The 72,089-nt window shown below is 39.9% G+C and overlaps 3 protein-coding genes across 4 annotated transcripts; all 3 read left to right on the forward strand.

Moving 5' to 3' along the window:
• The first annotated feature begins 15,077 nt into the window (after nt 1–15,077).
• Nucleotides 15,078–18,051, forward strand: LOC137288164 (uncharacterized). The gene is made up of 3 exons (XM_067820583.1): nt 15,078–15,188; nt 16,261–16,399; nt 17,923–18,051. The coding sequence occupies exons 1-3, from the start codon at nt 15,152–15,154 to the stop codon at nt 17,969–17,971; spliced, it is 225 nt and encodes a 74-aa protein (XP_067676684.1). The 5' UTR covers nt 15,078–15,151; the 3' UTR covers nt 17,972–18,051.
• Nucleotides 18,052–29,566: 11,515 nt separating this feature from the next.
• On the forward strand, nt 29,567–42,059 carry LOC137286891 (serine-rich adhesin for platelets-like). Of its 2 annotated transcripts, none has more exons than XM_067818908.1 (7): nt 29,567–29,673; nt 31,501–31,872; nt 34,070–34,429; nt 36,001–36,183; nt 36,817–37,014; nt 37,814–37,919; nt 39,422–42,059. In XM_067818908.1, exons 1-7 carry the CDS (start codon nt 29,601–29,603, stop codon nt 39,822–39,824), a joined length of 1,695 nt encoding a protein of 564 aa, XP_067675009.1. In that variant the 5' UTR covers nt 29,567–29,600; the 3' UTR covers nt 39,825–42,059. The 2 variants fall into 2 exon arrangements, with proteins under 2 accessions (XP_067675009.1, XP_067675010.1); XM_067818909.1 differs by having other exon boundaries at nt 39,428–42,059.
• A 1,683-nt stretch (nt 42,060–43,742) lies between these two features.
• Nucleotides 43,743–55,654, forward strand: LOC137287164 (uncharacterized). Its single transcript, XM_067819330.1, has 7 exons — nt 43,743–43,887; nt 49,211–49,573; nt 50,971–51,354; nt 51,848–51,886; nt 52,133–52,186; nt 53,738–53,828; nt 53,987–55,654. Exons 1-7 carry the CDS (start codon nt 43,836–43,838, stop codon nt 54,534–54,536), a joined length of 1,533 nt encoding a protein of 510 aa, XP_067675431.1. The 5' UTR covers nt 43,743–43,835; the 3' UTR covers nt 54,537–55,654.
• Nucleotides 55,655–72,089: the final 16,435 nt, after the last annotated feature.

The following is a 72,089-nucleotide window of genomic DNA, read 5'->3' on the forward strand; positions in this document are numbered from 1 at the left end:
AAGTGACTTTACGAGTATCATGACACAAAATCCAACTGATCTGATTTAATTTTGCGAATTCAGAGGGATTTTAAAAATATACGAGAATAATTACTTTTACTCAAAATACATCTTTTCCTGTGGTTTGGAGGTTGTAAATGAATGAGACCTGCACAATCGGGAACCGATGACATGTGGCAATCAAGTTAGCGAGTCTGACCACCCGATCCCGTTAGTCGCCTCTTACGACAAGCATAGTCACCTTTTATGGCAAGCATTGCTTGCTGAAGCCCTGTTCTACTCCAGATCTTCATAGGTCCGGAACGCAGAGCTATGAAATTGAAGTTATTTGTGAAAGTCCTTACTGCAGTGACACAAAGACTATGCTGGGACACATAAATAAACAGCGTTGTGAGATCGTTAAACTGTTTTGAAATATGTCTTGTCAATCCCACTGACATTCGCCAATAACCACTTAAATATAGAATATATAGTCCGTGCTCCTTCAGAACAAATAAGTAATTAAGGATCCCCAACTGGGTAATTAAGTAAACAACTCAAAATACTGTCACTTTCTGCCCAGGACATCACGCGTCACCAGTCGTGAGGTAATGACCTTGTAAAACCCCTCACAAAGGAAACACAAAGCATCAAAAATGTATTTCTTTCTAGGTGACACACGGTATGCTGTCAAAATTTTCGTTGTGGAATACATTCTATAGTGGGCAAAACCTTACGCTTGGAAAGTGTACCTACCCAGTAGTTTTAAGTGTACCTACCCAGTTTAGCATGTTTCGTTTTAATATTGTGGGATCCACTTTTAGTAATTTCCGTCTGCCCGTCCCAGGTTTTCTTCGACCGAGGTTTTATGGGGTATTCTCCTATTTGTCAGACCAGGAATAATCTACAACAGTGATAGGTCACTCGCTTGCTTTCTTTACCATTTGTACCAATTAACATGTTCCTCGTCATGCTCCAGCGCACACAGTCACGTGGTTCGTTTCCAGCGCAACTTCGGCTGCGTTTAACAGTACTTCAGCCAGTTTACTGTATCAGTCGAAATCTTACAATGAATGAATGAATGAATGAATGAATTAAGAGCAAGATGTATATGTGAATGAATGAAAGAAATAATAAAAGAAAGAAGTACATATGTGAATGAATGAAAGATTAAATGATACACCACGACCATCCCTTCCTAAACATGCTAAATAATGCAAAACTATCGTTAGATCACATGTGTTAACATCAGTTAATTATAGTCTCCCTTGTCAGACATAACAATTTTCAGACAGGTTTAAACAACAAACTATCTGCTTGACTGCACAGCTGCCTGTTGACGTAGTATACCCACCTCACCTAATTTTCCTGCGTAATCTTCATCTACATCACCGTAAGCAGAGAGCACAGAGGGCCGAATATCTGTAACCACTGAACCGTGGCGTCTCACTGGAACAAGCTAAGTTCCCAAGTGCGGGTGTCCTTCTCTACCTTTTCCATTAATCTTTAAAACATCTAACAAGCTCAACGCATGCAACGTTTAACTAAAATGTGATGTTATACATATAATAATTTTTAGGTATTATTCAGTGGATAAATTATCGTTTTATGATGCATATATGTATGACATGCTGGACGGGTATTGGGCATTTTGTGATAATTTACCATTACCATTTTCATGATGCATAAAAAAGACACTCATTAATCAATCACTGAGTTTTGTCATTCTTTCACTCCAATACGGTCGCTAAATCCCCTCTGATCATAGTATATGGACTCTCCCATACCAAATTCACCTGATCCTGAGAAATCAACCAGGCATGACATACCCACATCACCTAATTAATTTTCTGTACCTATCGATCAAAAAATACATAAAACGGAAGGACACCCTGTTCACTAATGGGAGTGAGCCTTGTAGGGAGTACCCTCACTCTCACAAACCAACCGACTGGGGAGAAGCTGCCGTGTTTGTCGGGGATTCTTCTGGCTTTGCTAAATAAATCGTACATAAACATGTAAAATATATTGCTTTGATTGTGTAACTACCCACATTAGGACATTGAGACCATTCTGATTTATCGAGTAAAATACGATTGTATGGTTTAGAGTTTAAATCTTGGCATATCTTACCGGTTTTGCTACTTTTGCACTCTACCCTTTTTACCTGGGGCGAGCATGTTTTGGTAGTTTTTAGTATTTCATCTATTTGTTTAGATTTATTGATTTTATTTTTTTTATAACTGTAAATTTATTCTGACGTTTGACGAGGTTTGTGTAGTTATCATGTATGTTATGTAATTATATTATTGGTATGGAGTGGCTTTGATATGCATGATTGTTCCTGGCAATCCATTCACGATTACTTGAAGAGATTAGTTTAAACTATAGATTAACGTATCCATACTGTTAATGTGTAATCTTTATATTGGGCTATGGGGAATACGTAAAATATTCAAGATTGATTTTGCGTTTACGTTTCTATCTTTTTATAAATTTTCGCTATTTTTGCTACAGTCGAAAAGATTTACCGTGGCTTCGTTGTGTATAGGTCCATGGTTGTGGTCTCTAAGTATGTTAGAAATTATGTTGTTGAGACTGTTGGAACTGTTGATCTGCAGTCTTTCAAAATTCATTTTTGACGAGATACATTCTCCCTTTTTACTACAAAAATATTCTCACAATGAACATATAACCGTTTACAAAAAGGTGTTTTCCCGTAAAATAAGAAGGAGGAAACGCAAAGTATAGCAGCGCATTTGCCGTAACTGAAGTTGTTAAAATGATAAAGAAAACAAAATTCACATTGCAAGCAATTTTATTAAGAAACTGAATAACTCATTACTAACGGAAGGGGTGAACTGAAAGTTCATTTTATTAACTAAAGTCACTGGGTGAACTCGCTAATATCGGTTCAATTACATTGGCACACGTGTCTTATTTCGTTTCCTAAAGAAACACATTTTCTTTTGTGTTTTTTTAGAAAACCAGTGTCTAATCCCTTAAAACAGCACCGTTGTCACTACACCAAACGATTTTGACCTTGACCCAAAACAAAGGTTTAACTTACATAACTACCCCGTAGACATCATTTGCTTGAAAACGAGTTTAACACCCACGCCGAAATGCTGCTTACATTAGAAGAACTTCTATATCCATATAACTTTCTCTCTTTTTCAAATTATCATAACCTGAACAGATATTACTTTGTCAACGACTTCATCTTTCTGACTTTTATCTTAATTTGTTGAGTATTTCAGCCTAACTCCCTAACTTGCAAAGGCAAGACCACTGAGCGGAACGATGACGTTTTCTGTTTCCGCGTTCAGTTACGTAATTTCCGCAAAGCGCCTGCTACAATTTGCGCGTCGTGTCTCGTCCGCTGGTCTTGTGTATTGGAATAAACCAGCTGCCGCTTTCAAGTGTATTTTACTTGTCATATAGACATCTTATTCATGGACTACTCTAGGTCATTAGGTGACACCAGCTTTGAAATGAACAGGTGTTCGTGAGTGTATATGGATGACGTATATGGATGAGTGTATATGGATGACGCGCAGCCAAATATCTCACATTCAAGGGAAATCTCGAATTAATTGTTTTATAAGGCGTCGAGCTGACCAATTGGTTTCGGTTTTGTGTATAAACCTCCATGTGAACTTAGAGTCTAAATACATTGTTGTTTATACTGGGAATGCATGCAGACCTTATATATACACATGAATAATCTCGAATTTCGACCTTTTGTAAAATTCTATGTGCATTAAATTTTACTGTAAATATATATTGAAATCAGTATATATACATGCATGTGTGATTGAACAATCCTATTTACTAAAACAGGGATGGGGACTTTGTCCTTCTTCAAGACCTGCACATATTAGTCTGTGAAAGACGATGGCATTTATGTGCATGTACTCTGGAAAACCTTCTCCTGCACGATATTCTTTTCAATGTAGTTATTGTGTGTATGCTGTATTTCAATTTTGAAAATGTAGTTAAAACATCTTTTGATTCTCAAAGAATCTCGTTCGTTTAACAAGCAAAATATTGCTTTGATTCATACTTCACCAGTACTATACAATATTACAGAATGCACAAAACCGGATACGCAAAGCCGACAAATTATAGCATTGTGATGAAGGGTATTCGGGGTTATAGGAGTCCCTGTTTATCCACCGAGCCAAATTGTCGCTGACACGGCCCCACAATCCTATACGCCCTTGTGGGGTGTGGATTCGGGGGAGGGGGTAACGGTGGAGATGACCAAGCCAAGGAAGACACAAGTACTCCATGCTCTATCGTGGTCTTCCTTACTGCTTGAAGATGGACCTTTTCTCACGGTGGTCTGTGATGACTTCGGTGAACGGAAACAAAGAACTTATACACTGTGAAAACCAGGAAATAGTTGAATCCGTCAATGATTTTATCATGAAAACACAAAGCTTGTTTTTTTTTACAGAAAATTAATTAACTTATCAATAACCTTCTCACAATTGTTCAGTGTTTCTACAAAGAGCTAGTCAGACACAACAAACCGTAACTCTTTTTTATGTTTACTTATATGATAGATGTGTATTTGATGTAATAATATGTATGCATATGTTATTATGTGATAGTTCATATGGATGACGACACATACTGCATTTATATTTTGTATTATATGTTGTATGGCTGAAGTACTGATATAAACTGTAAAGCTTGTTCACCAGTCCCAATCAGTGTTTACGAAACACACAAAAAACACAACATCTTGGAGATGTGTTGAGAAAATAGAAACATATGGAGAACAGCAATGTCATAACTGAACAGAAATCATTCCCTCTATTGGTGAAGGCCGTGTGGGATTAGTTAAACAAAGAAACCTAGTCGACCATGCCTCAAAATCCTCTTACTCCGTAAATAAACAACGCACCTGGGCTGTCGAAAATTGAAATTTTGTAAATTCGATGTTTCGGCCAATATGTAAGGAGGTAACCCAACGTTAACACTATGGCGTTAACACACCGGACAAGAAGGTAAACAAAATACGTTAACAGTACATGTTTTCATGTGGCCACTATGAACGAGGTAGACTGTCTGATCAGCACAGCTTATTATGGAAATCTCTTGTCTCTGAAGCTGGTCCTTGACACGCTGAAACTTTCTGTCTTCTTTACTGTGGCCACTTTGTTACAATATGCAGTTTATAATGCTCGCAGATTCTTGATTCACGATGATGCCAGCTTTTTTGATTACTGTTCGTGCGACGACTATCAATCAGGAATTGGTTCCACAGCTAATTCTTTCACCGATGTCTTTGTGTATGTGTTCTCCCTCGTTAATTACAGCCGAGTAGAGCCGAGTCTTCTCCTATTCTTAGGTGCAAGTTCTCCAAGGCAGTCGACACTCACACTCCGCTGCTTCTCGACAGCCCAGTTGTGTATTCGATCAAACAGTTGGCACTCCGGATGTGAACCAAAAGAGGATACTAACATTCGGATCGGTGGATCACAATGCTACACCGCATTTACCATAACGAATGTTTAAATCTCACTTTATGTAAATATAGCATCAAAACAAACTGAAATAATGTATTTTATTAACATGGTACTGACTATAGTCGATTCGAATCACTGCTTCACGGTTCACTGACTGCCATGGATGCTTGCTTTTCCCACGTGGCGGGGTAAAACTGATACATTCTCCCTCGAAAGGTCACGTGAAGCAATCAGAAATGGACATTATTAAATGGAGTAGGATAAATGTGCCCTCTACGTGCTTATGAACCTTGAACGCGCAGTTTCATTTCACCAGTTATGTACAAATATTGGTCTAGAGAGCAAGGGCTCCATATATGTTCTTGTTCATGTCCCTCTCGTCAAGCGTCAGAATAAACTTACAGTTATCAAAGCAGACTCACTCGCTTGGTCACTAGCAGTAAAAAAACACAACAAAAACAAATAAATCAATAAATCTAAACAAATAGATGAAACACTAAAACCACCAAAATATGCTCGCCCCAGGTAAAAAGGTAGAGTGCAAAAGTAGCAAAACCGGTAAGATATGCCAAGATTCAAACTCTAAACCATACAATCGTATTTTACTCGATAAATCAGAATGGTCTCAATGTCCTAATGTGGGTAGTTACACAATCAAAGCAATATATTTTACATGTTTATGTATGATTTATTTAGCAAAGCCAGAAGAATCCCCGACAAACACGGCAGCTTCTCCCCAGTCGGTTGGTTTGTGAGAGTGAGGGTACTCCCTACAAGGCTCACTCCCATTAGTGAACAGGGTGTCCTTCCGTTTTATGTATTTTTTGATCGATAGGTACAGAAAATTAATTAGGTGATGTGGGTATGTCATGCCTGGTTGATTTCTCAGGATCAGGTGAATTTGGTATGGGAGAGTCCATATACTATGATCAGAGGGGATTTAGCGACCGTATTGGAGTGAAAGAATGACAAAACTCAGTGATAGCTTAATGAGTGTCTTTTTTTATGCATCATGAAAATGGTAATGGTAAATTATCACAAAATGCCCAATACCCGTCCAGCATGTCATACATATATGCATCATAAAACGATAATTTATCCACTGAATAATACCTAAAAATTACCTTTATTATATGTATAACATCACATTTTAGTTAAACGTTGCATGCGTTGAGCTTGTTAGATGTTTTAAAGATTAATGGAAAAGGTAGGGAAGGACACCCGCACTTGGGAACTTAGCTTGTTCCAGTGAGACGCCACGGTTCAGTGGTTACAGATATTCGGCCCTCTGTGCTCTCTGCTTACGGTGATGTAGATGAAGATTACGCAGGAAAATTAGGTGAGGTGGGTATACTACGTCAACAGGCAGCTGTGCAGTCAAGCAGATAGTTTGTTGTTTAAACCTGTCTGAAAATTGTTATGTCTGACAAGGGAGACTATAATTAACTGATGTTAACACATGTGATCTAACGATAGTTTTGCATTATTTAGCATGTTTAGGAAGGGATGGTCGTGGTGTATCATTTAATCTTTCATTCATTCACATATGTACTTCTTTTATTATTTCTTTCACTCATTCACATATACATCTTGCTCTTAATTCATTCATTCATTCATTCATTCATTGTAAGATTTCGACTGATACAGTAAACTGGCTGAAGTACTGTTAAACGCAGCCGAAGTTGCGCTGGAAACGAACCAAGTGACTGTGTGCGCTGGAGCATGACGAGGAACATGTTAATTGGTACAAATGGTAAAGAAAGCAAGAGAGTGACCTATCATTCCTGGTCTGACAAATAGGAGAATACCCCATAAAACCTCGGTCGAAGAACTGACAAACGAGAATTACTAAAAGTGGATCCCACAATATTAAAACGAAACATGCTAAACTGGGTAGGTACACTTAAAACTACTGGGTAGGTACACTTTCCAAGCGTAAGGTTTTGCCCACTATAGAATGTATTCCACAACGAAAATTTTGACAGCATACCGTGTGTCACCTAGAAAGAAATACAGTTTTGGTGCTTTGTGTTTCCTTCTGAGGGGTTTTACAAGGTCATTACCTCACGACTGGTGACGCGTGATGTCTTGGGCAGAAAGTGACAGTATTTTGAGTTGTTTACTTAATTACCCAGTTGGGGATCCTTAATTACTTATTTGTTCTGAAGGAGCACGGACTATATATTCTATATTTAAGTGGTTATTGGCGAATGTCAGTGGGATTGACAAGACATATTTCAAAACAGCTTAAAGATCTCACAACGCTGTTTATTGTGTCCCAGCATAGTCTTTGTGTCACTGGAGCAAGGACTTTCACAAATAACTTCTCTGCGTTCCGGACCTATGAAGATCTGGAGTAGAACAGGGCTTCAACAAGCAATGCTTGCCACAAAAGGTGACTATGCTTGTCGTAAGAGGCGACTAACGGGATCGGGTGGTCAGACTCGCTAACTTGATTGCCACATCGGTTCCCGATTGTGCAGGTCGATGGTCATGCTGTTGATCACTGGGCTGTCTGGTCGAAAATTGATTATCTACAAACCGCCGCCATGTTGCTGGAATATTGCTGAGTGTGACATAGAACTATACTCACTAAATTAAACTGAAATTATTTGTCATTATATTTTCATTTGAATTTTAACCATATGCTTGCAAAATAAAGAAAACAAGCAAATGAAAATATTTTCGTCCACGAGCGAGGTTAGTCGAATTAAGACAGGAGTGATACTTATAAACACACTTTCATTCATTTACAACCTCTAAAACAATAAAAAATCTATGTATTTGGAGTGGAAGTGCAGATTCTTGTAGTTAGCGGAATTACGTCAAAATGAGTTGAATTTTGTGCCATATCCTCACTCAGTTACAACCTCCAAAGCACAGGAAAAGATGTATTTTGAGTAAAAGTAATTATTCTCGTATATTTTTTAAAATCCCCCTGAATTCTCAAAATTAAATCAGATCAGTTGGATTTTGTGTCATGATACTCGTAAAGTCACTTTCATTCATTTACATCCTTCAAAACATTGGAAAAGAATGATGTATTTGGAGTAAAAGGAAATATTCTCGCCCATGGGCGAGATTGTTTTTAAATCGCTCTAAATTAGCAGAATGAAGTCAAAATGAGTTGGATGTCGTGTCATGATACTTATAAATATGCTTGCATTCATTTACAAACTGCAAAACATGTAAAAAGATCTATTTTGAGTGAAAAAATATTTTCTCGCCCATGGGCCAAAATGTTTTTCGCCCATGGGCGAGAGTTTTTAAAATCGCTCTCAATTAGCGGAATTAAGTCAAATGAGTTGAAATTTCTGTCATGATGCTCATAAATGTACTTTCATTCATTTACATCCTCCAAAACACGTGAAAACTTATATTTGGGGTAAAAGGCAATGTTCTCGCCCATGGGCCAAAATGTTTTTCACCCATGGGCGAGATTTTTAAACATCGCTCTAAATTAACGGAATTAAGTCAAAATAATTTGAAATTTGTATTATGATACTTATGAACATACTTTCACTCATTTACAACACCCAAAATATGCAAAAAAATGTAAATGGGCCAAATGATATTTTTAAATCGCTCTAAATTATCAGAATTAAGTCACAATAAGCTAATTTTCGTGTCACGACACTAAAAAATATACTTACATTTATTTACAAACTGCAAAACATGGGAAAAAATATGTATTTTCAGTGAAAGTAAATACTCTCGTCCATGGGCCAAGATGTTTTTCACCCATGGGCGAGATTTTTTAAAATCGCTGTCAGTTAGCGGAGTCAAGTCAAATCGAGCTGAAATTTGAGTCATAATACTTATTAACATTTTTTCATTCATTTACAACCTCCAAAACATTTATTCTGGACGAAATTAAACACTCTCGCCCATGGGCCTGCCCATGGGGCTGTCTTTGGGTCGCTGTTCGCCCATGGGCGTGCCCATGGGCGAGCGACTTTAAATTTTCAGCTTTCGAAAAAACTTTTTTTCAATTTTTCATCCTTAGCACATATTCATAATAGCTGCATGTTTATTTTTGCCAAATCTCTTGTGAGAGAGCGGTCACAGTGCGCAGAGTTTCTGGACTATTGTGAGTCCAGAATTAAATTGTGACGTGTTGGACTCTTTCATAAGCAATAGCCGAACAATGTGGCTTATGTGTTTGGAACTTTAAAAAAGCAAAAAAAAAGAAACAAAAAAAACCCCCCAAAAAACCCAAAAAAAACAAAACAAATAAACACAAAAAACAAAACAAAAAAAAAAGAAAAAAAAAGAAGAAAAGTTCAGTTTGGAATCAAACTACTCTATTCGACATTTAACTACCTTAAATCCGTATTTTTGTCAGGACCGCATGGTCTTATAACGGTTCTACATTGTCATGTTACAAGCTGTGCCTTTAAACCTCATTTGACCATGATTCAAGTACATATTTAAGTATGCGTAAGAAGCAGTTTTAATTTTCGAACTAGATGAAAAACCATAATGTAAAAGAATCACAGCGCCCTGTCGGGAATATCAGCCAATCTGAGTATAAATTAATATTATTTAGCTTTGTTTTCACCGAGTTACAAAATCAAAACTTCTTTCTGTTGGTTGCAAAATATGTATTTGATTGATAGACAATAGGATGTTGCATGACATAGAATATCACATAACAAGTTCGCTTTCGGAAGCGAGGTGGGTGTAAATATAATACTCCTTAGGTTGTGTCACGCAAAATTCTTTTGGTTACCAATCAATTACTACAACTAGACAGTACTTTTGATATTTTTACTCGATGAAAACAAATCTAGATAGCATTTGCTGTCTTCGAAGCGAGGTAGTAGTCAGGCAATCCGATTAGTTTATACTACAGACTTCCACAACCATTTAGCACGAAGTGCGGTGACTGGTGGAAATCAATGCATAGTGACACCATCACCCGGTCCTTGTGAGCAGCCGACGGCAACGCAACGATGCCGCATGCCTTTGCTGACATCGAGGAATCAGCAAAACGACAAGTTTTTCATACACTTAATATACAACCAACTGAAAATCCTTCCACACATTACGTCACTTCCGGTACGCCGAAGTGTTTGTGCGACACAGTTACGTTTCTCTGGCGGGCGAGAGTGAAGCAGACGACTTTGTGGCAAATTTTAATCGCTTTATATTAATGAATCATAAGTTGTTTTTTTAAGAATGAATTTGGTGTTCCGCTTAACACTAACCACAAGACTTTGCAAATACGAGCTGCAAATACTTTGATTTTGTATATTTTTTATTTACTATCCACAAAATAATGGAATAGAACGTCAATGGTCTTAGTGAAAGAAAAACTTTCACATATTATAGCGGCGATGCAACTGTCAAGTTCTGTGTTGGTTTTTAATTGCCTCTCACCTGCCTACAAGGTTACAGAGGTTCGCATGAAAGCTCTCGCCCGCACCACGAGCTCCGACTCCTACGAAGAAGGCCCCTTCTGCATCTCCAACGGCTCCGTCGTGTGTGACAACCGGATGTGACAACCGGATGCTTTGCGAGTAAGATATTTAAATTGACTCAACTGCTTCGTTAATGGGCTGTTTGAGAAATAATGCATTAGCAGCGATGGGGCGTCAAATGCTTTGCCTCAGTTTTTTGGTAGTGCTAGTTAAAAATAATACAGCAATAGTTATGCAAATGTAACTCGTGTAACTCGATCTGTTATGAAAATATAGGACGGACGCGATCTAATTCAATTTCGCAGAAAAACCGAGAGTTCCTCTTTGAAACTATTCCGATATCAATAGCAGTTCTGGAATCGAACAACTGCGGATTCACGTGGCGCTACAATCCTATCCAACCGAAAAAGGTCCACATGGAACTGTTGCATGATAGCTGTCTTACATTCCACGCTATTCTACCACATTAGAGTGAGAGAGTTAAGTTTTATGCTTAGCAATATTCCAGCTCTATGGCAGCGGTCTGTAAATAATCGCGGCTGGACCAGACCATCCAGTGATTAAGGGCATGGGCATCGATCTGCGCCAATGGGAACTGATGACATGTGTGAACCACGTCAGCGAGTCTGCCCATCTGATAAAGAAGGGCCTCAATGCAAATACAATGTGCAAGGTGATACAAATAGTTTTACGGGTTTGTATTAAGGTGATCAGGGCTATGTATGTATACCATGCCAGCACCTTCAGTTGCTTTATCTCCTGAAGGAGAAAGTAGCGTCTTAAAATAAAGTTCTCGGTATTTTTTAAGGTAAGTCTCTTGAAGACATTACGTGACAGTTGATGATCGTCTATTTGTAAGTGTATTTCACTGAAGTAATATTTAAGCCCTCTGCAATTCCACGCAAGTATGTTGGTCATTTGGGTCTTGGTGGCTCAACTGGAGAGGAAGGAGTGACCTCCATATCTACCCCCGAAAGAGTTTTCTATACAAAAAAACTCCGACGGCGAAGTGGTGGAAGGGGGTGTTTTCTATCCTATTGGTTTGTCCGATGTTTGCATCCAGACGAACAGTGACTCCGAACGTACATTGAGTAACTGGCGATGAAGGTTGACTTGCTGAGGCAACGGGTGTCACATCCACGGCATGTTAGACTGACACTGTAGGGGAAGCCGCTACAACAGAACAGTGGCATTCGGTCTAGCTGCTGTCTTTTTTCCTCAAAGTATGAAATGTTTTTTTCACACTCGAATTTCATGTTTTTATACTCTTCATGCCACACATGGTGAAACAGGTGGCACATTTCTGATTTTTCTGAAATCTGGATTCTTATGGTGGTCTGCACAACGGTGACACACTATAGAATTTCGACACGACTGTGATCCGTGATCGAGCTTCTGACATTTATAACACTGTAGTGGATTCGGAACATACACATCCTTTCCAATGTTGAAATATCATGCTTTACTGGACAGTGAAATACTAGTTAGAACAAACGTCAAAAGAAAGGTGATGACACCCTCTCTCCTGAAAGTGAAATTTTACTGCTGCAGGAACAACTCCGGCGTTATGAAACAAAGACCATTCCAACAGTATTATATTGTAGCAATAGTATGAGTCAAACGTCATTTTCAAGATCGTTGTAATTACATTGCGAAGTGCATGCAAGTGTAGGTCAGCTGCTTGAACTACGTCATATACGCATGCGTGATCAAGCCTAACAATTATTGGGCATCAAAACTTCGGTGGATGAGAGAGCCAGTGAGCTAGCTTTGTGAGCAGCGATTGAATGCCTACCCTGAGAGTAGGGTTCCGAATCCTGGTTTGGGATTCTACACAAAATCCATCAACGTGTTATTCCAAATGTGGTCACCATGGTCCCAAGTATTACCAGAATGTATAAAACTGTTTTACATCTAACTACTAGTTTTACATTCTTCTCTGTGGTATTCTAGTTAGTCTTACTTCATTAGTTGACAAATCGTTATAATGTGCCATTAATTAATATGCATTTTATAATTAATTGTTCACGTCACGATATGGCTGATTATTGCCAATGTGACGATAAATTTAACTCGCTCACTCCAAATGTGGTTGGACTTCCTGACGTGGTTTATATATATGCTATACTAACTGCATAGATCGTCACTGAATCGCTGATCACTGGGACTCTTGTCCAGACACAATTATCTACTGGAATATATGTGGGGATATTGCTGATTGAGACATTAAACAGCAAACCAAAATTATATAATAAACAATTTACCATGTACTCGTGAGACAGTGCATTCTTATCAAACAAAGCAGCCATGTTTCGGATAGTCAAACATGCTGACAATCCTCTCATCCTCTAAATGCCTCTCAAGAACCTCATGCTGACAGTCCGTTTTCCGTCACTATAGATTACAGATTGTTGGTACAATCTGGTTTACTTACAGTGCACATTCCGCGAAAAAGACAAGGCAAGAATAAGATATATGGTTAGAAAGTCCATGACTTAATTACGAATGATTAAAATAAAAATCTAGAACAGTGTTGATTGCGGTGTTGAAAAACAAAACAAAGCAAAACATAAGCCGTCACCAGCAATGACTTACTTGGCAAATCATAAATCCAGAATGTTCCCATTCCACAATCACGTTTACAATCAAAATGAACATTAACAATTTACCAACCCAAGGCATGGGTAGCAATGACTACTGTGAATGAGTGGGTTTAGTTTTACGCCGCACTCAGCAGTATTTCAGCTGTATGGAGGCGGTCTGTAAATAATCGAATCTGGACCAGACAATCCAGTGATCTACAACAGAAGCATCGATCTGCGCAATTAGGAACCGGTGACATGTGTCAACCAAGTCAGCGAACCTGACCACTGGATCCCTTTAGTCGCCTCTTATGACAAGCATGGGTTGCTGAAAAAAAAAGATTCTAAGAGCGATCTTCACTGGTCATCAAACAAAAAACTGACTTAATAAACAAACTGTGAATATCTTAATGATATGCAAACCTCACACACTTTTCAGATTATTGTGCTCTGGAGCCTGACCTCCTGATCCCGTTAGTCGCCGCTTACGACAAGGAATGACTGCTGTTCTGCTATCGGCTGGTCCCAATGGTCTGACTGTACAACACAATTTTGTCTTCATGGTCTTTTGTATCAAGATACTCTTTGTTTTGATTTATGTCGTATCTTTTGTTTGAAATATTCATCAAATGCAACTGAAATCTGGACCCGTGTTCGAACACAGATCTTACAAGAGGCTGTTAGACGTTTCGAGCCTAAAATAATTCTGATATCTGCATGATAAAAGTAACTGTATGGTATTGAAGAATGGTGAATATAATTTCCATACATGTAATTTTTGACTTGCATATGTTGCTAGTTTTCGGTTATGTGCCATCTAATCATATGTACCCCTATTGAAACGGCAGAAATGGATCTGTTAAATGTAGCAGCCATTGAGCTTGTGTTTTGTCCGCCCAAATTAAATCTTTGTTCCATCACAAAATGTTATGTACGATTATGTATGATCGACGCATTTAGCTATTCATCCCACAAACGATATTTCCTATTGTCCATGGTTATAGTGAGCAGTTTACAAGCCATGCAATTTTTGCAATAATAAATGGGTTTTTTTTCACAAGTTAAGACCCTTTACGCAATACATAACATATTAACAAATAAAGCTGAAAGTTACTTTACGTTACGAAAAATGGCAACGCCTGGTACAGACTGTAGTGTTACCAGACCAAAGCTGAACTGACTTCCGTTCACAAATGAAAAGACAAATTTGTATGGAGCTACGTTGCCAATACATTGCTAAAACATTGAATCATCGGTTGCTTGTAAAACGAGAATAAGCTGAAACAATTCATTCACGCAATATATGAAACCATATTGAGTGCAATTGTGTTTTTGACAGCGAATGATTAGCAGTAATTCTTACCACACATGCACATGTATCGTCATGAAGTCATATAGTCTAATATTAGTGTGTTGCACAATTAAGACCTTAATTGCCCCACTTGCTGTGAGTAATTATCTGATACGTTGTTTGCATGTATAAACCATTACAGTTTTCTAACTGGGTATAGAAAATACGTACGTGACTGAAATTGTCTGAAATTACTACATGCTGTGAAGAAGCAGAAAATTGACGTTCCCACCCACAAATTTTCTGTATAAAAGACAAGTTTTCTTCCACTTCAGCCATACCGATTGATTGCAGAGACAGACCAACGGCAGCTTCTTCAGCAACAACACAAACATCATGAAGGTTCTCGTCCTCATCGCTCTCGTTGTTTTCGGTAAGTAAAAACTTCTTTTTTCCTTTTCTTAACACTGTTTTGTGTACCTGAGAAAATTAATAAACTATAATTTCTTCAAATATATTTTGGTAGAAATTACTGTTAGTCGTACGTCAGAATGGTTCCAAAAGGTAAAATAGCCCGAATGGATTACTTCTACGTGTTTTGAGGATCTGGTCAAAGTGTTCTCTACAAGCTCATCAATACATGCGGGAATGACTAAGAATTAACTTCAGATGTGTGACTACTGTACGCTTGCCTCTGAAGTGTACCGTGGTGACCAATTCCACAAACTAGTAGTATGTTTGTTTCGTACATAGAAATTTAATTTTCGTTATAGTAATTTTCTAATGATAGGATACTGATCTGTTAGGCCGTTGTGGTGCTTTGGACAGGTTGTTGAAACTTGTGGTGAAATCCTTCTTCCTCTGCAATAAGCGAAGGAGGAATTGAGAATTACCCGCTAATTTACTGGCAAGGAGTTTTCTCTGTACTGCGATGAACTATACGAAGTGTGAAGTGTCTTCAAAGTCGTTTTTATTGAGAACACGATGCACCTGAGCACTCATTATCAAACAATGTCCAAAAAATGTGGCTTCTTAGTTTGGAAGTGTTTGACAAAAAAAGTGGGTTCAATGGCCTCATGTACTTACAAAGGCATTCGAATCACCAACATATCACCATTATTGATAGTATTAGGACTAAAGCGTATTTGCATAATGTCGTGTTATATTTCGTTGCGTGTCATAATGAATGTGTATATTTGAAGCAGATCAATACACTTTCCTGTAAGTCAAAAACGGCAAAATGTTGTTCAAACGGGACGCGTAATGCATAAACTGGGAAATATCTTTTCGCAACCACTTCTGGAAATATACGTCATGAAAATACGACCTACGCAGTACAAATACTTTCATTTGCTTTATTTTTAATTATTTTCCACAAAATAATCTTTCACTACTGGAATAAAAAGTGAGTGATTAGTGAATGAAAAGCTTTCAAATATTTTAGTGGCGATGCAATTTTCGTTGAGAGCGCTCCCAATAGCAAGCTTTGTCTTTTCATCTCTCAGCCGCCTACCAGGTGTCAGAGGCTCGTATGAACGCCTTCTCCTGCGACCCAGAATGCTTCAGCTACCTTGATGGCCCCTTCTGCATTTCCAACGGCTCCGTCGTGTGTGACAACTGCCTCAGGGACAGGATGCTTTGCGAGTAAGATATTCAACTTCACTTAACTGCTTGACTTTGTGAATGCGCTGCATGTGACTGTAGGTCAGTTTGTGTAGGCTTTCATGCATTAGCAGCAATGGGATCCCGTTCAAGCCTCGGCTCTGGAATCTGAAATGTGCGCATTACCGTGGTACAACGATGTGTTTATTAGCAATTTGGATTCGATCACAGTTTCATAACCGAAGTTTCATAAGCCTCACCTGTTGCGGAATACGAGAACAATAAGCATGTAAAGTAACCATTGATGGTATTCAGGCCAGTGGTTTAGTTTCAGCGTAGCACTAAAAATTACGTGCGAACACTTTAGAATTGAACCCCCTCCCCCCGAAAAAAAAACAATTGTGATCGGTGATGTCAACAGAACACATTCAATTGGTTGTCATATGTTACCTGGGCGATTTCTTGTATAGTGCCGTGGCAACCGAACGCAACGTGTTTCCCGGATCATTTATAGACAAAAACGAAAACAATCTGACTCTTCAGTCCCTACTCGCTTAGCCTACAGGCAACATGATCTATTCTTTGAAATTGTTTTACCACGTAAGTATTGCATATTGTGTTATGTGCATAAACGAATATGAAAGCAGCAGAACGTTCACCTTCTATTGATTGTTACTTCGTTAAATAACCAAAATGCCTGCGACACCCGCTGTACCTGACATGAGTACCCAGTCATGACATGAGTACCCAGTCGTCCCAAACACATAATGATATAAAGATAAAATAGCGTTATCTGAGTCATGTACTGATTCCTCGCCTATTGTTAAATCAGACACCCAGGAACCATGTACCGTCTCTGCTGAGCAGGTAGAATTGACAAATATTAAGACTGGTTCCACTGACAAACTGCGGAAGCAACGTGGTACAACGATCCTTTCATTAGTAGATTTTGAACCTGGTCCTATTTGAACCTGGTCCTATTTGAACACAGATTTCCAGCTTAACGGAATCACTGCAAGATATTTTTCTTTAACTGACATGGAGCTACAATCCTCTCCAAGCGAGTAATGTCCGCACAGAACTGCTGCAAGATAGTTCTCGTTAATTAACGTAGTGCTATAATCATTTCCAACCGAATAAGATCCGCACAGAACTGCTGCAAGACTGTCCTCTTACATTCCACGTTATTCAGCCAAGTTGGAAATGTTGCGCAATGACCCATATATGTATATAAAGTAAAACTGATATGGTTAATGTATGTATAAGGTTGCTTGTACTGGTCCGATCATTTATGCTGCTATCTACATTGCACGCTTATAACTTGTCATACTCCAAAGAGTTGAAGAGGACAGTGAGATATAGACAACAATAACTGGAGTCATAGTCACTGCTGGGATTCCATAACATGTAATGTGTCGAATATCGGTCCTAGATTTGCCGTGCATATGTATTTAAACAAGTTCCTATACGTATGCAAGACCGTCCAATGGAAACCACCAGAAAGTTAACTTAATAACATCTATTGACAATCATCAACATTTATATATTTTTCCGTTTCTTTTCAGGGATATGTCTTTGACCTCAAAAGATTGCAGTGCGCCATGCGATAAATAGTGAATGAAAGTGCCTTGCAGACCCGTGATGATAACGGTTAAAAGAATAGTTGTCTCAACCGAATAAATAATGTGCATTTATCACGTGTTCTGTTGTAAATTATCAACACTGGAATTGTACTGATTCTATTCTCTCGCGATATTACAGACGGTAGTATTGTTAGTGGTTTGATCTTCTCAGGAAAACCTGATCTGCGTTGTTGTTTTTTTATTTGTCTGTAATCATGAAAACATTTAAGAAAACGTTAGAACTCATCAGAGAACACTTCGAATTATTGAAATTATCATTTATGCATATTGCCCCTTTTTGATATGGGTGTTCAAAAACATTTCTCTCTCAGTGTTCAAGATAGCACGTTACAGAATGGAGTCAAATAAACTGAGTATAGTGTTTAGTGGTTGAACCATTCACATTACTAGCAAAGTCATTTTCGGTTTGGCATGTCGTCATCCAGTCGCAAGGCAGCTCCCGTGCCTAATGAGCTGTGTTTGATGTCAAATGATTTTTGTCTAGGGTCTAGTTGTAACAACGTAAGTTCAAATAGAATGTGTTTAAACATTTCGTTATTCCAGTGGAAAAATAAAATGAAAATGGTTTGCATTTATTTTCTGTATTCAGTTTTCCGCACAAATACTCAAAATGGGGCAATATGAACAAAAGGTTACTTTTTAAGCAATTGGTCGGATCGATATCTGCATGATCAAATTCCCAAACCATGCATCAACAAGATGAGTGCACACAACCTACTCCGTAAAAGTGAACATATTGACAATTAAGGTAAAATCCATTCAGCCGTTTTCGGATACATTGCTGACAAACCCATTCAACAGTCCTCTCCAGCTAAACCGAGGTCCAATAATAAATGTAAACAGACCAGAACGTATAGGAAGGAAGCCGAACAGTAGTTTCAACAACGTCCTACAGTACATGATTTGAATATATTGAAATATTAAATGCCAAGGCTAGACACCCAATTTAACAGAATGACCGTCATTCTTGGAGTATATCCCATGATAAATTCAAGCACACCGATTTCAAACGTGTAGAACATAGTACAAGGAATAAAGGGCAGGGTTTGAAGGACACTCTCGCCAAGCTTTCATCTCCATCCAGTCATGACCACTTTCAGAAACATTTTCTTCACAACTTCTAATAACGTTTGTGATGTACTCGGCATAGAAATTACTAAATCAATCATTATATTTCGCCATAAAATACTTACTATGACATACGAAGAAATATTTAACTAAGGCCCTTCACTTTCTCCACGAAAGCTGCATAAACGGGGGCTATTTTATCACGCTTGTGAATACACCTATTCTACACTGGAAAATAACCCTACACCAGTCTGTGCATAGTGTCCCTTTTAGAAGATGCCCTTTGGCGATGTAAAGAAAGTACGGAAAATTATATTTACCGGTAAATTGACGCCCCATTCCTTTCATTGGTTGCCAAATGAAACTAGCTCACACACAAATTTGATGACGGTCTAAAACCTTAATATACATATATGGATTGATATTTATGCTTATAAAAAGCTACAAAAATAGATATAGGGAAACGTAATTAAATACGTTTAGTAAAAACGTCATACTAGTGAAAAGGAAAGTACCCAAAGATTAATGAGCAGGGTTGAAATCGTGACATGAAGTCACACTGGCTAGTTGAGTTTTAACGTTCATTTCTGCTTTCACCATGGCATCACCAGACAGTGCCAGATGGTGCTAGACGGGTGGAAATCGTGACATAGTCATAGCTGATGTCATAGTTGATAGTTGTTGACAGTGTTTCTGTCCGCTTTCGCCGCGGTCATCAGGCAACGGTGGATTGTGCTAGATTGGTGAGAATAGCGACATGAAGTCATACTGGATAGCTGACATTTAGTGTTTCTGTCAGCTGTCGCCGTAGCATCACAATACAGCGCTAGATGGTCAGAGATTGGTGGGGATCGTGACTTGATGTCATAGCTGATAGTTTCTGACAGGTTTCTGACAACGCTAGACGGTCCTTCATCAACAGTTGGTCATTTCCCCTGAAGTTGTGGCATGTCATCAGCTGTTCCAGAACCACTGATAGAGATGGTGTTTTTGTGAACACTGCACTCTGCATTGAGAGAAAATTGCTGTCTGGCCTTTTAAAGTGAATATTGCTGGCTAAGGTAAACATTCGATGTGACAACAACGTTTGTCGCTAACAATATTAAAACAAAAATAGTCTGAAATCCTGTCCTTTCCACGCATTGTAAGCATACCATTGGTATAGATGTCGAACTAAGTTAGTTAACTATTTGCTTGATGAGTGAAATCATTTATTGCCAAGCTAAAATTTGTCGCCCCAGCATGCTTAGTTCCGTAAGTGAGTGAGTGAGTAAGAAATTAACGCCACATCGGCAATTTTGCATCCATAAAGTGACGAGAAATATTGCAGATACACAATAAATACACGCAATTAAAAACCAGCCATCGACGGACTGCGAAATAGTGAGTGACTGAGTTTAGCTTTACGCCGCACTCAGCAATATTCCAGCTATATGGCAGCGGTCTGTAAACAATCGAGTCTGGACCAGACAATCAAGTGATGAACAGCATGAACATCGATCTGCACAAGTGGGAACCGATGACATGCGTCTGAACACCCGATCACGTTAGTCTCCTTCTACGACAAGCACAGTCACCTTTTATGGCAAGCATGGATTGCTGAAGACCTATTCTACCCAGTATCTTCATGGGGCAGGGAAGGAAGTAGCACTGGTACCAAAGGCAATCAGCAATAATGTCGCTATCGTGTGTGATCCCCGTCAGACGCTGGTAACGCTGCACAACATCTCCTTGTTAACCTAAAGACTTGAACAAAGAAGTTGGAAGTCGATGCCACTGGTTCACCAAATCACGCCCAAGATCCTGCTGTCTGTGGTGGAATCTTTTGCATGCGTAATCGCCAGCCCAGTTCATCCCAGATGTGTTCGACTGGGTTGAGGTCAGGCGAGCGAGATGACCACTCCATGATATCGACACAAGCGCTTTCCAGAAGGTTTCCGGTTAAAAATGCATTGTGAGCTGTAGTGTTATCATCTTGAAAGTTTAGCGCAAGAGCTGAGCTATGCTGACTGTAGAAATGAGGACGAACGGGAATGGTTGAACAATCATGAGGTGAGTGCGATCATTTACCATGAAGGCACTCCGCACCATGATGCTTTCACCCCCGAACCTGTGAACACAACAACATATACGTCGTTGCATATATAGCTAGAATGTTATTGAGTGTGCCGTAAAACTCGCTCACTCACCCTGTAAGGAGTGGCTCGCAGTCTATGAAGAATTTCTTTTCAGGATATCGACGTACCTGTCTGCAAAGGGCGATAAAACATCTAGATTATCACTAAAAAAATATACTACAGCCAAAAAGTATGGGGACACTAAAACGTTATAGTCATATATAAACTTCACCATGGTGAGGTCATTCATGCTCTAAAGTGAATGCAACTTTTTTCCCCCGCTAAACAGACGATATATACACGTTAGAAAATGCAGTGTAGGAACTGAACAAATATTCGTTGGGTTTGAGTGAAATGAAACCTTGTTAAAAGCAGAGAAAAGAAGGGTGCTGAAATACAGCTGCACCATGTTTGATTAAAAAATCAAGCACAACAAGTGCATGCGGCAAACAGACTTCCTATACAGCTTTTGTGGCAAAATGGCACTGGCAGTTGTGAATCGCTTCTGAAGGGCTCGGAACTCAACATTTTGGTCGTCTGCCTTTGATGGGCTGTGTTCTGGGTCTTCTGGCCTGTCCTGTACTTTACCAGTGTCCTGAAACCTATCCAACAGTCTATGAATGACAAGAGACACCTGAAGACGTCTTATAGATTCACCATCCTGTAACCATGCAAAGGCCCTGTTTCGTCATGGGCGCTTGACGGCTGCAGTGTGGCACGGTGAAGAAGTTGTGAGGCTTCGTTACTGTCTGTAGCATCTTTTAAAGGAAAGGAAACAAGCTGTATGGGCAGGGTGTCTTCTATAGGCACTAGGCTGCTGTGTTTGGGTATTTTAGGCTGGAATATGATTAGACATACTGATGTGAACTTCTACCAAGACCTCCTACCAAGAAAGTAGACTATGTCATGTCAACATAGTCGATGTGACTGTACTTCAAGAATTAGAGGAGTCGGAGAGTCTAGAGAAGATTTGAAGACAACCAGCGGATTGTCATTCCCGAGCCGAGCCATTGTTCGGTGAAGACAAACAGTCATGACTGGAAGACTTCACAAAGAAAGTTGAATGGTCAGTTCACCAGTTCTATGCACCAAGTCTAAATTGTTACTCAGGAGGTCTGTAGACCACTGATAATGCGTTATTATGCAATGCACTCTCTCGTGTTTTGACATTATTATTCAATCGATTCGTCGCCATCTATTGCTCAGGCTATAAATCTTAGCAAACGATTAAATGAAATCTATCACCATGAGGCGCTCACGCCACAAAACAGTATGAATTGCCATGTACCCCCGGTCTCATGGCGTCATATACAATAAAGTTTGTCTGTCTGTCAGTAGTCAGGAAGTCAAGTTCCTCAAGATGAAAGAGCGAAGGGGTACACTTAAGAGTCTGAGCCTGATCACGCCAGGTCTGAAATCACCCATCCGTAAAATGGTGACAGATTAACAGGACCTGTAGATTAAAACTACCTGTGTCAGTTAGGTTCAAGTATTCAGAATATGTCCCTCTGGATTCACGTTATTGGAAATTGTGATTTATGGTTATGTAAGTTAGAGCTGTTTATAGCATTAGGACGACAGTTACAACTACTTTGAAACTGTCCCACGATTGCTTCAAGAAAGAAACGTAATCCCTAATTTTTAACCTCAACGATCGATGAGTATTGTATTTATGTATTAATGACAGGAAAAGTGTTTCAGCTATATCCCAACAATCCAAAAATGGCCATGCACATGCATGTTTTCAGTAGCGATAAACAAATCTCCATTGATAATTGTTAAGGTTAACATGACATGTATTGTGAGGAGTTATTTCCCTTTACTCAGAGCACGGATGCACATATACGTCTAGAAATCCTGGCTAGGTGACTCAGTGGGGAAGGCAATTAAGCCTCACAGCGAGTGCATCCGGACCTCTGTATTAACAGCGTATGTTAGTTCATTATGAGTCACAATTTTACCAAAACATACGTTGTAGGCCAAGAGATGTATTTACAGCATATCACAAATCAGAATCACATGACAACATTTTAGTTGTTACTAATTAATGAGTGAGTTTAGTTTTACACCGCACTCAGCAATACTCAAGCTATACTACCGACAAGAAATAAGGGAACTATTGAAATAATAGCGAATTTGAAACTGCTTTAAATATCCACTAAATCAATTTTAGGCGTCAAGTTCAATATCGGGTGTGTCCACAATGTTGGGCAACACATTCACGGCACCTTGATGGCATACTGTTAATCAATTTCCGGATGGTTGCCCGTGGTATTGCCCGCCATTCCTCTTAGAGAGCTGCACCAAGCTGGGCCAGGTTGGCGGGTCCTGGGTGCCTGGTGTACACCCTTCGACCCAGAACGTCCCAGAGATGTTCATTTGGGGACAGGTCTAGGGACTTAGAGGGCCAGTCCAATGTCTGGATACCTTCTTGTCGGTCCGATGTGGTCTGGCATTATCATCTTGGAATACAAAATTTCGGCCGATAACTCTAGCCAATGGAGCCACAACAGGACGCAATATTTGGTCAACGTATCGCTCCGTTAATGATGACCAAATCTGATCGTCTGTCATGTGTAATCCCACCCCACACCATGACACTATACCTCCATCTCGATCATGGTCAAGAATTGCTGCTGTGGCATATCGCTCCCCGCTCCGACGCCAACGTTTTCTGCCATCTAAAACACACTAAAAGCAATACTATATGACAAATATCCATGTGAAACCAGTGAATAAATCTAAAACAGTTTAATTATAGAGGACAATACACTATAAAACGGGCTATAGATTGACAACAACTGAAGGTAGATTACCATACTATGGACCACGGGGACTTACAGTACAGGACTTACTGCTTCCTGCATCTGCCCTAGCTGGATTTACACCGTAAAGCCAAAAGAAATGCATCAAAATCAAATAATTCAAGGATACGTTATTTTACTGGGTAGCATTCATCAGCAACTTAGGAATATTTCTAATTAGTTGCAACCTTTCATGCCTTAGCTTGAACCAACAAGTAAGAAGCAAACCTGGGTGTATGATATAGAAAGAGCACCTCGTGTGGAACAATAAACATACACTTTAGTACGTTTATATCACAAGCTTTATGACAACGCACTGAACATGCACAGTGTATGAGCTGGGGAAATAGTAAGGATAGCTTTCATGCACAAAATGTATTCAGTTTTACCTTGATATGTTTAGGCTCTGTAGAAGAAGTCTCATTGTCCTTTTTTACTGATCCGTTATGTGAGTCCAAATTCATCAAATCTCTTCAACCGATGCTATTACGAATATGATCTGTAACACCTGACAGCATGCCAAGGAGTGAACAACATACAATAATAAACGGTAGCAACATTCTTTGCTAAAAAGAGAAAACAATCAGGATAGACATAAAGCTACCAAACGAGCGACCATCAAAAAGTGGAGGAAAGAGCCTTTATGCGCTGACGAAGCATTTTTTACATATGACGTTTCGAAGCATTTCTCGAAATGACCATAAACTTGGATATCACCATGGCTGGACGAAGTCTTAGAACTTATGCTGCGAATCACATAAAATATTTACTGACTTTGTGTTACTCTTTGCCGGTCATTACATCATCCAACGACATTCCTGGGAACAATGTTTTGGTTGTATATTTGATGAACAACGGTCTTTACTACAAGCTGCACACCTTGTGGATGGATTACATGAATCAAGACCAGCATGCAGTATTGCTTGAAATTATACGGGTGCATTACCGTGAGTAAAACAATGTATGTAGGGCTGTTGGAGATGCATTCATCCTGTCACGACAGTATTATGTATAAATTTATAGTATAATGTACCATTATGTGATGCGTGCACGTTATTACCATACCTTAGATAATCAGAATTAATAGGTGAGTGAGTTTAGTTTTACGCTACATATCCGATCGCGTTACTCGTCTGCCATCCACCACTTCACTAGATGATTTAGACTGCTTTGTTGAAAACAATGTAAAGGAGTTACCATGTGAGACAGAAAGATTTGGATTAACCAAAGGCCATGGATACTCACTAGGACCAATCTAACACAGTCATAGATGATTTGTTGAGTGAAATGGATTCAACACCACCCAGAAAACGCCATGCTTCGACATCATCATGCATCTCCGTCCTGTATGCTCCAAACAACATGTGTAGGCTAATAATTTGACCGCCATAAACGAACAAACCATCCAGGAGAAGATTTCAAGCAGCGGCAGCAACAGCATCAGTAGAAGCCGTGGTGGAGGAGTAGTGGAGGTGGAAATGGAGGTGGTGACGGTGGAGATCTCTTCCTAAATGGTTTGTTCGTTTATGATGGTACAAGCTTAAGTTTGTTTTCAGTAATGTTAATAACAAATGCTCAAACCATTTCATCTTTGTACAACCACTTGACACTCTTTTTGAGATATTCAGTGACTGTCAGTCCTCAACTGCTTACTACTTCCTGGCTTTAATTCCGGACAGGATCTCTTCACTCAGCATAACGGAAGCTGACCACGTCTGATTTGTTCCTTGTGTACCAAGTGGTTAAGAATGACAGCATATTTTAAAGTGTCTAGAAATGCCTTTGCTTTAACAAAATGCGCTCTGATATGGGCTTTTGATCTAAAATATAACAACTAAAAATAACATATAATTGACATAGAATTTTATAATATCCAATATAAGATTGTGCTGCGTGATCACTCGAGTCAGCAAACTCATACCCCTCATAACATAACTGAACAAGAATTGAAAACATAATTTCTGAATGGCCCACTGATATTGAGTGACAGAGTGAGTGAGTTACGATTTAACATCACATTGGCAATATTTCAGCCATATCTTGACGAGAACATTTGTTTGTGTTACATGGTAATTTATGGTAAATTATACAAAAGAAAACTGTCTTCGATGGACAGTAAAACCAACTAGAATATCAAAATATCAAGAAAATTAAACTAACATATATCTCTAAAATAAAACTGCAAATCAGGACAATTCACTATGAGAAAAGCCGAGGGTCGCCAACAACTGAAAGTAGACCACCACTCTAGGCACCATGGGGACTTTCAGTACTGTGGTCACCTACATGGACCCCATCTGCATTTATATCATCCCCTCAGCCTCTGGCGATGGTACTGATAGTTAGCCATAATAAAACCACAAATATCCAGCGATTGAAAACGTGGGTAAAGCTAAATATACTTTGAAGGTCTTGGGACCCTCTCAAAGGGATAATATGTTTATAGTACTTTAACCGCCGGATACAGTCGCAAACAATTCGAAGCCATTAATTTAACCTAGTAAAATGTATCTATATACAAAACATATTAATCAGAATTCATCAATGAAATCAACTGAGAACTAACAGTGTTAAATAGATCCTTACCTGTTTTTACAGTAAAGGTTTTATCCCTTTTGTTGCAGAATTCACCACAGTCAAGAACGAATATCAAGTCAGGGGCAGATGGAGTCATGGGGTCTCATTTTCTCACACCTAGAAATGAGCATACATTTCGTCACGCGGCTCTGTAATCAAGCAAACTAGCAGATATTACTGTGACACGTCAACCCCGGAGTCACACACATGGTTCAGAAAGAGGGATGCATGTACAAGGGGGTCATAAAATACACACATGTGTGACGAAAAACATTAAGTCTCAATACATCCCTGTACAGCCAGTATGTTAGTAAACATGCATACTTTTATACCTTCCACTACAGTATATCTACAAACGTATTAGTTCATAACGTCTGAATGAAATGTGAAAATACATACACTATTCCGACCCGTGACATGCATCACAACATGTGCACTGATCGTATTATGTGCGAGTAAATATTGAAATTGCGCGGGGAATGATGTATGCTTACTATGTTTACACTATGAGACTTGTTGCACTGAACGTATTGATGATATTTTTGTTTTGCAATTCCTATGCCAGAAATATTTGAGGGAGTCTAAGCACCGATTTTACCCAGCCTTTATAGATTTTCGTAAGGTCTTCGACCTGGTAGACAGGCATAAACTATTGTATTTATTGCATAAACGAGGTGTTCGTGGTAAGTTCTTTTATATTTTGAATAGTATGTATAAACAGGTGAAAGCGTGTATTAGATCCGGTAATAGTAGATCAGTTGTGTTTGACACATCCTCTGGTGTACGGCAAGGATGCATGCTTAGTCCTGTACTGTTCATCTTCTTTATTAACCAACTTTCTAACGAATTTAGACAGCTAGGGTTAAGGGGTATACATGTGACCGGAAGTATTGAAGAAATTATTATGTTAATGTTTGCTGATGACATCTCTTTGATTGATTCAACTGTTATTGGTTTACAGAGAAAACTCGATGCCCTTGCTAATTATTGCAGAAAGTGGGGACTTGAGGTTAATTTAGAAAAGTCAAATATTATTGTTTTTAGGAATGGAGGTTACCTGAAATCAGTTGAGAAATGGTATGACAGGGGATCTGAAATACAGATTGTAAGTTACTATAAATATCTTGGAATTGTATTTTCGTCTAGACCATGTTGGTCCAAAGCCTGTGAAACCTTAGCTCTACAAGCCACTAAAGCGCTTTTTCGAATACAGAAAATTTGGCGGAAACACCGAACTCTCTCCTTTAATAGTGTATAAGATTTTTTACTCTAAAATTATTCCCATTTTATTGTATGGATCAGAGATTTGGGGTTTTACAAATAGAGATGTAATTGAGAGTACAAGGAAATTTGAGAGAGTACAAAGAGATTTATAGGTATCAGTAAAACTGTTTCTGTTTCTTGGTGAATTATTCCATCATATTATCATGCTAATCCATCACGTGCTAAATATTATCAGTTACTGACATCAACTCACTATAAACATATACCAGCTTTACGTATCTATTTGAAATGAAACTTACCAATTTAAGTATATTGGCAGTACACAACCCTCCACTCTTTGTACACCGCAGTGCACTGTTTCTTTTGAATATTTAATGTACTTTAGGCCATGTGATCTTCATACTGAAATAAAGTTGTCATTGTCATTGCACTGAACGTATTATGTATGCCTAAACTGTGGACAGACGACCAGTGTACCCTGGACCGAATTCCTAAATGTACCCTTCGCAAATAAAGCGTTAACTACTGTGTTAACTCACTCTTCCCTTGCAGAATTTGGCAGAACGTGTCATTTTCTCTCGTTCACAAAATATAGTGGGAATCCGTTACGGTATATTCGAACTAAAAAAGCTCTCACCTCTTGTCCTGAATGGATTCCTAACTCCCCTAAATGATTATAACTCGTCTTTTGGTTTCCCATGGGAACAAAGCGGCGCGGCAGTCCGTCTTCCAGCGTTTAAATGAAATCGTTCCCAACCATCATTAAGCATTATTGGAATCAGGTGTCCAAAATGTCAAGGAGTATTGTCTCGTTATTTCAACTACTTTCACGTTATTTCGATATTGCCTTGGTAGTTGAAGTATCTCTCCCTATTGCTCGAAATTTCAAGAATTTTCTTGTAACTATCTTTCAAAAAACTTCACAGTTCGAAACTAATTCGGAACGAGACAATACATTATAGTAAAATATTCCAAATGTGGAAAAAAACATCGAAGCATTAAGACAATAATCAAAGCAATGAGAAAATGCTCAAAGAAACGAGAATATGCATCAAAGGCTGTCAAAGGAACTTGAAGTAACGACAAAATACGAAACAACGAGAAACAAATCGGACTACCAAGACATTTCATTTATCAGGGCGTAGAGGACGTACATGGGAAAGACTTCTCTCATTTTGGTCGCATGTGGTTTCTCGTTCTTCAATTGCACACCACCTCCCCATAATAATTAGAAACATCTATAGATGCAAGGGCAGTCGTACTTTTTCTAATATAACACGATCATCTGTTAATGCTACAAGTGATGATACCCGGATTTTGACAAAGGTTTAAAGTGACCTGCCCACTGGTTGGATTGATACTCAGATCTATTCAACTGCGCAAATAAATGCTCACTACCGTCAGATAGAAATGCGAACAACTATTTCAGAGAGTTGACTTTCATCCACACGCCGTGCGTAGCATCAACGCTCAAATATATAATTGGAATGATGGCCTCGACTGTACTAAATTAGACGGTGCATTGGGTGTTCACATACGGAACAGATACATTTCAAACAATTTAGGTCTATTTAGGCTGAAGTTCCCCTTAGTCATCTGCAACTTATAGGTCAAAAGTTGACGAGATGAGAGTGATGGCTGTACAGTCGTGCAATGCTTTTCGAGGTACTAACACTGTCACTATCCAGGTCATCAGCTGGATGCGGGTATACAAACGCTGCAGTGAAACTGATATATGCCCCTATATACATTATTAAGCTGCATGTGACCTGGAAATTGAACATTGGATTATTTGTACGCGTTCAGAAACATGGAATTTGATACCTTGAAAAGCTTGATCTGCTGTGGATGTCTGTTTTTGTGCTTTGCAGTTCTTTTTGAGAGTAAGTATATTAGTTTAGTCGTCTGTGGCTGTGATGGTTTATTTCTGTCTGCCATCAATGACATGACTCATGCATTTAAAAGCATACTGAGACGTTAATGCCATGCATATCCTTTCCATTTTTGAACCATTTTTGTTTCTGTGAAATGTGGCATCTGTAATGTGATTGGTTAGAAAGCATACAAGCACTTACATTTTGCCGATGGAAAGAATGAGTGGCGGGTGTCATCTGTTGAGCTGGGCTGGCTTACCATTTTGGCGATATTCAGGAATTCGCTTATAAATGTTTGTGATTCTTTTGCCTTTTTGGTCCAACGGAATCAATTTTGTCAGGTCCAAACTAGTTATTGTATTATTTTTTTCATGACCGGCCTCCATTTTTAACATATTCACCCTTGCAAGGTGACCATTTTTCGATTCTCAATATAACTGTAAAGAGACAGCCTTTAACAAACTTCACCCATTCAGAAATGATCTTCAGTTAAGAATCAATTACACGAGAATCGCGTTGCCAGACTGTTAATGAGGTTGAATATGTGTTACCATTTCTCGATGACGTGAATATTCTACACTGATTTTAACTAACGGTGATGCAGCTGTAATATTGACACCTCATGTGATCAGCAACATGCACGCACAAACCTACACTGTGTCCTGGATTTGGAAACCATTGGTTGATTGAGTCCCTTTTCCGTGTGCGGAGTTTTGTCCTAAACACTATTAGAATCAAGACTCCAAACTCTTACACAGTACGGTACATAGGGGAACACGTAGTCTAGTTATTAAGTAGTTTCTATTCGCTGTGCTGATATACTCCCAATATGGTGGTTCTGCTGCTTTGTCTGCTGCTTCGTCTCTTGCTCAATGTAGACTAGAGGATGCAACTAGAGCTAGTCAACTTGAAGTCCTGGGTTCCATTCCCACCATGGACAATACGTGTGACGTCCATCGCTCATTCCCTCCCATTAACTGGTTTTTAACACATGCTAACCCTTTAGAAAATCCTCTCCCTTTGTGCTCACCTCCGACAGCAACATACATGTGATGAACTGACATGCCACATATGCTCGAACAGGATCCAGTTATATCTTGCATTACAATGGTTAATGAAATATACAGGAGTCAAACACCGGCGTAATAATTACGATTCTTCCGATTTTCGCCAACCAAGGGCCCAACCGGTATTTCTTTCTGAAAGGCCTAGTATGGTGATCTACTTTCAGTTCTTGGCAATCTGTATCCTGTCTTTATATTGTATTATCATTCATAGTCAAACCATTTTAGATTGAATTATTAGTTTCTAATTCCTCTAAGTGATAAGCAAGTTGATTTACTGTCCTTTGGAGAGAGGTAGGTATGTTTTCTAACTTTGTATTTATTCATCCATACTTTTTCTTAGTCACGGTATGGCTGAAATAGTGCAGTTGTCACTTTGAATTTTAGCTCACTTACTCACTTACTTACTAAAAGGCGTTACCGACTTTGTTGAGTGGTTATCGTCACACTGTCAAGCATTTTATACAGGATTATGTTCACAATGAAAACGAATGACTCAAATACACATTTGCGTCTTGTAGTTAAAGCAATTTTGAAATTTTGTGGCATAAATATGCATGGATATCTGAAACTTGTACAATGAAGTTTGGGCTGAAATATTATGTGAAATTAATACTATCAGTTTCATGAACACGGGAAGCTAGAGACCAGTCACTTACTTATCATAAAAAAAGTTCGATGCTTGACTGGCGATGTATATCCTTCTCCTTAATTGCAAAAAAAACCTCTTGAGGGACGTTTCTTTTTGAAACATGCAAATTCTGGGTTACAGTCACTCACGGCAAGGACGCAGAGACAAGCGCATGTTACAGCGATGTCAACAGATGTGGTCAACATTACATCTCCTGTCCAGAGGGTCATACGGTGATAGTGACCAACGCCCGCTATGCTCATCAGTCAAGAACCACTACCTGCAGCAGAGCCAAGTTGACCACTTGCACTGACCGTTATATCAATGCCTGCTGCAGGCCAACTGGACGACAGTGTTATAATCCTTACTCTGGGATTGATGCAGACAGGCTTCTTCGTTCCTGCTTGGGATCCCGCACCTGTGACCATATGACGCCACAAACGAACCAGAATTGTGGCAAACTGAAACTGTCTGTGTCAACATTCTCTGTGGTGTCTCATCGTTGTGCAAAAGGTAATATATTGAGTTGGTATGATTCTTGAGAGGCATGCATATATATTGTGAAGATGAGTATATGGATGGTAACTTCTTCTCCAGTGGATAACACAATGTTTCTTAGTTACTAGTCGATCCTTCATCGTGTGAACGGAAATAACCAGAAGAAGGGGGAGAAGTAGCCCAGATTGGACTATACCGGAAGAAAGGGCAAGATGTAGCCCAGAAACGTCATGTCATGTCAAAAAAGAAATGATTTGCCATCCATATACTCGCTCGTCCTAAATTGAGTTGGTTTGATGTTTAATGCCTTTCTAAGCAATGTTCATCCTTCATGACATCAATCAGAAACATTATAAAGGCTGCAACAGGATGTACCCCTCTACGTCGTGGTGATAGGATGACATGAATCAACCATATCGGCGATGCTGATCACACGATCCCCCTAAACGCCTCCTTGGACATGTTCCAAGATCAGTTAAAGTGATTTGGACACCTTTGTTACTTAAGGATTGACTGTGTGTTTCTTTCCTTGCATAGAGGTATGAAATTAAAAACCAATGTGCAAACTGTATGAATCCGCGCGTAGCGGCTTCTTACAAAAGTTTGCACATTGGTTAATAGTTTCATACCTCAATGCAACGGAAGAAATTCACAGTCAATTCTTATAATTAAATTCAACAACAAATACTACAGGCTTTCAACAATATTTCTTTAAACATAATCAAATTCATCGAAACAGGTATCTTTGTTACCTCCGATTAACTATTTCGGTGTACGAATTCTGTAATGGCGTGACATGACTCAGGTGACTCATTTACATAAAATGACACGCCTACCAAACCATTAGCCAGTCAGCATAGAGCACCCCCAAACAGCTGTCAATCAACCAAGCTAACATCGGGTGGCGAATCAGAACGGAACAACACAACGTGACGCGTCCCGGTAACAGCGAAGTTTCAAGTTCAAACATTTGAATTATTACCAGCGAACTGAAAGACTCAGTTTGAAAAGTGAGAATTAGAAATGAACCCCGATGACATGAAGTTAGTGGAACTGAGATTGTTAGTGGCAGCAGTATTTGCGCAAGTGGAAAGAGGCTGTGATGTGACTGAAATTGCGATGCCATGAACTGATGTTCCATCGTGCGCATGCTCTTGTCGAGGCGTTACAACGTTATTTACGTTCACATATAATTTTGAGTCGTTTGTTTATGTTCATCACACTGTATCACTTCAATGTTTATCCAAAGTTCATTAGGGTACCTGAGTGCAAGGGAATTCCCTCGCCGTGTAAAGGTATTCCCCGACATTCCTCAGGTCCGAAAGTAGTCCGGTTCGGTGGGCGTGGCTTAGCTTTTTAGATTCATTGGGAAATGAAATCAAAAGAAATGTTCCCAGTTAAGCAATCAGATTGCCAGAATTTTAATGAACACAATGAAAATTTAATTATTCGTCCGTGTAAGATACTGCAGTGTAATATTTGTACGGCAGTATTACACTAGTGTAATACCACGAGACGCATGACGGCATAACGTTTCAGTGTTATGACGTCACAACGCTAATGCTACTGGGGCAATGGTACTAGTCTTTGCCTGACTCGCGGACTGCAGTCATCACACTGTGGGCAATTTCGCCACAGATTCTGGCAATTTATGATGGAGAGTAATACTAACAGACTACAAAACTCGCTTCCGTGAAGTACCATTTTTATTAAACTCGTGAAAGATACCAGATCATTAAGTCGTTTACTAAAAATGGCATTAAAGGTCGTTTAGTATCCTCTATATATGAATTATGTTTATTAGATGTATTATTTCGGACCCAACGTTTATTCGTAACTGTCTTAAATGGTTCCAAACTTCCAGAGCGAGATTCTGGGTTCTGGTTAAAGCGCTGATAACCCGAGTTCCATTTACCATGTACAAAAATGCATTTTGTCTTTAAAACAAACAGGCCCGAACACCGAATTATCATTACTACAGAGCGTGGTGAAAGTTCCTGTCGATTTGTGGAACGCGTATCATGGCATCATTTCCTTACTGAACCTATGCAAGGAGCTTATGCTGAATTTACAGTATTTGTATTCACAGTATTTCCACAATAGTTTTTACTACTGGTATTGTACAAACACTTCAGTTGATGTACATTGTCTTTCACACGTGAAGACTTTTAAGATCTATTATCTTAACGATATATTTTCGTTATTCAATCAGATGAACTTATCATCGGCTATGATGTCGAGACAATGCTGACCAACAACATAGTGTACCTACTCTATCGGACCCCTGCAACTAAAACAAAACTTGGAACAGCGAAGGTTTACGGATGTGACGTCACAGGACCGGAAGGAGCAAGTGTCAAGGTCAGGGCGCTGGATGTGTCGATGGTGTCCGTAAATGGAGGACCGTGTTCAGGATTGGAAATAGAAAAAGATGGCGATGTGACTTTATTTTCTTGTGAGAGGACAGACCTGAGATTCTTGTCAACGCTGTATGACGGCGCTGTACCTGTTGCTCTTAATATCGTCGACGTAGGAGGGACCCCACCTCAGGCTGCTTGGGTCCTGTTGGAAGGTAAGCACGAAAGGTTGTGTTGTCTCATGAGTCACGAAGTGTGAGTACGATTCTAACTGAACCGACTGGAAATGACAATAAAGTAAGCACCGTTTCCTACGGTCTGTTCAGAATATTTCACGCAATGCAAGTAAGTACACTAACGATTTCAAGTTTGAATGGTCCTAAGCAATAGGAGAAACAAGACGAAAGGACAAGAAGCGGTCCAGAAACGTTGTGTTTTGCAATGACTAAGACGTTGCAATCCATAAACCTGTCTTACATGAGAATCCTGGTTTCAAATGCCGTCCTGGAACTCGAAAAATGCAATTTCAAACATTTGGTGAACGTTTAGATTTTATTCGCTTGACATGACTTATGTTTGGACATCTGTTACCGAATACCTGCCATTAAAACCATTATGTAGTGATAGCTTTCACATGACATACACTTGTTGTATAGCAGAACATGAGACTTATTCCTTGCATCTTAAAAACTGCATATTGAACGTTTGAAATGGTATATTAGATACCACACTGTTATATAAATACTATGAGCATGCAAGCATGATTGATGTCAACAGCAACAACAACACACTGTACACTCTGAAAAGGAACAATGATCCATTACTACTTTCCTACATATTGAACTGTATTCAAGTGTAAAGTTTGATCAACTTGCCTTTCTGGGGTGAATCACTAAATGTTCAGAGGCGTAGCTACCATTGTGGAAGCCCCGACTTACACATGATTGTTGCTGGAAAGGTTGGACAACCACACAATACTCTCTAGAGTACTCTGCACCCTACCAGGGTCTTGTTTCACAAATCTCTCTCAAGCCTAAGACCCCACAACTTTTCTCGTAGCTCTTGTACCTGGCAAACTGCAACATAGGAGGTCCAAATGCTACGAGAACAGTTAAGAGATCTTGGGCTTACGAGAGCTTTGTGAAACGGGGCCCAGACTTATAACATGAAAGAAATGGCTTGCTACGCGCCTGATGTTCCTAATTTGGCATTTTACCAATACAATGTAGGTGTAATTATACGTAATAAAATGGAAAACCTGATTCTTGTCAGCACAAAATTATATGTTGTAACAGGATTGCAACTTAGAGGGCATGTTTCAAGTTACAGAGAGAGCAGAGGGCTCGAAATGCCTTTCATAGAAACACTTCACAGTTATCGTTTCTGTCAAGTAGCCATGTTCATGTTTTGTATCCAGGCCGCTGTGCTACCAGCCGACAAGTCCTAATCGTGTAACGACAAAAGTATCATACACAATTACTATACAGAGCGCCAGATGTTGTTTTAAGGTTTGTTACCAATGTTGCCTTAAACCCGGTCGGCATGAAGCACTGTCTCAGTCCATGCCGTTTCACTCTGCACATGGCCCATGTATCTCAGGTGGCAGGAAAGTTTTCGATATAACATTCCGTTTAGCCCAGTTGTATAAATACATAACAGAGCTCTTCACAAAACAAATGCTTTGCCTATACCTTGACAAACCAAAACGTAAAGACTTAACTAGTGTTGTAAGTAAGGTGAGTGAGTGAGTTAAAATCTATCGTCACATCGGCTATATGTGTTGCAGGGAGAGGGAATATTACCGTTGATTGTGGTAAAATACGAGAGACTCGGGAAGTTCCGGTTTCTACGTCAACAACAACTGGAGCATCGACCTTGACATCGACGCAAACAACATCAGCGTCCTCTACCTCTCAGTCAACACAGTCAACGACAACAACGACAATATTGGATGTCACGTCAGCAACAGGTGAGGTTACGGTAAAACTGATGACAGTGAATATTTCTCACCACAGCTGGCATCGTTGGTCAACACGATCTCTGAATAACGTGGTGAGGGTCTCAGTAGGTTCCAAATATACTGAACAGCAAAAGAAACCCAAGCTTCGAAAACATGAAATCTCATAAAAGTAGGCGTCCATATTAATCTTTTCTATTTAAAAACAGTTGCGTTTCTTTTGCGTTTCAGTACATATCGTCCTAAGAGTCTTCTGGTGTCCTTTCTTTCTTGCGAGTGATTTGTGAGATGTTCTGTAAGCAGGCTCAATTTGATTGCCAAAGTTGCTATATTATGACTATCGTATGATTATTACCATTGTGTGTTCATTACCTATATTTTGAATACTATATAAAGCAACTGTTGTTTTCACGAACTCACAGGAAGAACTAATTTTAGTTCGTTAACACCATAGTTTGCTGCTGTGACTTGTAGCCTCAGATTCTAATTCCGCTGCAACATATGGGGGTTTATTGGCACTGGTATCCTTCTAAAAGTCCTCCTCGTCATCGTTATCGCATTGATTTATCAGTTATAGTCTCCGTGTTCCATTTTTGAATCCTCTTAAGTTTTCGATAATCGCGTTTATTCAAATACTGTTACCAGTGGCGAGCACTTCAACAAGCACGACTTCCCCATCAACGACACAGACCTCTGAACCGTTACCAGAGACGAAACCAGAGCCGGATTCAACCTCTGAACCGAGGAGCACCACCGACGATACGTCATCAACCACCCAATCCGTGACATCAGCAGCTGAACCAAATCTAGTGGTGAAAACAGGAGGGGCCACAGTAGTGAAAGGTATGTTGAAGCAACTCACTAGCCGTTTTGTGTATAGTTGTCTTGTAATTGTACTGTTTGGTGACTGTCATGGATACATCTTTTCACAGCAATTAACGCACAAGCACTCAATCTACAATGCTTCGCCACGATATGGCTAGAATATGTGACTTGAAATGGTAACTCGCTAAAATGCCTGTGAGGAAATAGAACCGATGATTAGACACATTTAAGTCTGTCATTGTATACACCCGACATTGTTGCTTTTTCGTCTATTTTTCCCAAGTTCAACACCATTGAATACATAGAATGGAACATTAAATATTTTGGGGATGAGAGGGGAACCGTTCAAGGGATGTTCAGGGGCTTTATTTGCTTTTTCACCTGGAGTTTTGAAAAAACGTGTTTTGTATTACTTGAAACGATCAAGTGCCTTACATCACGGGCAGAGGACTTTGGGACACGATGACAAGCACCAACCGAGTCAGCCAGCCTGACAAGTCTGGTAAGACTGGCTGACTGAGTTCAGACATATCATTGTTTTCAAAATGGGTAGACTGTTCTTAGTATCATTCTCGGCTGTCAGTCATATCCAGACTCAGCGCCCTTTATCGAAAATACTGCGGCGCTGAACAGCCAAGAACATTTTTGACAAAGTCTTTTGAACAGTGCAAATGCTACCCGGAACATTTTTGTTATGTATTAACTTTTCAAAGCATTTGTAATTAGCTGCTCAAATCCATGTTTCAAATGTATGCTTGTTTGCGACAGGCTTTATATTTTGATATAGTCGCTGTATCTTTTCAATTTTGACTTGCAGCCTCAGATTCTAATTCCGCTGCAACATATGGGGGGATTGGCACTGGTATCCTTCTGCTAGTCCTCCTCGTCATCGTCATCGCCGTCCTGTGCTACCGCAGGAGAAGGTCAGGCATCTATGTCTCATTACTACTTAATGCCATTGTAAAATTCCATTCTCTTTGAAGACAACTTTGTAACAAATGGACAAACCATGTAAATGAGTACCAGTTGAAAGAATCAGGTTTACCACCGATTTGAACAGTTATGTTTGAGAACATCGCTCCTTCGCAGGAGATGCAGATCGTAAGCAGGGTATCATATGAAATGAAAGACACTGATCTTGGCCCATACTGGTAAGATCCGTGTAAGAATTGTTTTTCAGCGACCCACGTTTGTCGACTAACTGGTGGTCAGGCTTGCGCACTTTGTTAACACATATCATCGTATTCAAACTGCTTAGACTGATTCATGATGTCAATCACTGGATTGTATGATCCAGACCCGATTATTAAGTCGCAATTATCAAAGCTGGAATCTTGCTTAGTGCGGGGTTAGACATCACACGAACAAAAAGAAGCATACGGAGGCTGAATTTGGAGCTCGATCCACAGATCACAGTTAAGTCACTCTGAACTCACTGTGTAAAACTCTACACAGTAGATTACCTGCCTCCTAACACTTTTTTTTATAATGATGATTGCATAATTGTGACATTATGGTCTGAAAATATATTCGGGACATACTCCGTAGTGACATCAGGGGTACTTGTTTCCCTCAATATTCAGTACTCAAAATTAACGATAATTGCATAATGGGTCTCGTCTTCAAATGAGTTCCAGTGTTCCCATAGAAATTGTTTCGCTTCATAGTAGGTTAAACGATGATACAATTATTGCTATTAGATGCAGATTGCTCACTCTGGCGAGCCGCGGTTTGCTAACAGAATTGTAGGGCATTCACAAATGTCATGACTCATGGCACCAAAGGCATGACCTTTGATTGCTAAAATGAAAAACAGGTTGATATGTGCATTAAACGGATTTAGATTACTTTCCGAACCTGCATAGCTGATGACAGAAGTGACCTTGTGTACAATACAACTTTTATGGAATTTCTGTAAATGCTATAAAATAATTAACAGAAAGTCATGCTATTCCTAAATGACCAAAGTACTTAAATGCAACAGTTAAGTACTATATAATTGCAATTCTGTTGAGGGGCGGTGGGGTAGCCTAGTCGATAAAACATTTGCTCGTCTCGCTGAAGACCGTGGTTACATTACTCGCATGAGTGCAAAGTGCGACGATCATTTCTGGTATACCCCGTCGTGAAATATTTGGTGACATATTGCTGTGGCCAGCGTCAGTGGCTGTGGTCAGTTACGCACATTCATTGTGAATATGTTGCAACGGTCGATGTCTTTTTATAACTGACACTGCATTGTCTTGTCCACTGTCGAAGAATTAATGCTTTTTACAGTAAAAATGGGGAAACAATAATATATATGTTGAGTGGGTTTCAAACTTACGTTGTCCTTCATTAATGCAAATGGCAGAGTTAGGATAAGATTTAGATTGTTTCTGAACACTCCTTAAAACACGATGCTGTAACCGGGTTTTTCTTCAAGACACAGGCGTTACCGAAGTAGAAAAGTTGAGGAAGAACGCAACATCCCCGATGGAGAAGAACGTTCATGGGACAAGATGGACGGAGACAGAGGAAGAGACGACTCGTCCAAAGGAAGACCATCGCCAGGTCAAGGTCACAAGGGAAGCAACACAAGCAATAACAGTTCTCTGAAAGCTCCAACCAATCGCAGTGGAGGCAGACAGATAGGAAGGAAGGAAAGGGCACTACTTGCCGCCTCGGAAGGTGGCCCAAACGCGTCACCACCCCGTGTAAGTCAACCACGGGACTCAGATGGGTATACAAATGCTGGAAAGCCTTATAGCAGTTCCGACAACCCTTCGGGGGATTTTTACGACAACCCAGGGTTTAAGACGACAGTTGAAAGCATAAAGATATTTTGATAGAAAACATGTTTTGATAAAAGGTTGTGTAAGGTTGAAATATGTCTGGTTTGTTTCGTCTTAGTGCATGGGATGAATATATGTAATATTAAAGTGTCTTCATGTATAAAATGACAATGTCTAAATTCAAATATGTATATCTGGTGTTGCGGTGAGGTAGCCCTGTGGTTAAGGCGTTTGCTCGTCACGCCGAAGCCCCGGGTTCGATTCCCTACATGGACACAATGTGTGAAGCCTATTTCTGGTGTCCCCAGCCGTGATATTGCTAGAATATTGCTAAAGGTGGCGACATTAATGAACGCTAGGGCGGTGCAAAGATCTAAGGACGTCCAATTACAGTTCATGCCAGAACGACCTTTCACAGCGTCGCTTGTAAGATCTCGAGGGTTGTTTAACCATGGAGCTTCGAAAAGGTTAATTGGACATTCCGAACGAAACGAATGTTACGGACATTTGAAACCGTTCGTGAGAAATACATGTACTATTCAAATTTCGATTCTTATAAAATAACTGGGCGCCTTTCAGTATAACCTTACATTCTTATTTGTTATTACCTACAGCCCAAATATACTGGACAAAAATCGTTATCCTTAACTTATTGTGACCAGTATATATGGCGAACAGGGACATGAGTTATTGTATTATTGTATCTTGTATTTGTATTGTTTCTTGAGTGGGTGTGTGGGTGGAGTGAGGAGGTGGGTAATTTGATCAGAAACTCGACACAAGAAGGAAATGACGGAACGGATACCTCATTATCAGTTAAATGCAGGCATCAAGGAATTTCCCAGCTGTATATGAAAACCTTCCACTGAAAGGTTGCTTTGGGTAGCTGAGTAGGTAAGCAATCGCTTGTCACGCAGTACGTCCGAGTTCGAGTCCCAAATGGGTTTTATGAAGTTCATTTTTGTGGCCCCACAATGATATGGCTTCAAAACCTTCTGAAAATTCAAGTTACACATTAGTGAATTCTTTGGCGTTCAATCGTGGATGTATAACAGATGAGCGGTCCTGTTGGTACAGATAGAGATTGTCATTTGTTGCATGGCATAGTTCATGGGGAAGTAAACTACCAACACACATCCGTGTCCATTTACGAAAGTTGACACCCACAGGTGCCCTAATTAAATTGGTTGTTTGTGCACACAACTGTTCCAGGACAAGACGTTTGATACCTGCAACGACAACAGTGGAGGTAACACCGTCTCCTTTCCTCTAAAAATATCCTCATTACTAGGGATGTAATGATGGAATGTAAGTTTTCAGTCCCCGATAGCAACTCATCTATTGTGGAAACGATCGATAGTTTAGTTGACTTCCGTTGATTAATGCTCAGCGTAAAACACAGGAAGTAGTAGATTGGTTCGCTTTCATTCAGAGTTATCCGCCCCTTTTATATGACCGTTTACTGGATCTGTGTTTGAAGTTTCTTGCCAGTTATCAAAAGACGCATAAAGTACTTCAACCTGATCTTTTTCATATAACTGTTGGGAAATTAATTCAAGGACATAAAACCACGGATTGGACAGATGCCGGTTTTGACAGCTCCCATTGTATTGCAATAGTAATGCAATAGTTGGTCGCAATACATCTCCATCACAATAGTTTGTTGCACTCAATAGTCACCCCTGTTCAGAAAAATGGGGTCAGAATATGGCATGCTTTATTCATGTATCTGAAGTATATACCCGTGATATAAGACCTAAGATACGAACACAATGTCTTAAAGTAATTCACTTTTCGTATGTATCTATGATAATAGGAATGTGAAATTTATAAACATTGTCAGGTATTGCCTACAGTATGACAGTATGGAGAATTATTTAACAAACTGGTTCCCAGAATTATATTATGACAAGTCATAACATGTCGCGGAACTTAATGTTAGATAATTTGAGTTGGATATGAGAATAAAATGTTAATTGACAAATTGGTTTGACAACTGCGGAAATTATTCCCCTTATTACAAAGATATGGATTAGCTATACCTCATCATATGTACATAGCGCTAAGCTCCGACCACATACTTCATCCAATACCATTAGTGAGTATTCACATTGAATATGGCGTTGTGTATATACTGTGTCTGTATACATTCATGGCATATGCCTTTCATCAAGGGCATTCGTTACTAAATGTTAAACTTGTACATATATATGCAGAAGAAATGCAATATTTTTAAACTACACATTTATCTTTGTAGATAGTGAATGTTTAATAAATTTGTGTTTATACAATGTTTATGACTGTTTTATTGTTCAGGCAATGAAACCCTGCCTGTGTTTTGAGATTCTGAGGGCAAGGGACGAGTATATACTAAGCACGTAAAGGAATCCTCGTTTTATTCAGCATCCCTTTATTTCGATGTCAAAACATTGAAGAAACTTTCTGGTTTTCTACGTTTTTACACGTAGCATTTTTTTTATCTTAGGGTATGACTAAACTTTCTTACAATCACCAGTGGTTGAAAGTATGGTGTAAATCCAACTAGGGCATAAGGGGACTAGGTGGTCACACCAAATGATCTGGTTGAACGTCATCGTTTTACCGTGATCGATGTTCATCGTGTTATTTACTGGATTGTTTAATGAGATTATTTGTAAACGAACGTCATGTAACATTGCTGCTTGGTGTATGTTGTATTAAACATATGTAGCGGCCATAAAAGTTCCGAGTCATTCGCTGGGATTCGAGCCACAGGCCTGAACCTTCTGACCTTCCAAAGAAGGCCATCTTATTTAACCCGTTCATACCGTCTGTATGCTGACAAGGTAAGGATGTCATCTGTGGGATGACTTCACGGCGTGCCATACATATAACAAACTATTCTGCTCATATCAATCAGAGAAACTTTTCACATTTAACAACCCTGCTCCTTCATACATCCTGTCACGTTTAACGAGAGGTAAATGTTAACAGACCTTTACCATAGATTTTACATTTGCATCTACATGACGAATTATGCTTAATAAGTGTTAAATATAATATCTTTGTCAGTATTTTGCACCTAAAAGTGACTTTAAGTCTAAATCTTACAATAGCTTTCAAACCGTGACTATACAAAACGAAAAGTAAAGCTATTTGCGTTTACATGCCTAAAACAGTGTGTGTAAGATGTTTACTTTGAATATCTTGATGCATAAAATACATCTGTCCACTGTCGCTTTCCACTGGTATATCTTCCACGTATGCAGCGTGAGTGAGAGAGTTTAGTGTTACACCGCACTCAGCAATATTCCAGCTGTATGGCGGCGGTCTGTAAATAATCGGGTCTGGACCAGACAACCAAGTGATCAACAACATGAGCATCGATCAGCGCAATTGGGAACCGACGACACGTATCAACCAAGTCAGGGAGCCTGACCACCCGTTAGTCGCCTCTTACGACAAGCATGGGTTGCTGAAGGCATATTCTAACCCGGGACCTGTATGCAGAGTGAAATGAATATAGTGTGAGTTTATGTTTACGCCCTTATGCAGCAACATCACGCCGGTGGATACCAGAAATGGGCTTCGCACAGTTTGCCCATTGGGGAATCGAACCCGGGTCTTCAGCGTGAAGAACGAACTCCTTAACCGCAAGACTACCCCACCGTCCATGCTTAAAACTGATGTTCAAAAATGGCATAGTAGATTACGATAATGTTATTTTCCCTTCACAAGTTGAAAATATTTTGAAACAAAAGCCCAATCATATAAACATATCACATTATTCAAACTTTTTTCATAGATGTTTTTTTCCAAAACCAAGAAACGTATATTACAAACAAACGCAAATAAACAAAAAATGAAATAAACAGTTTAGGTCATAACTCACGTGCACTAGTACTCCAAGTTGAAGTCATTTCTATAAATACATCACTGACTCAAAGTCAAGCACTTGGCGTACACGGACACTAATTAGGAGGAAACTTCAACACATGTCTCAGTTGCCACAAGGTCACGCTTCCGTCTTCACCATGAGACAGAGGTCTGTCGATAAAACATAAACACCCACCACCACAAATAACAATGGACATTTGTGCTGTTGTGATACTTTTTGCAGCATTTTGCCAGAGTTCAGGTAAGCTTTGTTTACTGTATTCAACACAATCATTGTGTCCCAAGAAGTAAATGTCATCAATGTGAACGATTAACACAACTCTCTCTCATGAGTATCACATGATGGGAGATACAGGTACACATGACTCTTAATCCTTCCATATGTCAACAGTTTCCCTTCCGATATATCTCTCGTACAATCTGCATATCTACTCACCTGGCTATCCTTCTCTTAATAGCAATACTCTTCTTAATTGTCTTCTGTTTGTCATCCTTTTAATCGCCTACCATCTCGTAAATCTGTCATCCTGTGTTTCTTCTACCGACCCTGTCAATGATTTGTAATGGTTAAGACAACGCTTAATGCGTATTCACGACTAGTTTACAGATGCGTTCAACCCTCGATTTCTGAATCTACTAAACCTACTTTCTTTGACAATCCTGCAATATATATTTATCAATCTGTTCATCGTTTGTCTTATACATGTTGAACATCAAACGAAACGCAAGTTTTGACAAAAAATGAGGCATGTGTAGGTCTTCTGTTTGAAAACTTAGCAAAACGCCAGAATAGCTTTTCTTTTGATGTTCAGTATTTGTGCGTATATATATATATATATATATATATTGTTATAAAATACACCCTAAACATAAACAATATATATCCTGTTCAGACTCTCTTTCGTGCCTTCAGGCGATTACAAACTTATCATTGTGTAAACACCCACTTCTAATAGAAAATATTGACCTCTATTATGATCTTGCCACTGGCCATTAGGACATCGTTTTTTTGTTGGATACCCAGCTACGTAGGGATTTCTGGTAACACAATGGCCGATCTTGCTGCCAAGGCAGCACTCAACAAATCTGTGATGCCACTTCCTATCCCATACTCTGATTACGAAGCTAGCATTAAAACTTACATTGGTGATCTATTGAAGCAGTAGTGAGACAACCAAGTGGGCATAAATAAATTACATGCAATAAAACCTTACACTGGTTATGCCTACTTGGGTTGTCAGTCCAGATTTGAGGAGGTCATCATGCGAAGATGTCGTATTGACCATACGAGATACACTCACGAATATATAGTGAAAGGCGAGGATCGTTTTTGTATTCCTTGTGATGCAAGATTCACGGTAAAAGATGTTCTGCTTTACTGTGTTGAATATTCCATCACAATGGGTAAATATTTTAAACCACGAACTATGATGGATCTTTCTGTTAATAACAGTCCTCAATTCATTATTGCATTTTTAAAAGAATTATATTTGTTAACTGATTTGTAAATAAATATATATTTTATGTTTGGAAGCTTGAATGAGTAACTAAGATTGTTAGTGTCTATATCCTCGACGGAGGTTAAAGTATTGTAAAATTATTGCCCTCCCGAGAGGGTACATAAGTCGAAAATCATATTTACAGTACATTACAACTTGCCGTTGTTTTAAATCCTAGCATATGTTTATTTTCATTTTGTCTAAATGTGTCGAAATTTATAACAGTTGAAGGGATGGTGTAAATCCAGCTAGGGTCCATGCAGGAAGCAAATGCACTGTAAGTTCCCCTGGTCCCTGGTATGGAGATTTACCTTCAGTTTTTGGCGATCTATGGCCCATTTTTTATACCGTCTTGTCCGCATTTGAAGTCAAGTCTTAGAGATAGACGATAGTTTTACTTTTGAATTACTGTGATGTGCTAGTTGATTTTACTGTCCTTCGTTGACAGATTTTTTTTGTAATTTACATGTATTTCTGGTGGATTTATAACTTGTTTTAGTCCCGATATGGCTGAATTATTGCCGATGTGACTTTAAATTTTAAATCTCTCACTCACTCTACTAGGCGTCCTTTACCCTCTACTGCCTACTATCTTGTCAATGTGCCATGCTGTATTTTTTCTATCAAACCAATCCATAGGTCTCTCACATTTTCGATATACACCTTTTATTCTTTTTACAATTCTGCAATATATATTTATTATTCTACCTGTTCGTTGTTCTGTTCATGTTGTTATAAATCGTCAGTGTGTCCCTTCAATTTTTCAAAGTCTATCTATCATACTACCATTATGTACTTCGTACATATTTTTCCAAATCTTCTATATCGCTTTTTACAATCCTCCAGTATATACAAATCATTTTACCACAATTCGGTTACACGACAGCTAACTGTAAATAATCGCTTCTGGATCAACACAGTGATTGACATTATGAGCGTCCATCAAGTCAGCGAGCTTGACCACCGAACTTTATCACTTAGACACATCCAGGTTGCTTAATTCCTATTCTAACCCGTTCTCCGCAGGAGTGAGTGAGTCAGTTTTATGCCGCACTCAGTAATATTCCAGCCATATGGTGGCGGTCTGTAAATAATCGATTCTGGACAAGACAATCCAGTGATCAACAGCATGAGCATCGACCTGCCCAACTGGGAACCGATGACATGTGTCGACCAAGTCAGCGAGCCTGGCCACCCGATCCCGTTAGTCGCCTCTTACGACAAGCATAGTCGCATGTTTATGGCCAGCATAGGTTGCTGAAGGCCGGCCTATTCTACCCCGGGACCTTCACGGGTCGTTCTCCGCAGGAGCTTTTGTAAATGCGTTCCAGTGTTCATATTGCTTAGAGTTTACAGCCGGAGGAAGCACACGTGGGTCAGGCGTCATGATGACAGTCACACGCTGTGCACTGCAAGTGTCACATAGGTCCCCGCAGCACGGTATGAGGCGACCCTCGCGCATCCGGCCAGGAAACAAGTCGTTCTCATATAACCGCAGGAAATCACCTCGCTGATATCCATTTGATGCATTTCGGGAGGCCAGGCTCTCGACCCCATCTAAATATATAAACAAAACATGTATTCATTTTTGTGTCCAGCATAACGGTATTAGAATTTGGTATCAATTAGTGCTCATTTCGCACAGCGTGAGGAGAAAGGTGGCACAACTATGAAGGAAGAGAACGTTAATGTAGCACTTGTGTTATCAATAGAAACATATATGTATATAGTAGTAGTAGTAGTAGTAGTAGTAGTAGTAGTAGTAGTAGTAGTAGTAGTAGTAATAGTAGTTGTCGAAGAAGAATGATTGGTAGTACTAGCATTAGATTTGTGTGTTGTTTGAGGCCGTACTATATGTCGACGGTCAGTACAGTCAGGGTTAGGGTTAGTCAGGAACCTACTACTAGGGTTTGTTAGATCCACTGTAGGAGTGTAACGAATACCACTGGGGGTAAGTTTACTTAGACTGACGGTCTGTAAATAGCTGCATCTGAATCAGATGGCCAATAAGCCAGTGATGAATAGCATGAGCCTCGGTCTACGTAACTGGGATACCGTGGCATGCGTCACCCAGTTCAGCGAGCCTGATTACTGGCTAGTCTAACCCAGATCTTCACGGGTTTGTATTAATAGAGGTAGTAGCATATTACCTACTGTAGAGCTAGTAGGAACATTAACGGTAGACGTAGTAGCAGAATTAATTATAATAATAGTAGCTGTAGAATCAGTTGTATTAGAAGCACAGGTGGAAATACTGGCAGTAGAAGTAGCAGTAGTAGCAACAGAAGGAGCGGTAATAGCTGTGGTATAGAATTTAATAGTAGAAGGCTTAGCAGAAGTAGTAGAAATGGTAGTTGTCGTAGAGGCAATAGTAGTAGATGTAGTAGAAATAGGAATAGTTAGAAATGGGTGTGAGTGAGATTGGTGTTATGCCGCACCATGCAATATTAAAGCTTTATGGCGGCGGTCTGTAAATAATCGAGTCTGGACCAGACAATCCAGTGATCAAGGACATGAACAACGACCTGCGCCATTGGGAACCGATGACATGTGTCAACCAAGTCAGTAGCTCGACCACCCGATCCCGTTAGTCGCCTCATACGACAAGCATAGTCGCCTTTTACAAGCAAGCACAGGTTGATGAAGACCTGTTCTTCCCCGGACCTTAGCGGGTCAGTGAGTGCGTGAGTTATAATTTAACGTCACCTGGGCAATATGTCAGCCATAGAGTGACAAGTATGGTTTACAATGAATAGAAGTTGTTAAAGGTCACATGCAACCATAAAATACAATTATAGCACAATTATCACTTATTTATGTCATAGAATTTACATTGTTGACTGTGAAAAATTGAGTGAGTGAGTTTGGTTTTTACGCGGCACTCAGAAATATTCAAGCTATATGGTGGCGTCTGTAATTAATCGAGTCTGGACCAGACAATCAAGTGATGAACAGCATGAGCATAGATCTGCGCAAAAGGGAACCGATGACATGTGCCAACCAAGTCAGTGAGCTTGACCACCTCATCCTCTTTCGACAAGCACAGTCGCCATTTATGACAAGCATGGGTTGCTGAAAGCCTATTCTACCCCGGACCTTCGAGGGTCGACTGCGAAAAAAAACATATAAACACAATTATAAGCGTACAATTGCGAATCAAAAGTGCAATATTTTGTACTTGAGTTTACTTCTATCGAAACGAAGCACCAATGAAACCGAACCCAGTCTGTCATTGGTTGGTTTATTTACCGATACACTGAGGGCTCATTGTGTGTATATTGAGATGATCTGTTTGACTGGCAGTTTACAAATATGGTGAGTTATGAGAAAGTAAGATTCTTTATAGATAACAAGAAGATAAGCAAGAATGACAACGATACATATGCTACATTGCTGTTGATGATTGAGACAACGCCATAGAATAACATTCAGTAACTCATTCGGTCTTTGTTTAAAACGTTTGCTCGTCACGTCTAAGACCCAGATTCGACGCCCATTTCGGTTACAATATGGGATATATGAGGCACATTTCTTGTGTCCCAACACTTGGAGCCAAACTCGCTTATCTAACGAGTGGTTCGGTGCTTTCATTATCGGACGAAATGCCCATTTCTTGTGACGAGGAAGAATAATGATTTCAATGGTATTTCAAATATGTGCTGTTGTTCAGCCTGCCTGTTTGGTTGACATGTGTCATCGGTTCCCATCGATTCGATGCTCATGGTGTTGATCACTGGATTGCCTGGTCCAGACTCGATTATTTGTAGATCTCCGCCTTATAGTTGGAATACTGCTGAGTGCGGCGTAACACTAAACTCTCTCCCCCTCTCTTGTATGTCTGGGTCATGCACTTGGCAACTTTTGGGAACGCTGCAGCATAGGTGCAATAAGGTACACGCAGCAATAGGGTAGGCCAGTAGTTACAGCGTTCGCTCATCATTCCGAATGCCTGAGTTCAAGACAGTATGTGAAGGCTATCTTGGACGTACATTGTGAAACACAAAAGATTCACTCACGAGATTTTGTAATTCAAGGCCCACTAACTCATGTTTTAATGTAAATCAGGATTCCATTTTGGCGTCTCCAACGCCTGCTACGGGCAGGGGCCCTGTTCCCGCCATGAGCTGACCTGTGGAAATACTGATCGTCTGGCCATCATATCAGCCGTCCATGGTTTCAAGAGGAAGGAATCCCTTTGTCCAAGCCTTGCCGTGAACACCTGTTCTTTCAACACTAAGTTCTGCTGCAAAGAAGACGAAGTTTATGACTGCACCTTTCCCTTCAAGAACATCTACATGAGATCGCTGTATGAACAATGTTCTGGGAAATTCAACTGTTCCTACTACACAGATCGTGTCCAGGAAGCTTGCACCTTATCAACCCGTACATTGTCATCCTTTTCGTCCATCAGGTTCAGCTGTATATCAGGTATATTACCAAGTGCTGAAATGTCACGTGTGTGCATGTGTTTGTGTGTGTGTGAGAGAGAGTGTGTGTGTGTGAGAGAGTGGTTGTGTGTGAGAGATAGAGAGAGTGTGTGTGAGAGAGTGTGTGTGTGTGAGAGAGAGAAAGCGTGAGAGAGAGAGCGTGTGAGAGAGTGTGTGTGTGTGAGAGTGTGTGTGTTAGAGAGAGAGTGTGTGTGTGTGTGTGTGTGACAGAGAGAGAGAGAGAGTTGTCATAGTGTGGTTGCTTGAACTGGTATCGTTTATACTGCAGATTTCATAGCGCCTGCCAACAGTATAATTAATTATGTCGCTGTTTTAAGAAAAACACCCATCTGCACTCTGTATTTTGACATCTCACACAGCATGCCTTTTGTTTATATCCTGAATACCAAACGCAAGCCACGGTAACATGAAGTACCACACATTAACGCCTAATTGTACAAAACGACTGAGGGTGGAACCGCAGACTTCTGCTCTTTGGGTGGATACTCTGTCCATAAGAGCCTGTGGACAGTTGAATAGTAAGAACACGTATCATTGGCGGGAAGATCTCAAAATATACCTGGCTTGAGTATATAACAATGAAACGTGATGTGAAAATGATGTAAATCGAGAGCGAATATCCTTGATGGCATCAGTTGTTCGAGAAAGGGGTAAGCATGATCTAGAACTAAATGTGACATCCGCTGCTCAAACAATTTGCCAAGCGTGTAATTCCATCAATAAATGGATTCCGAGAAAGCCTGTTACAGCAACGTCCAGGTAACGTGAAATGTAACCTTTGTGTGAGAATTTATAAAATTAAAGGCGTGCTTATTGCCTTTAATGGTGTTACATTCAGTTGTCCACTTTCAGTGGGTTAGCGATCTCAGTGACATGGTTAGTAGGGAAGCAAACTCCATATGGCATTGAGGTGATCAAATGAAGGATGTATACCCCGCAGACACCAGATTCTGTCGCAACTTAATTATTCAGTCATATTATCCACACAACAAATATGTAAAATGTGCTCATAGTTTTCTAATATAGTACACTTGTATGCTTTGACAATATCAATCAAATCGTGATTCTTTCTTTTCTACTGTATGACCCGTGAAGGTTCCGGGTGAAATAGGCCTTCAGCAACCCATGCTTGCCATAACAGGCGACTATGCTTGTCGTAAGAGGCGACTAACGGGATCGGGTAGTCAAGCTGGCTGACCTAGTTGACACAAGTCATCGGTTCCCCATTGCGCAGATCCATGCTCACGTTGTTGGTCACTGGATTGTCTGGTCCAAACTCGATGACTTACAGACCGCCGCCATATGGCATGAATATTGCTGAGTGCGGCGTAAAACTAAACTCACTCACTCAATTTTCTAGTTTATATTTTCACACAGAAACAGAAATGGTTGATTTTGACACCGTCGGCTCGACGCGAGGAAAGTCAGTGTTTCTTGCCTTTGACCCCGAGCTTTACCTTAGGAACTCTGACAAAGTCCAACAGTACTCTTGTCGGGTGGAACCAGCAACGTCATCCACCCCAGTCAACGTTTCCATCAACGCCCTCGATATCCGCTTCGATAAGATGGGAGAGAAATGCTCAAGCGTTCTCATACGGCAGAATGATGGTCACGTTACCAATATCACCTGTGGTCCGTATGGCAGACGTACATTTCTTTCTTCGGTGACACATATAGGAGTGTCCTTAACCCCTATTGACCTACTTTTGAACCTAGTTCCAGAAAATCTTCCTGGATATGTGTGGATACATGTGGAAGCTGGTAGGTAACACATTTGAAGCTTCTCACAAAAGATACCTTTCAGACTGAACTTGTGTCAACGCTCCGTGTTGATAATCCAAACAACAAAACAAAAATAAAGCTAGTTAAAAGACCGACCATTAAATTTTATCAGTGCGTGAGTGTGTACGTGTACGCGTGTGTGCGTCTATACATGTTTTGGTTTCACATTTAATCGGCATTAAAGCTCATGCCAGATCGTTTTCTCCAGTCATTTCTGCAATATGATTTTGCGACACTCAAGATCCCCTACACGAATATCAAATAGTAACTGTTGCTCACTCACAGTGTCGGTGTTTTGATTTATAAGAACGTGTTTTGATTCATAAGAACGTATTCATTACACTGCTATGAGCATAATTCTTATAGAATTTGATCAATTGCGTGACATACATTTATTTCTTTTTACGCAATATATTTGAACAAGAAGACGTTTGGCTCAGTAAAATGGGTATCAATATTTTTTTTGTTTCAGAGTACACGGAACTTGAACTTCGTTGTGGAGCTCTTGAAGGTGGAACTTACATTAATAATAATACAATTATATCTTGAAGTAATACACATACTATTACTTAAATGATAGCAATAATAAAAATTAGTGAGGTTTTCTGTTGTTTGACACTATCATTCCTCTCACTGACATAAATTTAAATATATAATTTATACATTCAATCAACAATTACGGTTTGTTGTCCTACTTTAGTTATAGTTCCGAACTTAAAAAGAAATCATTTTAAAACACGAGTCTCTCTTTCCAAAGCTTGGTGGGGAGACGATTGGCCCGCTGGTGACAGAAAGGTTCTCAACACCCCAGGTAAATTCAGAAACATCAAGGTGGCTCGTCATACGCCCCTAAATAGGTCACGACACGTTAGGAGACCTTAGTTTCATCCCTTTCCGAATGTTCTCATAGTTGTCCGATGACACTAAAGGATAGCAAATTTCCTATCTATCCATCCCCGATTTAAATATTACGATTGCCATCAGGGGTGACACTCAAGCATGGCTGTACACTTTGTCAGGTCTAGTAAAGTCGTATTTGGGAGCGCTCACTTTGGAAACAGGCCCAGTTCCAGAATATACGATTGTCACCGGAAATGTGGTACCGGAAGTAAGCCGGGTCCCGTCTAGCATAACACAATGTTGGCGCAATCGTAACTACTCGTCGACCTACAAGAAGACTCGTAACCCTCTCGTACACCATTACTGCCAAGATTCGTGGTAAATCGCGCGTAGTAAAACGCATTTCAAAATATGAAAATGGCGGTACCGTTGAAATTTGAAACTTCGCTAAACTATACCATGCACAACTTAGACATCACGTTTGAAGGAAGAACAACTTTCAACAGTGAAACATATTTGCAAAAGGAAATGACCGTATTGCTGTTTTGCCCATGGGATGTGGGATATTCTTAAAGCCACTTTTGGAAATTCAGAGTTATCTTTCTTAGCTAAAGGTACTAGACTGTTTTCTTCTCCATGCCCGTTTGCGCTTAGACAAGACCCAGTCGTAAACATGGCCACGAAAGGGGAACGAGACGCAAGGTGACTTGCCGGAATGACACGAGTAGTTACGAATGATGTTGGCGCACACAAACGAAGCCGGGAGCCAGCACAGTACCGGAAGTAGCACCTCTCTACAGGTTCAATACATTCGTTTCCACTGTATATTCCGCTGTTTGAATACACGATATGATGCATGAGAAAACGCACTTGCAATTTAAATTACAATAAGTATTTAGTGATGTATCGCTTCCTTGCTTAACCAACAACACTGAATGTCTATTAAATGAATCTGAGACGTGTTAATACATGTATGATGTTACCATCAATTTTACGTTAACACTTTTTGCGGTTTAGTTTGTTTGTCTATTGTTTAACACCGGATTATCCGCGGTGTGACAGCATGAGTGTGTGAGAGCATACTGTGCTGCAGTTGCGTCAATAGACGCTCATGGTATTAGTCACTGGTCTCTCTGGTCAAGAAAGTCGTCATGTAGCTACATCTATTATGAGTGCGGTGTAAATCAACAAAAATAATATAAAAAAAATTTAAAAAATAACAAACAAACAAACAAAATACACACACACACACACACACACACACACACACCCCAAAAAAAAAAACCAAAAAAGAAAAAAAAATAAAGAAAAAAAAAACACCCAAAAAAACCAACAACATCAGAACAAACATAATTGCCATTCCTTTCAAAGGCAACAAAATAAAGGGCGAGCTACCTCTCCTGTACATGACATCTGTCAAAATCTGTTGATCACATCGTAGATTCTTCACTGCATGTTTTATGGTTTGTTTCACCAAGATATTGATCCATAAAATAATTCACTACTGGTCTATTGTTTTCAGATAATACTTCTATGACAGCAGTGATAGGTGGCGTTCTAGTGTTGTTGGTTCTAGCTGCAGTGTTGGCCGGTGTCATTATTTGGAAGAGGAGGTAAGTGTTGAACGTGATTTTCACATATGATGGCAGTGCCGTGTGTCGTAGCTGATCCTCCATGCCATGACAGACTTACTGAACTAATACGAACAAATCGGGTTGCCTCGTTTGATCAGTGTATGTCAGACACCATATATGAATCTCACATGTTGCAGGGCGAATGTGACGAAGTATCTCCAGACAATTCCTCTGAACGAATCAATTTCCAAGGAAGATGTGGAACGGAGACTCCGAGCCCAGAGCGGTTGCAGTGAGACAATCGATCTAACAATCCAACAACCTGATACCATCTCCGAGAAAACCGAAACTCTCCAGGTTCGCCCGGCACCGAAATCAACCAACGAACCCATATATGACCGCATCAAGTTTGCCGACGAAACACCCACCACCTCTGCTGTGGGCGTCTATGATCACCTTCGTCACGTGTTAGTTGACCAGGACAAGGTCGATGGTTATGACAAGTGCTTGGTCGGTATGGTCAAGATAGGCACGGACAACTCGGCTTACGATACAACCGAGTCGGCTTCACGTGACACCGATGACGTCAAGCGTGACGTCGCCTACGACCACCTGAACGGCAACACTGAAGATAAGTCACTGCCTGACAACATCTACGAGAACACAACTCCTAAACCTGATGAGGAGAACCCTTACAATGATGTTGCTGAGAAGGATGATGATAACATGGACCAAACATCAGACTAGTTTACGCTACAGTTCCATCTGGACAAGGGTCCAATCGAATTAGAAACGGAATTACGAATCGAATCTGGTGATATTATTCTAATCACTGTGCATCTCGAATAGTTTTGTAATTCTGTCTAAAAAGTATCGCCCATATCCAGTGGTAAATTTAAGAACAAGGTACGAGAGAATATATCAACCAAATCAGCAGAAGACTCGTTAGTCAAAAGTTTAAAATGGTGATAAGATAATGACCGAAGCAGGTGAGATATTTGTTTTTGACTAATCTGACGTACAAAACAACACGTACACTGATCTGTCCACCCAAGCAAAGATACAGTAAAAGAAAACAAAGCAAATACTTGTAATTTATATGTCCCTTCGTCGGTAAGCCTGTGTATTTACCCAAACTCAGCTTACAATCAGCTAAGTGCCCTATACACAAAAGTATGTTTATCTCTACGACGAGGGCTGGCTCCCTCACTAGTATTCGCGTATGGAGATATACATATATACCTATTATTGGCGCCAGTAAAATGTTACCCCTTTTGCTGTATCGCGATGCATTATGAGATACTGTATGAAATTATACAGATTCTACAATACTGCATCGAAAGGAAGTTACTGAAGTCCCATCACTTTCACATTGCCCGAATTAATATGCCATGTCATGTTGTCTTATGCAAACTATTGAAAAATACACGGCATTGGTGGTCATCGATAATATCGCCTAAGCATTATGGAGTCGGTGTTCTGCTAAGTAACGTTTTGTAATTTTGGTCTTATTCAATTTTCGCCAACATAGATAGGTTATAAAATCATCCGCAAGCAGATACTGTATTTTCATGACATTTCACAAGCTTAACAAAACATGTCACGTTTATATTTGTGCAACTTCACACATAACCGTAAACATATATACAAATGTTACCGTTAAGATAAAGTCCTGTAACATATAACACCTATAGCAACCATAACCTGCTGGTCGGGTTCTACCTTTCAGCCAAGTATTCTATATTGTACACTTCTTTTATAATCATAATTTCACATGATCATTTCTATTGCCGATTTACTTTAACAGTTACTAAACAAATATTTACATGCTTACAATCATAGACAGAATAAACACAAGTAAGGATTTTCTTTTGTTCTTTATTTGTGATACATATAGGGATGAATGAAAGACTCCCTTAAGACTGGACCAATCACCGTATAGAGGGTTTGACCGTCGACCCCTGTGAGATTTCTGGGTCGTTTGCGTGTTCTAGCGGGTGTAGGGCTGTGATGTTGGAACGTCGTATATGTCATTAGGAACACCTGCATGAGATGATGCGCCATAGGAGGGATTCACAGGAGCGTATGCTCCATTCGCTGAATCAGCGTCAGAGATGCCATGATGAGTCGCGTCGTAAGCATTGAGTTCATGATGCCCAAACGATGAGGGATGTTCAAAGTGGTCACCATGGAAGTCTGGTTTGTTTGCAAATGCATTCGGCTGTCCGGTTGCTAGTGGCTGAGGACTAGTGTAGGATGGGGTAGATTCTTCATGGGTGGGGCCGGCATCCTCTTGTCCACTGTGAGCGTACCCGTCCGGGGAATAGTCGCTAGAGGGCTGATCATGGTGAGCAAGTGGGTGAGAGCCTTCGTTGGAGCTAGTCTGAGGTTGGGAGTTTCCAGCAGGGTTGAGATAACCAGTTGACCTTAGTGGTGCCGTTCCCGAGCTAGCAGCATCGGAATTTGCAGTCGTGACTGGTGCCTTGGGGGGTTGGATCGTTGGATTAGGCAGGGGAGCCAGATCGGATGTAACAGGGCTATTATCTGGAGCAGAATCAGAAGGTGATTCATATGCAGTAGTAGTTCTGGGCACGGTCGTAGGGGCAAGGATTGCAGCCTTTGTATCTGCAGCCTTAGCAATGGCAGCATATGCTGGACCAGAATTATGAACGGATGCTTGTTGATGCACTGGTGTGTTTTGAAGATGTGACGGTTCGTGAACAACATTGGAATTAGACTGGTCTTCATACGATGAGGCGCCATTATTCACTTGTCCAGATGCTGCTCCAGTCGGCTGCTCCGTAGCTTGTTCAATTCTTGGGTGTGGGTCATTTATGCTAGCAGGGGAATTACTGGTAATAGTATTAGATGACTTAGGTTGTGACTCAACGGGAGTTATGGAGGCGGAATCTTTTAAAGATTCAGCCGTGGTTGACGCTGGTCCATGAGCATATTGTTCATCTTGTCCGCTGCTGGCATATGAACCGGCATCTTTCTGGGGCATATCCTGGTTACCACCTGGACGAATGGCAGAATTTTGTTCTTCTTCGTCGTAACGATCATGATCAGGAGCATAATTTTGAGAACCGTCTTGTCTCCCACGATCCTCATCATAATTTCCACTAGCAGCATTCCTGTGATTAGGATCTCTGTGATCGTATCCCTGATCGCGACCTGCCCCTCCTTCATCAGCCCCAGGACCTTCAGTTTCCTCGCCATCTCGAGGGATAAATTTCTCAGAATCGGACAGTGAAGTAAAGTCATGGAGATCAAAACCAAAGGTGTTCTCAACACTGTTAGCATCTTCACCAATGGGGCCAAACAGAGGTGAACCAGTGTCCGTATCATGGATTCCCCCAGGGAAGGCTGGCGGAGCTGGAGGCTTCTTAAGGTTTGAAATTGAGGGAGACAGCCCAGATGGTCCAGCAATGCCTGACCCAAACCCCCCACCAAAATGACCATGTCCAAATGGTTGGGAATGGATGTTTCCAAGAGATGGAGGTCCGGAATGTATGTTTCCAAGAGAGGCAATGTCAAGTCCGAAGGAAGGATGCGCCGGTTTGGGATCATCATGAGAACTGAAGGGCAAGCTACGAGCGGCTTGTGTGTGGAAGGGATGACGTGTTCCAAAGAAACTGTTACTCTTCATTGGTTCTGGAGGGGATGAGCCAAAGCCGAAAGGAGCTTGCTGTGCGGGCTGAGGCTTCGACATACCGGCAAATTTGGATCCGTCGGAGATCCCGATAACACAGCATCCAAGAACTTTGTTGGTGGGTCCCCTGGTTACCTGAAGGTAAACCGAAAACAATCACATCAGTCACGCACGATGAACAAGACAATGAATAGTCCTGATTATATTTGATATTACTCGTGAACACCGGGCACATGCTTACATAGAGATACCCAAAAGATGTATCAACACACTTCTTTGTTCATTGTTTAAAATGATATATAGACAGAATAGGAAATTGTGTGACACAAAATTGCTACTTGTTCATGATGAAAATAGTTTTAAATGTCTATACTTTTTTAGGGCAGAAGGAAAATTAAATAAGACTTTTGTGATTTGTTTACAGCAGTTTCAATTCAGGAGAACATTCATATGCATGCATGTCTTAATATATTCTGTAATTAATACCGCAGATAAATTTAATCAGAATGTGCTCAAATAGAAACCAAAATATCAAATATAAAACATTATCAGTGACGATGTTGTTAAAATCGCAATATGTACCCACCACGAGCGTGTGACCAATGATGGATCTCTGACCGTCAAGAGTGGCAGAACTAACGGCTCTGATCGGTTGGTTAGAAGGATTCTGGTAGGTAGCCAGGAATCCCGTGGGTCTACAATGAAAATGATAATTAGGGCACGAGACTGATAAGAGATCATTACTAGGCATGCCTGTTTGTTTGCGTGGTGGTTAACGCAGACATGCCTGTTTGTTCTTGTGTTGGGTGGGGAGGTGGGGTAGCCTAGTGCTTAACGCGTTCGCCTGTCAAGCAGAAGGCTCTGGTTCGATTGCCCACACAGGTACAATGAGTGAAACCCATTTCATGTGTCCCCCGCCGTGATATTGCTTGAATATTGTAAAAGAGGCGTAAAACCATACCCCTCACTCATGTGTTGTTTATGGCAGGCATGCTATTATCTTCTGAGTTAGCCATTCCTTAGCACTTGTATCAAGGGCAAGAGGTGACAGGAGGTAATAAACATTAAATATATAAATAGTGGAAAATCTTAAGCATTGAATTTCTAACACAATGACAAGCATCAATAATCACCAGAGCATACTGGCAAGAAACTTTAGGTCATGTTGGTCATGTGTCCAAAACGTCCGACGTTGGGCAAAGAGATTCCCCGTGTGACACGGAAAATGTATGGCTGTACACACAAAGTTCACAACCCTAACCTTTATTGATTCCTTCAATGACAACCTCGGGACCGACGTGTGGCTTGTGGGCTTAATAAGCAGCCCATAGCATTATAACAATGCCACATCGGAGGTGTCGGCAGCAGCAATAATACCACCTCTGAAGCCATTTCTCAGTATGGAGGGATTGATAGACATAAAGTGCCCCTTTAACAGACACAAACGGTGTGTGAACATACACCTTCTTAAGTTACTTCGAAACAGAAATGTGTACCAACTCAACTACTCGCAATTTACAATTTGTTTGGCCAGTATTGACACGTGAAGGTCCGGGATAGAACATGTCGTCAGCAACTCATTCTTGCCACAAAAGGTGACTATACTTGTCGTAAGAGGCGACTAACGGGATCGGGTGGTCAGGCCCACTGACTTGGTTGACGCATGTCATCGGTTCCCAATTGAGCAGGTCGATGCTCATGATGTTGATCACTTGATTGTCTGGTCCAGACTCGACTATTTAGAGACTGCCGCATTATAGATGGAATTCTTCTGGGTGCGGCGTAAAACTCAACCCACACACGTTACCAATATGCACAAACTATGCTGAGACATGTTGAGATCAATCGCGTTGATATCGTTTTTCATGCAGGGGGTTAGCCTCGTGGTTGAAGCATTGCTTCGTGGTGCCGAAGGCTTGGGCTCGATTCCCCACATGGGTTCACTGTGTCAATCCAAGCACTAATGTTTGGACAAATTACACTCACCTTTGATCTCCTCTGACCCTGAGGACTTGACCAGTGGACAAACAGCCATTGCTGATGTCGCCGTACTCCTTCACCATTAGGGCGTGTACGACATTGGTACTTTCTGTTCTGTAGCCGCCGATATTTACAAGCATCTCAAGAGGTTGTCGTGCACCAAAGCAACCCGACGGCTGAAACACACAGAAATCAAACAAAAGTTCGAGTACTGGGAAAATTGAATTGAGTCATATACCCTTTCTGAGTTGCAACAATATCACAAAAGACATTTTTTGCGGATCAGTGAATTTTGCTGGTACATCGAACACTTTGCAGTCTGGTTTGTTTACAGATGCTTTGTTGCTGTAATCATTGGCTTGGGGGAATGGAATGGCCGGCTTTGTGGGTGGACTGATCTACTGGTTCAGCAGGCTGTGGTGCGGTGGGTGTAACCTAGTGGTTAAAGAGTTCGACAGCCTCGTCCACGACAAGGTGTCGATTCCTCACATGGATTCAGTGTGTGAGGACCTTTCCGGATGTCCCTGCCATAACATTGCTTGAATGTATCTAATAGCTAATAGTTTCTAATGAATCCATACCCACTGTCTGGTGGACGGTTGTCCGCTCCTGGCAATAAATACGTACTTTTTACGAAAATTGTATATTTAGCCGGATCTATCTGCTAAACAGACCTTTATTTTATTTGCAAACACCTAGCTTCAAACCGTTTTCACATTTATGCCACACTGAATGATCTATTTCGACTGATAATCTAGACATGACATTCCCTATCGTTTTTGCCATGACGACCAAGGCTGTAGACCTGTTCAACCAGCAGTGAATGGATACCCGGTGGGATATGTTAGTTGAATCATAGCCTTCTAGCGCCCCAGAAACCGCTTGGGTTAACCAGTGTGATAGTGTAATGACTTTGTTTCCCTTTGCTCTAGTTTTTCCTAATTGCTACTGAGTGAGTGACTTCATGTTTAACGTCATATTATGACGAGAACATTTATTCGTGAAAGGTAATAGATGTATATCATAAAAGGCCTGTCGACGAAGGATAGTAAAATAACTAGAATATCACAATTAGGAAATAAAGCTAGCGTGGAGATTTGAAACTAATATCACTATCTGGACAATACAATCTTACCTCAAACATAGATGTCGTTTTCTGATTGGCTAAGCGCTCTTCTAAAATTTTCAATGCACCCCTCTTACAAGCGGGGTGCACGGCAATGTACCCCGATGCCAACTTACTTGGTACTTCATGGTAGTACTACTTTTATCTCGAATAACAATAACTCACGCATGATGCACGGAAATTACCCATGTTTTGCGAATGAAAACCGATACAGTGAGATAACTGTAAATCTGTTGTTGTGTCGTCCGCAAATCTAGCGATGGCTACGAAAGGTTTTTGCCTCGCATTCCAATGAATGCATTCCGCCAAAACGTTCAAATGTAGTCCCTTGTGAAAGTTAAGAAGGGGAATTACACCGAGGGAATTACACAATACAATACCTGCGTGAAAAACAGCAAGATAGAGGATTCGAATCGTTTGACTGACACAGGTCGGCTGAAATGTAGGATCCGATACCCAATTTTCAAACAGTTTAGAATTAACACTAAGGTGTTCCTTAAGATAAACACGTTGTTCACTGGTTCCGTGGTTGATGTACCCTCGATTGTTTTGCGTGTTCCTAAACAAACCTCGTGGTTACATCAACCAATGCCCCCCTCGTGACCAGTGAAGAACTAAAATAAAAACAGGCAGTAGATAGACAACAACAGAAGGGAGATCACCAGACTAGGGTTGTTTAGGGTACCATGGGGACTTACAGTACCTTTGCTACCTACATGGACCCTAGTTGGATTTACACCATCCCTTCCGGTGCTGGCGATTGTAGGAAATATTAGCCACAATAAAAATACAACAATACTACGTCTAAATATCCTGGTAAGTTTACATTTACGTCAAATGTTTTGGGACTTACGTACCCTCTCTGGAGAACAATAATAGCCAATGAACATCTTTGAGATGGATATTAGGCACACTACTTATTAGGTACTTTTTATAACTTTCACCAAATAGACGCAACTCGACATATTTCATATTAGATAGAAATACATACATGAAGATGAAAAGAGGTCCAAGTTCGTGTAAAGGCGCATCCGAGAGTACAATTGGTACAACTGATCGAACGAACGTTGTTGTCGCACTATCCAGTACAATAAGATGAGCTATCCATGGAGAGTGAACTATTATGTAGTTATACACCTACTTGCGCTATTCTAATCAAAGACTACGTACACTCTGCTGTCAATAATAAGGTTCAATTAGCCTGAGAGTTGGGATGGAATCATTAACGATACTTTTGACAATAGGTCTGAAAAAATATATGTAAAACAAAAAAATACCACAGACGATCTCGCGGGGTATCGCCGGTTTAATGACACCTCAATGTGCCAAGAAAAATATGTCGTTTTTTATTATTTCCCTGATAATTCTCAACCGAAAATAGATTAATTTATCACCAACTCGCCTCCTCGTCTCCTAGCCAGCAATGCTCGCACAGCTCTTCAACATTAACGATATGGAGTTGCAGTTTAATCACATGGGGCTTGGTCACAAACGCTTTGATTCAGCATTTAATACGACAGTCTGTAAGAGATATAATTTCGTTTTGCAGATTTCCGAACTTTGACAAGTATGACCATTTTAGGGCATGTTTGGTTGCATAACGTTAAATTAAAAATCCCGAAATTAGCACTTTATAATATTTTAGAAAAAAACTACTGGAAACGGAAGAGGGTTCATGTACAAGCGCCTTGGAATCACAAAACAAATCACACAAAAAACACTTTCAGACTTTCGAAACCATCATGCGTTGTATCTACAGGATGAGTAATAATTATGTTTAAATCCTCACAGATTTTCAAAAGATAAATATTCAGAGTACTTTTATGCATGTCTACTTATCACTTTGGTTTCATTGCGCACATCTGAGATTCCATAAGTACATTTGTCACATATTTTTTCAACAATCAAAATAAAGCTTGTTTTCCTTTGAAAAATGTGAGTTGCATAAAGCATAGGTAACAGTCTAAAAATGTCTGACGCAAAATAACAATTATCACTATTACCGGGGTCAAATCCTGAAAAGCTACTAAACGTTCGAAAACGTAACACGATTATTTGTCCCTGAGAGGTATCCGTACTTGAGGCCTCATCGTGATCCGGACTCACAGACCATGCGCATCTATGTGTTTAGCTGTATAAGTGAGATAAATACGTTATCTGACGGGTAATTCATCCCGAGCAGTGTGAACCTCGTTTTCAAAAGTACAGCGATGGTCTGGGAATGTGAGCGCAATGTTCCAGCTGTTAAAGCAGGTTGACATAATGATCATGTTTTTTTTCCACATCCTGTATGTAATTTTCTCAGAGGACATCCTGTCATTCTGAAATTACGGAACACATGTTGCCTGCGTTCATAATATTTAGCGTTTTTCAAAATTATATGGGAAATTGTCACATAATTAAAGAGCGGTAGCATTTCGACATCATGGTTGCTGCATTTTTAGAGGCTTTGCCATTATAGGTGGTATTAGAAGATGTGATATTCTGATGAATAGTCTTAATGGATGACTAGTGGCGGCAGGAGTAGTTGTAGAGAAGGTAGTGGTAGAGACATTTGGTAGACAAAGTAACAGTATAATGAGTAGATGTTTAGTGTCAGGTTTGGTTTATGAGGTCGCACTCAACGAAACTATTCCAGCTATATGGCGGCGTTAGTAGTGAGTGAGTGAATATTTAACGTCAAATCGGCAATATTTCAGCCATATCGTGACGAAAACACTTTATATGGGAAAAATGAAAGCAGCAGCAGCAGAGTAGCAGTAGTAGCAGTAGTAGTAGTAGTAGTAGTAGTAGCAGCAGCAGCAGTAGCAGTAGCAGTAGCAGTAGCAGTAGTAGTAGTAGCAGTAGCAGTAGTAGTAGTAGCAGCAGTAGTAGCAGCAGTAGTAGTAGTAGTAGCAGTAGTAGTAGTAGTAGTAGCAGCAGCAGTAGTAGTAGTAGTAGCAGCAGCAGCAGTAGTAGTAGTAGTAGCAGTGGTAGTAGTAGTAGCAGCAGCAGCAGCAGCAGTAGTAGTAGTAGCAGTAGTAGTAGTAGCAACAGCAGCAGTGGTAGTAGTAGCAGCAGCAGCAGCAGCAGCAGCAGTAGTAGTAGTAGTAGTAGTAGTAGTAGTAGTAAGGATACGAGTAGTCGAAGGAGCAGTGGTGGAGGTAGTGAGTGAGTTACATCGGCAATATGTCAGCCATGTCGTGACGAGAACGTATTGGACATTAACATGGAAGATATGTATATTATTAGAACCTGTGGACGAAGGACAGTAAAACAACTAGAATATCACGATGAGAAGCAAAACAGAGTGGAAAGTAAAAACTAATATCACTGTTTGGACAATACAATGTAAAACAAGGCTACAGATCGCAAACAACGGAAGGCTGATAACCATACTAGGGACTGTGGGGAGTGAGTAAGTGAGTGAGTGAGTGAGTGAATGAATGAGTTAATATTTAACGTCTCATCGTCAATATCTCAGCCATATCGTGACGAGAACATTTAACATTTAAATTAAATATTTGCATGTTGAAAAAAATCTGTCAACGAAGGACAGTAAAACAATTAGAATATCACATCCGAATTAAAACCAGCATGGAAAGTTAAAATTAATATCACTATCTGGACAAAACAATATAAAAACAGGCTTTGAGGTTCCTTTGCTACCTGCATGCACCCTACTTGAATTTACGCGGTCACTACCCCTGCTGGCGTTTATACAAAATAAAATATAAGTAACAAGAATACTACGTTTAAGTCTTGGTAGGTTTAAACTGACTGAAAGTTTGGGACTTACTTACGGAGGCAGTTAGAGAACAAAGTAGAAGCAAAATAGCGTTTTAGCAGTTATAAGTGCACATGTAGTGATGACAATAGCATCTTTACTGTAGTAGATGTAGCTGTAGTACTTAAGTGGAGTAGTCCTGATGTGATGGTTGTAGAAGTATGACATACATAGTATCTATCGGAACAGGGTCTCGTTTCACAAAGCAACCTTAACTAAGGTTAACCTTAACTCCCATTCTTTAACACTGCACTAAGGTTACCTTAGACTTAGGTACCTTATGTCTAGTAGTATGGTACCAACAACAGTTATAATATTCTTACTAGTGGTCCTGAGTGAGGGGATTGTGTTATCGTTACATTTTTCGGCAGTTTCTTGTATAATACACATTACTGAAGTGGAATTGAACAATCGTCCATTTTATGAAAGAAATTATGTCTACCTAGTCTCGATGCGGTGTATGGTCTTTTCAGGATAATATGCTATTTGACAAAATGACGCATATATTCTATATTTAAGTTGATATCGGAGACACATTTTGCCTGGTCATCTAGTGCGCCGCTGAGACGAGTTGCAGTCCTTGTTTACACCAGAAACCAATGCTTGTGGAATTGATGTGCTTGGGAGACTTCTTGAAACACCGGTTATCAAATCCTTGCACCTCCGACTGTGTCACTGAGCGCCAGCTGAGATTTGTTATGACATGTGATATTTTCATTTACGAAAGATTCACAATCATTGGTATTCACAGTATAAATTTATGGTATCAATTATTGAGATATAGTACTCACAGTTTGTGCGAATTCTACTCTGCCCTTTATACCGGTTTCCGAGTCGATGTTACACGTCGCGTACTGGGCTGAAAGGTAGTGTGACAATACAGTTATGATATGAGTGAGTGATGAAAGAAGGGGACCTCACCCAAAAGTTCTAATAGATGATCCAGTTACAGATACTAGACGTAACAATGGTAACGAGACGTCCTAGTTCTAAGCCTATGACATAATATAATGTTTAACTAGCATTTGTCGAATGAGGCATGTGGCAAAAGTTTACAAAGGAGGTGTAACGCAAACACGTATAACTAATTAACCCCCCTTACCTTTTTGAGCGCCACAATCCATACACAAACATCTTGAAGCCAAAGAAAGAAAAATCAGGGACCAAAAGAACAGCATTGTAGCAGACCCCTCTTTCTTTCTTGTCATGCCGTCAACATGCACTACCAACAGGCACTGCCCTTATTGAACTTGGCAGGTGGGGACACACCAGTCTTTTATGCAACCATGTACACTGTACTCTGCCAATCACACCCTTAAAATGAGCCCTGCTTCCCACCCCTGGGATTTGATGTCCCCATAAACGTACATGTTGAAAGACTTGATCATGACATCAGTGTTATGGAATATGGAAATGACAGTTACAACCGCAAGTATTGAATTTTGTGGGGTTGTTTTATCGGCTAATTTACAAGCCGTCAATCTTTGACACGTACATGTATGGTTAATTGTTTTACATCACATCAGCATGCTGTTGATATAGTAATAAAGGTAACACAAGGCATATGAAACATGTCAAGACTTTGTGAATGAAAATACTTTCCAAATTTTCCAACTACAATAACGAGAAACCACTGAAAGTGGACACAACACTAGACCAATTTTATTTCTTGTTTTATGGATTTTTGTCCTCATAAAGGCAGGCGGGGAAAAAAATATAAGATCGCAAATCAAAGCAATATTCCTTCTAAATACTCAGAGTACGTTACTTTTGGCAATTTATGAAGCGAAGCGAGTATGGGTGAAAAAAAAACATGCTAAAAGGTGTTTTCTTGTGAGTTTACATTTTTAGCCAAAAAACCAGTAGGATATTTTTTGAGGGGGGAAGATTATTCTTTTTCTTAATCTTAAAAAATGCGGCAGGTGGATCCGTAAAACAAGGATTGGCCAGGCGTAACCCTAAAAAGGGGTAAACTAAAAAACAAAAGAAAAAAAACAACGAATGAAGGAACAAGCTAATAAATGAATGTCACTTGCAAAGGTGCATTTATAACTTAGTAACGTCAAAGCTTCATCTTTCTAAATACCATTGGATTTTTTTTCTATAAAAGAAGTTATTGTTCCGGGGAATGAAAAAAAAAATGCTATTAATCGTACTCATTAAAGAAGGTTTTTTTACAAATGCAATGATACACGTGTACAATGCACGTGGAGGAAAACGTTCAAGGCATGTATCGAGTGTCCATGAGAGAGTGGATCCACCTATGTGAGGCTACAGGCACCTGTAGGTATAATTACATGTATGTTTGAAAGTTACGTAATACGCTTAGTTAGACGTGCTGAAGTATGTCAAAACGGGGTTGTATTACAAGGTTCGGTGTATTTAACATAAAATCCCTTACGGCATATTGACCAACAATCACAGCCTAATTTATAATATTGACTCTGAGCATCGTATTGACCATGAATGTATGGGGATATTTGATGACGGGCGTTGGAAATGATTAGGAATACAAGCACTAGAAATACTGAAGAATTTGTTTTGGCTGCTGGTATAATAATCAAAAGCATGTATATTTTGGAATTATTAAAAACATTACGTTTCTGCTAATTCATCATAATTTTGGTAAAATGTTTAAGTGGGATTTAAAGGATGGCAGTAATAAATATATTAACCCGAATTTACTTAATACATACACAGCGCAATTCATTTTAGCTGCGCTTTCTGATAGTAGAAAACGTTTTATTCCGAACTTGGCGTTTTGCGCACATTTGAATTGCTTATCTACATTCACACTGAACGAAAATTTCAAGGGAGATAACTGCTATCGGACTGAAATATTGCACACCTAGCCTGACATTCACCGAATCCGTGAAATTCAAACTATCAATTACTGTCACTTTGAACATTAAACAGTCGTAAATTCATCATAAAAGATTATATTCCACTGTAACTGTTTGACAGCGTTTTGGGTAAGGCAACATTTGAATATCCGTTCACGATTCCGTGTAGACTGACGACATTATGAACGCATAAAACCACAGTGCGCAGTGAAACTGTGTAAGTCACAAGATTGACAATTGGACGTGACATTGATTAAACTTTAATGCATCACTAAACGGCGCAGTGGGGTGTAGAGTTTCGAAATACATTCAGATATTCACATACCGTGTTGTTAAACTGTTTCATGACTCGTCCGAGTCTTTACAGAAGCAATAAAATCAATAAATGATCTTGCTGTGTATGACGCTTCTGGGATTGTCCTGACTGTAGTTAACTCTTACGAAATTCATTATGTTTCACTTGTCGTGTATTGCACCATGAAACTGTGAGTGAGTAAGAAGTTACTCGATTGCTTATCATCATTAGTATATTATTTAATGCCTTCATCATGTAATCATACGGAAACCCGGGTTATCGGTGTGATGTGTTTCACATTCTCTTGAGATCTTACACGTGATATTTTTCCAATAAGAATGAGTGCACATTAGATAGTCCCCAAAGCGATTTTGCAAAAAGCGGCACAGCGCTTGCTTCTTACATTTTTCTTTATTGCATCTGATTGATTTTAGGTTATATGTCTTGATTTAATCACAAGTGCTGTTTCTTTTCACTTAAGAACTAAATGCCAGTTTGTATGTTTGCAGTGAAAAATGAACGATGTCAAAGCGTTGTTCAAACTCGTTTGAACGAGCGAGTTTACCATCCAGCTCATACGAGGGTTTTCAATAACGCTTTGACAACGTTGATTTTCGCCTGCAAACACACAAACTGACTATCAATCCATATAAATTCGTATTTCGAAGTTTCTACATACGTTTTCACCTACTTCTACATGATTATTGTTTGCAGTAATGTGTTTTATTGTCAAATATTGTAATTTAATTCTGTTCTGGACCGAATTTCTGTGATGTTTCGGCATTTGGCGATTTTTTCACAAGTGTATCCCAACCAATGTTCAACTAACGTTCGGGATCCGTGTGAACTTCAAAGTACGAACTTATTTGCTTATGAACTCTTTGCAAGTGATAATGCTCACACAAAGAGCAGCTTTTCCTAGGCAGGGCAATTATTCGATGTTTATTCATGAAAGAAAAACTGATCATTTAATTAAAACATGATCGCTACGTTTAGTTTTCTGATCAGGAGAACAACTTTCAAGGACGTCCTCAAGTTTAAAAAGGACAAATATTGACCAAAGCAATTTCCAGATTAGAATTGTATCCTATGTTCCGTGGCTTTCTTTGTTTCATTGCCTGTGCGTCTGGTTCATGTTTCTTTATTGTTTGTTAGTTTCATCTTTTACAGACTGTTTCCCGGTTAACATTTTCTTTCATTTGTTTGAGTGACATTCTAGAAGTTGGTATTATAGAGATGGATGATATATAGTTTCATGTACCGTTTTCAAGCATATGAAGCAGGTACTCTTCAAGCATGTACCAGCTTGAAATCGGGTATTCAGACTCGCGGACTTGACTGACACATATCAACGTATCCCAACTGTGTAGATTAATGCTCGTGATGTTTATCACTGGATTGTTTGGTCCAGACTCGATTATTTACAGACATCCACTATACAGGCGGGAATATTGCTGAGTGCGGCGTTATTCTACACTCACTCCCTGATGTGATGAGTTCACAGCATCGTCTTTTCACTGTTGCTTATTACATAGCTGGAATATTGCTAAAAGCGGATTAAAATTATACTCATTCACTCACTCTTTTCACTGTACCAGCCAGTACTCGCAATATGATTATTTACAGATCGCCGGCAGCATACAGCTGGGATATTTTTGAGTGCATCCTCAAATATCAAGCGGTCATGCTGGCAAAGGAAAGATGGCGTTCTAACTTGTAGTAAAGCGAGAAAGCGAGGACACGTTAACAGGTGACGAGAAAGCTACGTAAAGTATCGCTTTCCTCATGGAACTCACGCGATCACTTTCTCGTATTGTGTTAACTCATTCTCGCGACTACATTCTCACACCGAGCAACACTTTGTCCCCATGGGATCATGTCCGTTTCAAGGCGTAATTGCAGTGTATGAGAGAAGGCCCGTCCGACCGCCTGATTGAAGGTCAAAATTTACAGCTCGCCAGTAGTCTTGTAGATATTTGAGATATTTCATATATCTGAGTAAATTCAGCATATCATGGTGTCTGCTCTGGCTTAAACCACCTTTGGTTGGTGACAATTTGAGGTTACCAGCTATGATGTCTGTCTGGGTTTTGGGGTTAATAAATATACTGATTACTGTATGAAGCTCTCATACAATACGCCATCGCACATACGACAGGGATTTCGCTTTCAGTACTTCACGATCACAAGGTTGTTCATGTGACATATTTTAGGTAAATTCTGTATTTTTTCCATAATTAAATCTAAATCTTTCTTTTAAAATAAGAGTACGTAAACTAGACGAAACGTAAACGTAACTAATTTTGTTATATATTCAGAATTCCTATTTATCCAAACGTGAAACCTTTAAACGACCCCTTCTATATATGGCAAAACTTAACTAAATACCGTAATGTGCATTTTGAATATGAAATTTGAATATATCTATCTAGGTTCCAACAGTATATTTTGAACTCCGGAATCAGTGCGAAGTTTCCTCTGTCATATTTCTGAACATCTATTGCATACATTTAAAACTGTACTCGTGTACAATCGATGAGTGAGTGAGTAACTGAGTGAGTGGGCGAGTACGAAATGGACTTCAATACTATACGCACAAGGCTCTCCAACCGCTCTTTGTTTCAAGGGAGAATAACGGGAGAGTGTGTACTTGGTAATCGGTTTGGGTGGTGCTGTTTACATCCTGAAATGACAAGTCGGTAGTCACTGGTGTAGGATATACAATTGTAACCCAAGACCTCAGGGTAATTAACTGATTACTGCCGGCCAATTACCGATGACCTCATCTGAACCAATGTCATCGTGTCCTTCAGCATTGTTCAGCATGAGAAAGTACATTCTTATGTTTTAAACTGATTGATGCGACACTTGGACTTTTTTATGCGGGAATCTTTTCTTCACGCATACCGAGCGTAAGATTGAACATAGCCTCTTTTTCCTAAGATCATCATCATCATCATCATCATCATCATCATCATCATCATCATCATCATCATCATCATTATTCAAAACGTAAGGGCAAGGTAGGGGTTTATATGCAACTCTCTTGAATAAGGGCCGGTGGCCTAAAATACAATAAACGATTGTCTTGTCTCATCTTGTCTTGGTTTATACCCATACATTATAACATGACATAATATTGATCAGTGATACAGGAGTTTGTGTTGTATGCAATATTGTGTATGATGTAATCTAAGCTGAATTATATCGACAGTTTTATTCGTGTCTGATAATTACAACGACGCTTAAATCGTTTAAACGTATGGCTGTTCACAGCCAGTCCAAAAGTAAGTGAACGAATTTAGTTTTACGCCGCACTCAGCCATATTCCAGCTTTGTGGCGGTGGTCTGTAAATAACCGAGTCTGGGCCAGACAATCCAGTGATCAACAGCATGAGTATTGATCTGTGCAACTGAAACCGACCACATGGGTTATGTGACCCCCACCCCCATCTCGATGGTCCCCTCTTACGACAAGTATAGGTTGCTGAAGGTTAATATTCTACCCGGACCTTCACTGGTACGAGTCAAATTTGTTGGCGGGTCGTAAAGAACCAACAGATTTGGGTGTTATGCTCACGCTATCAACGCCCTGTTTAACAGGACAGTTGGATTTCCAAGGTGGTTTTCGTAGTCATCTGATAGGATAAAAGTTGAAATAATGAACATGTGGTGAAAACAATAGCTTACGTGTTGACATGACCCAATATGTTTATTTTCTCTTATTTACAGACTGCCATCATATAGATGAAATATTTCGGCGATGAACAATAAACAAAGAAACATAACGTATTTGCGACTGCCACACTTTGGTCTGTATCCACTAATCATTTTAAGGCCAGGTGTCGACGACCAGCATGCCGTTTTACAAAACAACCTCAGGGCGAAGGTTATCATCTGTGTATGTTAAGGTATGAAAGTTACGGTTACCTTAGCGTTAAGATCGTTTTGTACGACGGCACCCTGCAAAGTAGCACCACAAATAAAACGACCATATTTGCTGAACTAATTATGTTTCTCCAAAATCACGTACGTGTTCTTAATAGTTTTGCAATTATTGAGGCGATGCTGCGACTGTTAAGGTGTGATGACGTAATAAAGGTAGTCAGGTGGGACGGTTGGAAGTCTTTAAGCTCATTTACAAAATATTTGATAACGGAATAAAGGTGATCAAATAGAACTGCCACAACACTGTTTATATCAATTTATTGCATTTGATAGTGTTTAAAACAAATAAAACAAATTTAAAACAAACAAGCCTAAACGTCCTTGACGATTAATGTCATTGTTGTATATGTAATTTCCTGCCACAGCCACTTCTAGAAGAAAGCCTTAGTTATTCTTCTTGGTCGTCGACGTAGTAGGAGCAGTGATGATGGTGCCGTCGTATAGTAGGCGTATTTGTTGTGGTGGTAGTAGTAGTAGTAGCAGCAGTAGCAGTAGTAATAGTATTAGTGAGCATAGTAATAAATGAGTGAGTGAGTTTAGTTTTGCGCCGCTTCTAGCAATATTCCAGCGATATCAGGGCGGGGGACACCAGAAAATGGGCCCCACATATTGTACCCATGTGGGGAATCGAACCTGGGTCTTCGGCGTGACGAGCGAACGCTTTAACCACTAGGCTACCCCACCGCCCCG

The sequence above is a fragment of the Haliotis asinina genome, chromosome 6, assembly GCF_037392515.1.
Source record: "Haliotis asinina isolate JCU_RB_2024 chromosome 6, JCU_Hal_asi_v2, whole genome shotgun sequence".
Lineage (NCBI taxonomy): Eukaryota > Metazoa > Mollusca > Gastropoda > Lepetellida > Haliotidae > Haliotis > Haliotis asinina.

Bases quoted from the DNA above. Each gene is read 5' to 3' on its own strand.
- LOC137288164 (XM_067820583.1), top strand. From the start codon at position 15,152: ATGAAGGTTCTCGTCCTCATCGCTCTCGTTGTTTTCG. The intron at 15,189-16,260 runs GTAAGTAAAAAC...TTCATCTCTCAG, and splicing joins CATCGCTCTCGTTGTTTTCG to CCGCCTACCAGGTGTCAGAG. The intron at 16,400-17,922 runs GTAAGATATTCA...GTTTCTTTTCAG, and splicing joins AGGGACAGGATGCTTTGCGA to GGATATGTCTTTGACCTCAA.
- LOC137286891 (XM_067818908.1), top strand. From the start codon at position 29,601: ATGGAATTTGATACCTTGAAAAGCTTGATCTGCTGTGGATGTCTGTTT. The intron at 29,674-31,500 runs GTAAGTATATTA...TCTGGGTTACAG, and splicing joins CTTTGCAGTTCTTTTTGAGA to TCACTCACGGCAAGGACGCA. The intron at 37,015-37,813 runs GTATGTTGAAGC...TTTGACTTGCAG, and splicing joins AGGGGCCACAGTAGTGAAAG to CCTCAGATTCTAATTCCGCT.
- LOC137287164 (XM_067819330.1), top strand. From the start codon at position 43,836: ATGGACATTTGTGCTGTTGTGATACTTTTTGCAGCATTTTGCCAGAGT. The intron at 51,887-52,132 runs GTGGAACTTACA...CTCTTTCCAAAG, and splicing joins TCGTTGTGGAGCTCTTGAAG to CTTGGTGGGGAGACGATTGG. The intron at 53,829-53,986 runs GTAAGTGTTGAA...CACATGTTGCAG, and splicing joins GTCATTATTTGGAAGAGGAG to GGCGAATGTGACGAAGTATC.